Source organism: Sander lucioperca, chromosome 20 (assembly GCF_008315115.2).
Source record: "Sander lucioperca isolate FBNREF2018 chromosome 20, SLUC_FBN_1.2, whole genome shotgun sequence".
Classification (NCBI taxonomy): Eukaryota; Metazoa; Chordata; class Actinopteri; order Perciformes; family Percidae; genus Sander; species Sander lucioperca.
Genome location: NC_050192.1, coordinates 13,082,969 through 13,155,057, shown reverse-complemented (window position 1 = coordinate 13,155,057; position 72,089 = coordinate 13,082,969). Strand labels below are relative to the sequence as shown.

Sequence of the window (72,089 nt, the reverse complement as noted above, 5' to 3'; positions counted from 1 at the left end):
AAGTAATGGCTGGGGAAGCAAAGAGAGCTGAGCATAGAAGTGGCCTGTTAAATGCACGTAATATTCTGCCATCAAGACCTACATTAAGCTATGACTATGTTTGGCAGGATTGGATGCTGGGGTTTTTTAATAGAGCCCTTCATATTTATATCCCACATGCTCTAAAAGCTTTGAGTGGTCTTGGTTGCCACTGCAGCACTTGAAGACACTCATAGATGCTGCGAGGCCAGACCGCACTGAAATTATCATAAAACCCAAACATGGCCTCTCAGATCAAGTAACCACACAAATAACATAGATACTCAGCAATGAGGTTGGACCAGGTTTATAATTTCTTATCTGGGTGCTTCAAACTTTTTAAAAGTGTTTTTAATGACCTGCATCATATTGCTCACACAGGTATTGCTATATTTTCTCTCTTATCTGTGTTACAATGCATATAAAAAACTATTGAGAATCAAAATCAATCAAAAAGCAATTTCTCCCTGCAGTTATATGTGGTAATATCTGTAGTGAAGGGGGGAAGATGAGTAAGAGCTAGTTCTAATATTCCTTTACATACACACACACACACACACACACACACACACACACACACACACATAAACATACACATACACACACACACACTGTGTTACAACTGCACTGTGAAAATGCAATGCCAGATATGTCTGAATGTGTTAGCAGCATACTTTTAGAGTTCCTGTACCTGACAGCACTGTATAGAAAACATGGGGAAAAAAACGTACTGCATTGCACCACTGTTGCTCCAACACAGTGGAGTTGTATGAAATGGAAAAACAGTAATAAATCCAAGAGTGATGGCTGATGAGAGGTTTGATCTGCAGAGATCCGTGGAGTCAGACCTAAAGGGCTAAACACAAACTTTTTGAAGTAACAGAACTCTTTTTCTTCTGAAACATTTCACCCGATGATTATGTTTTTTACAGAAAGAAAGCTGAAAAGAAAGAATGAAAGGTTGAGCGGTGCCTTTTGAACTCTGACACATTACTGACCTTTTGGCATCGTGGATCCACTAAACAAGCTTCCCTCTCATGAGATTTAGCCTCTTAACTATTTTGATCTTTTTGACCGAAGAGGACCCCCACTGGGACACAGGGTGACCCTAACATGCCCTTATGCTCCGTTCTGATGAATTGACCACTAAAGGTCAACAAAGGAGAAAGTGCTTCATCTTGACAAGAGATGTGCAGAGAAATCTGAAAGCATTTCCCAAACACACGATCTGATGTACCACTATCTCCCGTCATAGTGCTTTATGAGGTCTGACGTAACAGTTAGATAACAATTGCAACCAGAGTAAGGCTGTGATTTAAAGTGCTCATATTATGCTTTTTGCCTAGTTCCCTTTCCTTTGTGTTTTTTTATATATATATATATATATATATATATATATATATATATATATATTTGGTGCATGTAATAGGTTTACAAAGTGAAAAATCCCAAAGTCCACCCTAAAGGGACTTACCATCTCCAACAGAAAACACTGTTCACAAACTGCTCCAAACAGCTCTATTGTAGTCCAGCCTTTACTTCAGTGACAAACGTGCATCACTTTGTAACACACGTTATAATGCTCGCCTAGCTCATGGATGTATTAAGACAATGGCCTAGCTGCTAGCATGGCACGCCCTCATACTCTGCTTCTGACTGGCTTATTGTCCTTACCTAGCTACTGTGCATGTGCGACTCCCAACAAAGATGGAATAGAAGTGTGATGCCTCACTCTGTAGCTAAAACAGAGAGCCCAACACACAGGGTAAAAAGAGGAGATGCAGCAATGTGCAGTACAACAAAAATATGGTGTTTTTTGAAAATTAAACCATGTAAACCTATTCTGATATAACCTCTAAATACAATTATTAACCTGAAAATGAGCATAATATGGGCACTTTAAAAAAAAAAAATCAATTTTGAAGGAATTTAACCCTAACCCTAACATAATTTGTTCAACGAAATTAGAAAACAACCCATGTAGCCTAATCCTAAAATACTTTGCAGAATTAACGTAGGCACTTGTGTTGCTAAATTAGCAAACAAACCTTTATCCAGGATTTTTCCATATATGTTGTGGAATCCAAAATGCTTCCTCACATGGTGAGATGTCCGATAACAGTTTAGCCTGGGTCGCTATTTGTCTCTAGTTTCCGTTAGCACAGAGAACAACAAAAGCCTAGCTCACTGACTAGTCAACCAGGCATGCAGAGGAACAGGTTGTATTTTTAGGAGTACAAGACAATGCCTGTTGTGCTTGTATACGGCATTTCTTAATGTGAATACAATTACAGGCCGACTAACAGTAGTTAAAATTTCAAATTAAAAGTGACTGGCCTAAAAAACAGAAGGATTTTAGGTTGCAAAGACATCAACAACATGCAGAGATTTACAGTATCCAATGAAGAAATGCCTTATCCATTGTGTTTATGTGTGCGACCCTCTGCCACCAAACACAACCTCCTGCAAAGGTGAAAAAATAAGTTTTGGTGCTTCTCAAACATTATTTATCAGATGTGTTTTACTGTTGTAAGAAGTCTTTGTGCAGGTTACTTTTACTCCTGCGACCCTGACGTTCAGTCAAGCACAACCACATAGACAAACCTTATTTGTTTTTGTCTGCCATCAATATGTGACATACTGTCCAAACACACTTGACAGCTCATCTTTGTCATGTTAGTGGTCAGAGGAGAACTCCCAGGTCAAATCAAACCAAAATGATTTGGCTTTTGTGTGGATGCAGCAGAAGAAGTGTGATTCATCTGTGCACACACACACACACACACACACACACACACACACACACACACACACACGTACACACATCATTATAGCATGGCTCCACCATATGAGGCTATTTCAGTGACAGATCTTCGCTTAGTGCTCCTCTGTCATTGGCTCTGTCATATTGCATGGTTGCTATGACAACCACGGCATGATGTCAAGTCAAGCGAGGGAGGTAACAAATAAGGCCCTAGTACCAGACACCCTACTATTTTTAAATACGATTAATTTGATTAAAACATATGGCATATACTGTGCACGCAGGTGCGTTAGTCATATCTGACAGGCTGATATGTCTTTAACAAGCAGTTAAAATGCTGTGAAATGATTTTGACAGCATTATGACTTTCACCATTGGTATGTGCCAATAAAAACCTACACTCTGACCTTCTGTGCCTTTCCGTGTCCAGGGTAGTTGTAAAAAGAATGGCTTGGTATTGGATCATAAATAACTGACAAGGCTGCTGTTGTATTAGAAAAACAAGAGATTTTATAAAGGTGAAAAGAGAGTTGTAAACATCAGAGTGTGAATGTTCTTGTAAGCTCTATCCTTGTGAGAACTTTAGGGCTAATCCTTTTCACACAAGCATTTAAAACAATTCCAATGGAATTGCCGTCATTTATGGATTCACCTGCAAGGGTGAACTAAATCAGCAGGAAAAAAATGTCTAGTCTAATTTTGCTGAACTTTGCACGAAATTTGCACTGTTGACCAATAGCAAGCCTTCTTGACAGTTGCTGACCTTTGAGGGCATTAAAAAGCCAGAGAGTCCAAAATTGGGGAAGCTATCATATCTTATTAGCTGTTTTGCACTTTTATTTAACCTCCTTTATTGGAGTAAAAATTGTTCCCCAAAATGAGCGATGGTTTACAGACAGTTATAACGAGATAGTGGATGGTACAAATATGTCTTTTAAAGAAACTGTTAGCAAGCTTGTTAGCTTAAAGTGCTTTATTTGAAATACCTCTATTTCCTTCGTTAACTTTTTATTCAACAAAATGGTGAACAATGGTGAAGAAAATGTAAAGGCGAGTTAAAAGAGCAGTGCACTGACTAGTGCAGGCCAGAGCATGTGAGCAGAGTGGAGCGGGAGCGAGCGGGGAGCGCGAGCGGGCGGGTTTTAGACAGAGCGCAGAGTGGCATTTTTAAAAGGACGGAGCATTGCTCTATTTCCCGCTCCAATTTCGCTCCGCTCACACCACGAGTCTGAAGCATGCTCAGTCAAGCCTGACCCAGGATCCATCTGTCTTGCACTGTCATCAACAGACTATTTTCATTCAAAACTCGGCTCAATAATGGAGTAGATTTTTTCCTTTTTTGGAGCGAGCGGGGGGCGATTTGAGCGCGAAGCAAACTGCGTTGAGCGCTGAGCGATAATGAGCGGAGCGGCCTGATGTAGCTTTGAGCTGGGGGAGCGGAGGGGTGAACAGTTCCGTGAGCAATGAGCTGAGATTCTCACCGCTCCATTCCGCTCATATGCTCTGGTGCAGGCCCAGCCGGTTAGCGAGTGAGCGGTTAGCGGAAACCGCTAGCCTACAGCAGTTTAAAACTAGCCGTAACAAGTAGTCACTATGTCACCAAGCTTCTAGACAAAATATTTTGCTAAAACCAAAGATTATTGCCACTGTAACGATTTCTGGTGTGGGTTTATACTTTAGAAATGAATGAAATAGTTTGCACTGGCTCTCGCTCCTTTAAAAGGCTAGTTTAGAGCTTGAGTTTAAAGTAGGTTGGTGGTCATGGAACGAAGTCAATAGAAGATTCTCTCTGAGGTACACAATTTTGTGTCTGTGTTGCCATACGCAGCACTTGTGAAAAAGAGGTCCTCCACCATCCTCATTAGCATTGTAAAGACTGAGGCCATCTGATCCTTGCATCGCTTTAACCTCTGTGGCCATAACAGAGCCGGTGTCAGAGCTTTGTGTGTGTACTAAACCGTCTGTGTTCAGGCTGCTTTGAACCATGTAGTCCACGATCTATGAAATGACCTATATGTCGATGCTAAACAGATGGTTACTGTTTACAAAAAACACAGCCCTTGCTATTATGCCTTTTTGCTTGAGTTTGAATTTTACGTATTGTATTTGTACATCATAGAAATCACATGTAATCACAAGTATGTAAAACTCCTGTTGCTATTTCATGTTGGTAATTTTGGGCTTTTAAGATCTAAATGTTTTCTTGTTACACACATGTTTTGCAGAATGAAATGTAACCATTCAATTGGATTATGATGGGTCCGCTTCTCCTCGTAAAGCCTTTTTTTTTTTTGCTGTTGAATGTCCAACGTGGGGACAGTAAATTTTTTATTGGTCACTTTCCACGAACATTGGGACCAGCAGGGTGCTAAAGGCATGCCCAGTCAATCAAGCCGTCAATCACATTTATTTGTGTGTGGATAATTCTGGAGACATTCTGTCTCAAAATATCTGGACATATTATGAGCATTAAAAAGAAAGTGAACGACAGACAGTGAACATTTGTCCACCCAGACGCCCTGTGGCTCTCCAGCAGATGCAATACATAAAATAAAAAGCATTGTGGGATGGATCGGGTAGCAGATCAATATAATGCTTAGATTTGTTTATCTGGTGATTTCATTACGGTCATGATGCAACAACAACAACAACCTGAACTATCTGTCTGGCTTTATCTGAAAGGCCTTGTCCACCAATAACAACATCTGAAGATACAGTTCATTTATAAAATATTTTTTTAATCATGTCTATCTCATTTTTCCATTAAATTCATCATCTACCAAAAAAAAAAGAAAAAATCTATTTAATATTTGTAGACATTTGTCTTACCTCTTCTTGGCTACGGTGAATTGATCTTGCAAGGCTTTAGGATGAACTTACTAGTCAAACATTGGGGATAAGCCCAACTGTGAGTAAAGAACTCAACAAATGATTTGTTAAAATAGACATGTACCGTATGTCCCTGCTGACCTGCTGTATAGATTTACCCAGTATAGATCTGTGTTCTTTAGGATTTGCCAAATTACTGTATGTTCTACAATCTGCACTCTATTGAGCATATTGACTGTAAGGCCAACCGCTACGAGTTAGCCAGCCAAACCCTAAGTCACAGAGGGCCCCAAATCAATACTGTGTGCTTATTCACTTCTTGGGCTCGGGCCCCTTTTGGTATGGACACAATGTGGCGCACATAAGGTATTCAAAAGTGAACTCAATGTGGGATCCTTCTGCCATGGAAAGGAATTGACGTCATCAAAACATTTGCGTTTATAATAGAAGGTCGACATTTTATTTTATTTTCCTATTGCCGGAGCAGAGATTTGCTTACCTGCTTGCCTGGCAACCAAGAAAAAAAAGAAAGAAAAGTTAGAGTTACTTGATGAATGTTTTGCTCAGACAAAAAAATCATTCATTTACATTAAGAGAATACGTTACAGATGCAGCGTTGCATTTCAAGTGTTGCATACGGTAACTTAGCCTTGATGTATCGTGAGCTAAACTGGGTAAAAGTATCACTGTCACTGTGTCACGAGCCAAAGCATTAGGAGTTTTGTTTTAGCAACCAACGTTATAATAACTTAGATTAAAATAGAGCAATTATGAAACCCAAGGATGCTTTACACAGAAACAGGGGGACAAGGGAAAAGAAAATAGGCCAACACAAACACAGACAGAAAAAAAAACGGGCGCTAATTGGAAGGCTGACTCAATTTAATGTAGACTACTGACGTTCAACCACATCGCACATTGTAAAGGTATTTTATAAATGAAATAGACATTACATACCTGAGGGCCAATTCGAGGTCGGTTTAGAATAATTTAAAATCCCGTGATTGTCTGACTATCTGTTCCCGACTCGACCGAGTGTGTCTCGGATTTTGCCCGTCGTCTGTCACTTTCCCTTTCAGCTTTTAGTTGTTCTTCGTTTAATTTCCTTTTTTTCTGTGATGGCCCTGAAAGATAACTTCTAAAATAAAATTACACAGGCTTTTCCGGTTGTTACAACGCTATTCGCTTGACACGGTGTTATACCAAAATCTGTAACCCATTGGAACGTGTTGCTGTACAGCTGTTCTTCGTGCAGTAAATCATTTCGTAACTTTGCGGGAAAAATCGGTCCCAGACAAAGGCATTAATAAAACTATATATAAATAAAAATAGCGTTCTTTTCACTTTTAGTCTTTTTTGCTGTTACAGGCTATATATGATCATAAGATGAAGAATTACACAGTTTCAGAAACATTTAAAAGTTCCATAAAGTCAACATGTAGTCACTTTAACGTAACAAGCATAGTTTTAAACACGTAGTAAACATTGTGAAACGGAACTAGTTAAGTTTAGGCAACAAAAATACTTAGCTAAGTTTTCAGGGATTGGCCTAAAATGAAAGACGTAAAACTATTAAAAGAAGGACGTAACGTGACATCACGGACGTCATTGCGTTACAGATTTAGATCTGTAAAGCACGAGAGGTCGCCGCCTAACAAGAAACTGTTAATTGTCGGCTATTAAGCTGTTTGTATAAGCAAACCGATGTGGTCGTTTTCTGGGTGAGGCGGGCTGGTTCAAAAACATATCAACATGTGTTTGTGCTTTTTTTGTCCCAGATGAAGCACCATAATATGCTGACATAAGGAGGATCAGGGAGACAATGGATAGTTCCTTACCTTCCTGGCAGGCAGTAGCTTGTCTTCAGTTAGGATTAGACAGGAAAGGGGGCACCAGCAGCTGGAACCAGGAAGTGAGACAGCACACAACATTGCAGTCCCCACTTCGAGCTCAGTGGCGTATGGCTAATCTTGTGTCCTCTGACCGAACACGCTCTGTCTCTCACACCGCTTTATCACCATGTGTGGGGGGCCAGATTAAGGCCACATTAATTCACAACAGGGAAGCCCTTTTAAACCCAGCCGTTGCACTGATAAAAATCAAAGGGCTATGCTCCGCCATGGGAGGATGTGCATGAGGAAGACAGAAAAGCAGAGGAGTGGGCGGCAGAACGACTGAAATTTCAAAGGAGAAATCTAGTGCCTCCCAGTCATAAAAAAATATTAATACCATCAAGATAATTATGGTAAGCTTTTTAAACGTTAGTCAAATTCTTGCTTGACAAAATGACAGCACATTCACATATTTGATACCATAAATTATTACACAACAAACCTTTAAGAAATGTTTGAGTTTTAGCCCAAATCAGACAGTTGTATTTTGAAAATCACTTTGTTTCTTTAATTGCTAATTCTCAATAAAGAAAGAGGTTAGTTGTTTACTCCCTCAGCCAGAAAATAGTGTATTTGTCACGGGGTATCCGTGACTCATGTGGTTTTTAGTGTTTTTTCCTTTTGTGACCTGCGTTTTTCTGTTTTGGTCGGTGTGTGTGAGTGTGTGTGTGGGTGTGGCTTCTCCTGGGCACCTGGCTTACCGGCGCAGCTGAGGTCTATCTTCTAATCAAGCTCCAGCTCTAATAATGTTCAACCTGTGAGTCTGAATCTGCTCTTGATTTCAAACCAACAGCAACCTAACAGAATGTGTTCAATATAAAGTGCATAAAGGATCGTTCCAAAACCCAACCTGAGCGAGTGATACAATTTAAAAGACTTCCAGGATAACGCAAAGAACAGAGAGAGAAAAAGGGGGAAAAGAGAAAAAAAAGGGAACCACTAGAGATCACATTATAGATTAATCTTACTCAGAATACTGAGTGAGGTGCCCTTTTACTACGAACAAATGCTAGAACTACTAACTGAGTTAGAAGTTCTTTAGTGGTTTATCTAGTCCTGACATCTTTTGGCAATGCTAGAGGCATAGCTCTATGGATGGAGATGTCTGTCAGTCGGAAGGTTGGTCCACCACCACTTCCCGACTATATCTTAACAACTATTGGGTGGATTCTCATAAAATGTTGTCCAGATGTTCATCGTGCACAAAGAATGAATCCAAATTACTTTGATGATCCACTGGCTTTTCTTCTAGCACCGCCATGAGGTTGACATTTGTGTTTATTTGTGAAATGTCTCCACAACTATTGGATAGATTGCCATGACATTTGGTACAGACACTCATATACCCCTCAGGGTACATTGTTATAACTTTGGTGATCCTCTGGATTTTTATCTAGTTCAATCATCTGGTCAAACTTTCAATTTGAACAATACCTTGATTTATGACCAGATACCTGCAAAATTAAAGACCATCAGCCTCCGCTCTACTTTGTGTTTAGTGGTTTTAGCAAATGTTAGAATGCTAAGACCCTAAACCAAGATGGTGAACATGGTAAACATTATACCTGCCAAACAGCAGCATGTTAGCGTTGTTTTCTTTGAAGCACTTAATAACCCTGTTTTGTAACACTGTATGTGCTTTAAGTATATTGTGTTTAACCAAATGCAATCACATTGGTACTTGATGGAAGACAGAGCATAGTGACAAAACATTTAGTATAACTGCCAGGTTCACTCTATAAAGAATAACATGCAGATATAATACTAAAACCAGGGTTGAATGACTGAAAACAATGTAAAAATGTTTGCAGTGTGGTATTTTTATTTTTTTTATTTACCCTATTTTTTAACTCTGAGCATCACAATAACACAATATCTGCATGCTTAGCCAAGCATGGCTCCATCCCTTATCCACAAAGCCGTGGTATGATGTGTCCTTGTGCTATAAGTCTGCATGTGTGTGTGTGTGTGTGTGTGTGTGTGTATGTGTGTGTGTGTGTGTGTGTATAAGAGGCTGGCCTTGGGCCCCCCTGTAATCCTGTTAAGCACCTGGACAATAGAGGAACAGCTGGCTTGGCCTTCCTGCGCTCTACATTAAGTAAAGGAGAGACAGATGTGCACAGTATTCAGAAGGAGAACCGAAACTAGAAAAAGATGGACAATTCTAGGTAACTATTGGTCTATATCGTGTCTATCTACCTATCTGTTTTACCTATCTTCCTCCCTCCCTCGGGTTGCTCTCTTAGCCCTGGTGCTCCATCGATTCTTATGGTTCAATACTGGCACAGATGTTGTGGAAAGATTAAGAGGCCCACTTGTGCTATTAGTCCAGCAGCAAGACCTTGGAGCAGCAGGGGAAGACTTCTCTAATCAGTTTTACTGGAGCTATGCTATTGGGTTAACAAAACAGGGTCAGGCCCACAACCCAGCAACTCTCCTGTGTAAATGTGTGTGTGCGCGGATAGGGGGAATCCTGTGTATATTTACACCCTAAGGCCATAGCACAGATAATGTCTCTCTACCTCTTTTATGCACACATACACACACTTTGGTCCTGGGTGGAACCTGAGACTCAGCTGTGTGGCAGATGAGCTAGTTGGTTTAGATGCTGTAGTCTCACATTGCCAGACCTATCTCTACAGTGCTGTGGAGGAAGGTCTGACTATTCCACACAACATTCCGTGATAGTAAAAAAACATGCTCTGGTTTATTGGCATTTCTTTTAACCAGTCACAATCGTTTTGGGTTGCACTAAAGCCAGTTGGAGCAACGGTGCCTCTGCAAAATAGCCTCGGAAAGGAACTTGTGTAGGTGGAACATGTGTACGTTCAAAAGTTGTTTTAGTCGTGCAAGAGGAAACTCAGATTTGACAGTCTAGCTAGCTGTCTCGATTTACCCTGCATAGATAGATAGATGGGAGCAATTATCCATAGTCCTCATACATCGACTGGAGTTTAGAATACCAACACAAAGACACCGGAAGGTGAGGGACATCCGGCCGAAAATGAAGGACTTCCGGCGGAACCTCCGGCAGCACCGGAATAATCCTGTGTATGAAACGTTGTTGATATAGACTAAGATGCTGTGATCAAATAATAATATAATCAATTAAATTCAATTCAATTTTATTTATAGCATCAAATCATAACAACAGTTATCTCGAGACACTTTACAGATAGAGTAGGTCTAGACCACACTCTATAATTTACAAAGCCCCAACAATTCTAGTAATTCCCCAAGAGCAAGCATTTAGTGCGACAGTGGCGAGGAAAAACTCCCTTTTAGGAAGAAACCTCGGACAGACCCAGGCTCTTGGTAGGCGATGTCTGACGGTGCCGGTTGGGGATGTGATGAACAGTGGCAATAATAGTCACAATAAAGATAATGGAACAGTGACTACAAATGGTAGTCGTAGTAGTTCATGTCATAGCAGGGCACTGCAGGGCGTTACAGGATGTAGCGTGGCACAGCAGAACATAGGTGGACGTAGCAGGACACAGCAGGGTTCAGCAGGACGCAGCAGGACACTGCAGGGCACTGCAGAGGGTAGCAGGGAGTGCAGCAGGACCACGGCGACAGCTGCAACCAAGATCTTGGTGCCATCCTAATCCAAGGAAATATCACAACTCACTGATATTTTTATGTTGGAATAGATGATAACCATAGTATGAATAAATGAAAGCTAAATGCTAAAAGCTAATGCTAGCACGCTAACATGCGCAAAACAACAGTGTTAACATGTCGATGTTTAATGCAGGTATGTTTAACATTGTCACAATTTTAGTTTAGCTTGTTAGCAACCTAACACTTGCTAATTAGCACTAAGCACATCACATATCAAGTACAGTTGAGGCTGATTGGACTGTCATTTGTTTGTAGTATTTGGTCATAAACCATAGTATTAAAGAAACTACATTTTCTAATGGTTTCACTGAAAAGTGAAGGGCTCATCAAAATTTATCCTGAGGTGGACATGAATAGTCGTGTTTCTATTCAATTGTCCAGCTTGAAAAGTTGCAAAATAGAAATGCGAATAAGGCACGTTTCCATCAACTCATTCAGAGTAAATAAACTAGGCTACGCAAAGCATAGTTTTGTCAGAAGTTGATGGTATAGGCTACGCTTTACACATGGTTGTGGTCCGCCAATAAACAGAGTTGAAAAAGTAGAGGTTGCGAACCGGAAACAAAACAAGTCGCCTTTGCTATCTGACCCATCTACGATTCAGGAATTTGTTTCAGTTAAGCAAGTTTTATATTGGCTATGTTTCATGCTGTCCGGAGACGAAGACACATTAATGCAATGTTATGAGAATATGCAGGACAACCTGTTAAATGTTAGTACATCAGAACTTATTTGTCAAAGGCCTTTCCATATCCCATCTAGCACATCAACTCTCTTTCAGCAAAGGCAAAAACTACCTCAAGCGAGGATACAGTACGTTGTTTTGCGCCAATGAGGAAGTTTCATCGAACTTTGCTGTTTCCATACAGCTTTTCTACTGCGATACTTCAAAATGGCCATAAAAATATGTTTGTGGAAACACAAATGTCTATACCAAATTTCTAGTCAATTCATTCAAGAGCTATGGAGACATTTCACAACTGGATCTCTGTACCAAATTAAATGGTAATCCATCCAATAGTTGTTGCGATATTTCAGTCCAGCCCTTGAGCCTCGCCAAAAACCAATTCAAGGTACAAATCAGTTCAGACCAGTTAAACTTTCTCGTAATTTTGTTAGTGCAACTGTCACTTCTTTCAAGAGGTAAATGTCTTTCCGTTGAACAAATGTCTTTTATGCTTTGCAGCCTGATTTTGAGTGCATTCAAGCTGCTCAATAGTCGAAGAAAAGCTACCGAGGGAAATCTGAACCTGTGTCCCAGTGCCTGAGGACAACTCCACCCTTATGGGCTACTTGACCCTGCCCAGCCAACGTGGTGTGAGGTCAGCTGGTCAGACGCCAGTTTGGCTGCTAGCTTATTGAGTAAAGAAAATGTAAGGGTCTCATGTTGCCTGTGGTCATGCTGCACTGTGGTGGTTAAGTTGCTGTATATATTGAATAGTGAGCAAGGAACGGGGAAACACAGCCTCTGGGTGTGTGGTCAGAGTGGTTCAAGAAATGTTGCGATTTGCTTTTCTAAATAGCCTTGTTAAATGGAGCAATGACAAAGAAAGTGTTAGCGAGTGATTCAACAGTGATTTGACTTGTTTTAATGGCTGCCACGGTTTGTCTGATGCCAAGCTCTGAGCGGTTTCATTATCACACGCTTTGATTTTTTTGTGTATGTGTGAATTTGAGTTCATGTGTCTACCTCGCTTTGCCCAGCTGCTCAAAGCACACAAGTAAAATTGGACTTTAAAAGACACTGTTTCTACAACAACTGACTAATGAATGATTTTTGCCAGACTGGCAGTCTGCAAATTGTAAACAAAAGGTCCCTCTGTGTTTTGTTCAATGGATCCCTGTTTTGTCTTTTCCGTACTTTTGTGGGCTTGACCGCCTTTTGTTTTTCTTCTTTCTGCTCGTAATTTGATAATTAAAATGACTGGAGCCATTCAGGCCCTTTTTTTTTTTTACAGAGTCAGTCATTTTGCTTCAACAATTGAGATCAGGAGACAATGAGTGGAGGAGAGACAATCATTATGAGGATTGGATCTGAATGCTGGCCTCCTGTAAAGTAATTAGACAGTAATGAATAGTTACAATGTAATTACTAAAACAAAAAACAGAAAAGGATGCCGCTTTTCAATTACCATCACATACCATCATTTCCCCTTGGCCTTTTGCTGCATGCTGTAAGTAGCACTCTAATCGTGTTTTTACCTAGATGAATGGTTCAGAGTGTTAAATAATGTATGGGTTATGGCTATTGAGAGCTGTGTGTTGGTCGCCCCCAGGCTTCTCTCTCGCCATTGGCTTTGAGATGCTCAGCGGTCTATGCTAGCAGAAATTATGCTGTTTTGTATTGATCTTTCCATCCATGGCATGACATCTAAAAGTCACATTAAAAGCTAACTTTATCACAACAGGTGGTTGAGAACTGATTGAATATTTTTTATATAAGCAAGTGAAACCAGCAAATTGGACTAGACAACTCTGTCAATCATTCAATTGAAGATTACTATCAGAAGTAATTAGCATGTTTCCTACTGGTCATAAAAAAAATCTGCTTTAAGCTCTGTTTCCGACTTCTCTGAAGCAGAATCTTGTGCTGGTTTGAACTGGGGGTGTTTTTATGTATTTTATGTCGTGTCCGGAATGTGTCTATGCCGATGTGCTTCAAAGCAACTTTGTAAGAGAAAAGTTTGCACTTGTAACTTATTTAACAGCAGTTTGTTGGTATTCTGCAGGGCAGGCCGTTGAGCACAGAACGAATGCGTGATCATCGTTCCTGATTAGATCCGCTCTCTACCCAGGACGCACTGCTCCGTCTGTCGTCAAGGATACTGTGGCCTTTGAACATCTCGATGAAGGATTCACGCAGCTATAATTACCTGCTGTACCTAGAACTCGGACTGCTTTAAGAATTTTCTTTTTTCAAAGTTTATACTAAGATTTACTGTAGATTCAACACTGAAATGGATCAGAGAGCTCACCTGACAAGTTTCTATTTTCAGAGAGGAACGTGCGGAATGGCCAATTTTCTTTCAATCACAGCCATATAGGACATTATGCTAATGTGGTGTTTCAGGCTTCCTTTGAAGTGCAACACTTTTCCCCTGCAGCAAGCTATTTTTGGTTAACCTTTGACTGACAGCAGATCCCACTGACAGACTTTACCATAAAATATGAAATGACCAGTACAGCAGTTTGAACCCTCCTCACCCTAAAGTTAACTACCGGTCAAAGACTGTATTGAGCATGCAACCTTACAGGTATGACACCACTCTGCTGCTGCATATTCAGTCCAGTTGTCAGACATCATTGATGATGGAGCGCATTTTGTTTGTGCAATATTCCTCATAAAATTTTTCATCTGCAGGGTTCAAATCCCACGTCTCTTTAAAGTTATACGAGTCTCTTCAATTTTATATGAGAACATGAGCCAGACATCTGTCCAGTGTCTCAAGTACACAGAGGCAATAGAACAGGATGATGAAACCAATGGCAGAAATTGTAGAGATGATGGAAAGTGGATGATATGAACAATAAAACTGATGGTGAAAGGCCATAAATGACCACAATGATGATGTCACCTTGTGTAGAAATGTCGCGCATCTCAGATTTACATTCCCTTCAGTGAAAAGTGGAGGAAGGAAATGGAATATTTCACGTTTTTGTTGCAAATATGTGGGTATGACAGTGTGTGTTCTGGACACACGTTTAGCCCTCTGTGTCCGTCAGCAAATCTGAGTTTACGGATTACAGTGGCAGTCTGGTAATATTGCTAATCCCATACTCAGACTGCAAACATCAGCACTGAAAAAGAGGTGGAGAGACCAACAGAAGAGAACAAAAAGAACAACAAAAAATAAAGAACCCTAAAGTTCATCAGGGCGGTGATGTCACCCCTGAGAAGTCACCTCCAGAGGTTGGTGGGGAAAGCGGTGACCTCATCAGAAAAGGACAAGAGTGATCGGAGAGAAAGGGTTAAGTGTTATCTGGGGGGCTGTATCTGGATGTGCTCTGACGCCCTTGACTGAACCACTATGGTCCTTGTACCTGCATGACTGGTGATAAGGAGGATGACGCATCTGCACTCTCTGTTCATAGTCTTAGTGACGGCTATTCGTCAAGCAGACCGGGTGTATCTATCTTCTCCATAAGACTAGTTCCATATCAGATTTTATACTGTTGGTTAATGCAATTTATGAACTGCAATGTTAAATAAATAATACTACAGTGTGAAATGTACTGACATTTTGTAAAGAAAGAATAACTCAAACCTATACTTGGAACATAAACACTTGAGTAAACACACAGTACAATACTTTGTTAAGCATTGAGTGAGTGAGTTCCATGCTTCCCATTGTGATGCTGAAGGCTACAGGCTGAAGGTTGAATGAAAACTGCATGATGCCATCATGTCAATATGGACCAAAATCTGTGAGGAATGTTTCCAGCACCTTGCTGAATCTATGCCACAAAGAATTAAAGTGCTCATATTATGCTTTTTGGCTTTTCCTCTTTCCTTTATTGTGTTATATATCTTTTTTTGTGCATGTAATAGGTTTACAAAGTGTATATATATATATATGTATATATATGTATGTGTGTATGTACAGTGCTGCTCATAAGTATTCATACCCATGGTCAAGTTGACTAAAAAGAGGAATAAAAAAATCATCTTTTGGAAATTGATCTTAATGCCTTAATTAAAAAAATGAGGAAAAATCCAACCTTTGAGAACACCAATTTTTTTTGTGAATGAATAATGTATTGTAAATAAATAAATGTTCTTCCTTAAAATACAGGGGCCATAATTATACATACCCCTATGTTAAATCCCCATAGAGGAAGGCAGATTTTTATTTTTAAAGGCCAGTTATTTCATGGATCCAGGATACTATGCATCCTGATAAAGTTCCCTTGGCCTTTGGAATTAAAGTAGCCCCACATCATCACATACCCTTCACCATACCTAGAGATTGGCATGGTTTTATTTCAGTTAGCCTAATAGCTGGTTTGATTTGCATTGATATGGATCTTATCTCAGTTATGTATGTATATGTATGTATATATATATATATATATATATATGTTTATTTCTATATGACAGGATACAGAACGCAATGTCTGGAACATCTGCACTTCGTCAATTGTACGGCGTAGTGTACCATGTAGATACCTGCCTTTTTTTTTATTCTGGGACGAGAGAATACAAAAATTGTGGTCGCTATTGGCAGTAGCTTGGCAATTTAAAAATCGCAGGTTTGTGCAGGAAGTTCCGTGTCATGCTAGTGACGATTCTCTCTGACCAATCAGTGGTCTGCAGTGTTTTAACTCCACCATAGTATCAACTCAGCTTGCTTGGAACCTCTACCGAGGTGTTCCTCAAAAAGTCAGGTACCAGGTACTATCCACAACTTTTGCCATGGAAAAACAAAAAAAGAGCGAGGAGAGTCAAGTCCTACAATGCAGTAGAAAAGCATCTGGTACATAACCAGCGTTATGTGGGCTGCTCTCTCAATTGATCTTAACAGCATCGCAGAGTCTTCCATCCTCTTCTCTCCCCTTTTCCTTCACTCCCCCTCTGTCCTCTCACCCCCCGTGGTGAGGGGCCAGTTGGGCTGGAAGCTAATTTGAAGCCAATCAATACTGGTCTGTGTTTCTTCCTGTGTGTGTCAACCCAGTCCGGTGCCCTTGTCTAACTGCCGGCAGAGAGAGAGATAGAGGGAGCATCTCTTTGGTGACTATCATTCTCTGACTGTAAATCTATGGAGGCCACTAAACACCACCACTCCAACCATTGTACTGAGTGCAAAAGGCTATCTGATTGAATCCAAATGAGATTGATTTCTATGCCAAATCCAGTTGTCAAATGGGGGCGCAGACAAATAGCCCTCCCTGAAACTTGATTAACTGTAGGGATTGCATTTTAACTCCTGTTTGAGTTCTTTTGTATAGAAATTTAGGGATTTTGCGTTTTTTTTTGTTGGTGAAATGTGTACAAACAGATAAAAAACAGAAGCACTCTTGAGCATACAAATACAGACACATGCACACAAACAAATACACACACACACACACACACACACACACATTAAGCATGTCCTTCACTTTGCCTGCAAGCAACAACACTGATGTTCAGATACTGAACCTGCCCAAGATAAGACCAGTCCCCTCCCTCTTCTCCCAGCCCCTTTTCCTTAAACAGCCAATGAGGAAGCTGTCTATTCATGAGCCGGAGTAGGAGCAGGCATGTGTAGGCAGCCTGCCACAGGAGGAGGTGTGTCTCCATCAGCCAAAAGTGTGTGAGCGTACGAGTGTGTGCTCACTCACACTGAGAGAGGAGGTGGTGAAGAAGAGAGAGAGAGTGTTAGGCATGCAAGTGAGATTCAAGGGAAGGAGTGACAGGCAAGAGGGAAAGAGAAGCCAGGTGCTTTTACTCATCTTACCACTGATACACTCCCCACACACACAGACACTGAAGGAACTACATCCACAACCTTTACTAAAGCAGTGAGCTGATACACGTGGGTGTGTGTGTGTGTGTGTGTGTGTGTGTGTGTGTGTGTGTGTGTGTGTGTGTGTGTGTGTTTGTGTGTGTGTGCGTTTCCCGCGCTCGGAGCGACAGAGGGGATCTCTGAGGATACACGAATGAGAAAGAGGAGTGGGGGAGCCAAGGAAGAGGAGCCCGAGTGTGTTTCGCCCCAGGGGGAGCTCACACACACACACACCGTAGACAGCACGCACACTCCAGCGGGCACTCTGCACTGTTTCCCTGACAACTAGAATGGGCTGCAATTTGTGCACCTTGCAGAAACGGGAGGAACACTACAAACTGCTGTATGAGATTGCACAGGTAAGTGAGACTTAAAGTGAAGAGAGAGGAGGTTTGGTGGGGTTGATAATGGGAAGCATCACTGTGATGAACTTCACGACAGCAGAGGCAATGATGATGATTATGATGGCAGGAATGGTTTTGAGAATTGAATTTGCCTCCAATGAGCAAAAAATGTTAAAGTGAGACAGGATAACAAGAAGGAACTGAGCAAAGTCATTTGAGAAAGAGGTGAAAGACAGGTTGAGTGGGAAACCAGGAGAAAAATGGGAGAGGGACATGAGAGAACTGTACAAAAAGGAGTTACTTCCAAGCAGCCAGGCGGAGAGCCTGTGTGTGTGTGTGTGTGTGTGTGTGTGTGTGTGTGTGTGTGTGTGTGTATGTTTGTGTGTATTCCTCTCTCCATCAAAGTGAGGGGAGCTAGTTATTTCTCCTGAGCAGCAGGAGATGTGAGAACAAGTTGAGCTCTTTTTCCTGCCCTGGCTCCAGGGGAATTCATCACATCTCCTCTTGCCTGTGACTGAAGCAATACAGTTCAAAGAACAACCGACAATTGTGTTCTGCTGTTTTTTCTCTGCTATCTGTCAGAACTGGACTTGTTTTTGTTGCTTCTTCTGACCTGATGTGACAGTTTTCACATTGCTGCTGCTGTCATGTAAAAAATACTATTCAACTTCTGCGATTCTTTTTTTTTTTTAATGCTTTTCATTTGAAGGTATATTTACAATATGTGTTGATGTAGATCATTGACCGTTGGCCCTTTTATTCATATAAATTACCCCAATAAATCAGCAGAAATTAAATATCTGAAAATCAAGAAATACATCTTTTTCGCTGACGCTCTCATTATTACCTCCACAAACGATCATATTGAGCAGTCATAATGAGTAGTAACACACTGTAAATGTATAACTTGTCATCTTGTATTGGGCTTGGCTGGAATGCGTCGATTAGATAAGTGTCAGCAAGTGTGAATCTACTGAAAAAAACATCTCCAATGTGCCATTCTTTGAGAAATAGAAGAAAATGATGTGTTTGTTCTCTCTGATTGCTTTAGAAAGTGGTGGTCAGTGGTATTTGAACAGGTTTTATCTGTTAATGTGAACTTTAAATTCAATTACAGAAGAAGATAAACATGTTGGTACATGGTTTTCTACAGCAAAGATATGGTTAAATGTGTGGAGCTGATTGTGGGGAAACACGTGCTCTGGGTTTTCTCTGTTGTTGAAGTACAGTATGGGCGAATATGAGGCCAGCAGCAAGGATTCATTCATCATTTAGTATGTTACACGGTTACAGACGGTAGGGAAACTGGATACATGGATACATTGGATAGCATTATGAGAATGAGCTGTTGTTCATTAGTTTTGTAATGTAAAATATATCATCTACCTACCATCTACCATCTAAAGTATGCAGTTGTGTCAAAAGTGTGTACATTTATAGCACTGGTGGGAAATAAACTCTTACTGTGTCCAATGATAATGACAGTGAGGCTGTTGTCAGTGATTTGATGTTGATGATCTTGTTATAGGCTCTATAAAATGTAAGAAATACATTATAACGACCCCAACCCTACATTGCTACATGCTGCTTTTACTCACAGCTCTGCAGTCTCATACTCATTATGTTCTCTGACTAAATTCCACCATGCTTTAATGAGATGGTGGATGTCTGTGTTGTCTGCCTGGGTGGTGTGCAAGAAAATTAGCCATGTCAGTTAAAGGAAACCCTAGAAGGGCATGGCTCCTTTGATACCATTGAGGTGAATTGAATAAACTGGCTGTAACAAAGAGATAAATATAGTAACCTACAGAGCAATGAACTATGTGCTGTCTATTTAAAGACATGTACAAAGGATGTGGCTGAATACATTGGAAAGAATGGTTTGACATTTTGGGAAATACATTTGCATTCTTGACGAAAGTTAGTTACAGTAAGAATGTTGATACAGATCTAGAATTACATGTTGACTGTACACTGCTTAACATACAGACTGTATGCGTTTGCTGATTATCTTACAGTTAACTGGACTTTACATATGGCACCAAAAACAACTAAAGCTCAGGCAATTTTCATTTGGCATAACATAACAACAGATGTATGATTGTATCATAAAGCATGGTGTTGGAGAACATAAAAGTGGCCCTTATGGTTTCCTCCCTATTCCGCATCACACTGTAGGTGTCCTGGCGCTGTGGCAGACGTCCAAGAATATTGCGAGCGTGTGTTTTTGTGTGTGTGTGTGTGTGTGTGTGTGCGCACGTGTGTGTGAGCGAGCACACCCGCTTACTGTTAAACGCTCTGTGGTGTGCATGTGACACTCGGCGAACACCTACAGTTCTCATTACCAGTTCAGAAGAAAGAGAGAAAAAGAGAGAAAGAAAGAAAGAAAGACAGAGCTCACCAGGCAGTAAGTGTGTCAGTGTGACTTTGTCCCGAAACTCTGAGGCTGAGGGGATTTGGCAAATCCAGAGAGACTCCTCAACAATCCTTCTGTCTCTTTTCTCCTTTATCATTCCAGACTCATTTCTTCTCCTCTCCTTTTTCATACGTTCTCCTTCTCCATAACCTTCATTAGTCTCTCTCCCCCTCTCTCTTTCTCCCTCTGAGCAATCTGTTTCTCCACTTTCTCATTTTACTTTGGCACACACACACACAACACTACACATTCTAAAAGTGTTTTTTGTTCTGTTGTACTTCTAACGGTGCTACACAACAGGCTACCACCTGCTCATTATACCAGTGGAAAACGAAATGATGCTGATGCTGTACTGTAGTAAAAGCAGGGGATAAACCATAGAACAGGTGCACAGTGACAATGGACTGGAGCTTTGGGACAAACTGTAACTCTCGTTAGATACTTTGGTGATGTAATATTCTTGTGTGTCTCTCAATCCCTTATGTCTTGGTCCTGACCATTGTGATTTCTTTTTAGAGCAATGAGACATTTGAGAATAACAGGTTGATTTTGTTGGAGTCGATTCTCACATTGAGTTTATAGACTGTATAAAAAAGGGGTGTAGCTTCCGGGTCTGAAAAGTGTAGCCAATGCGGAAGTGCTTTAAACCTGCATTTTTTTCTAATGGCCAGCAGGGGGCGACTCCATTGGTTGCAGAAGTCCAATTGTATAGAAGTCTATGAGAAAATGACCCTACTTCTCACTGGGATTATTACCTCAGTAAACATTTTCATAAGTGAATTTATGGTCTTAATCGCTAGTTTTAAGTGTTTTTCAATACAGCACAATGTTCATTTTGTAAATAATAGTCCAATAGACAATAAAGCAGGGGATGCTTTAGAGTGTGGCTACCTTTTGATTGACAGGTCGCTACCATGGCTACCTGCCAATCAGAATAGAGGCTTAGTAATGCATATCCATGACACTGTGTACATATAAATAGCTTCAAACTTGTTTTTTGGTGTTCATGTTTTCGTCGTCACACTTTGACCCTTTTACAGTGTGTTTTCAGTTAATGAAAGTTCATTGTAACATTTTGTCACATAAAAATGTCTTGTTCAGTATTCAGATGCACCCTGCTAACCAAGCCAGCTAGCTTGCGCTAGCATTAGGTTGTAACGAAAGTTGCAGATTTTCAACAGGCTCTGGGTCACTGCAGCGCAGACAATACATGCAGATTAACCATGCCAGCTCCCGGAGCAAAAGTCCGCCGGGTGATATGCGTCAGCCGGTTGAAAATCAGCAAAGTTTACCTCTTTAGCGTTTAGCTTAACAACACTGGCTTATCACCCAACCCCAGCTTCACCCCCTTGTCCAAATATTGGCACGGTTCCAAAAAATCAACATGCGCCAAAATGCCAATCTCTGGGTTTCAAAACAGTAATCCATGGCGCTGTGGCTATGTCATTTTCTTTTATACAGTCTGATCAAGTTTTACTCTGGTGAACTTTGACCCTCAAATATGCAAGCCGTCTTGACAGTGCTGACCTTTTAGGGGACGGAGAGCCAGAGAATCCAAAATGGAAGAAGCTATAGTAGCTCATTAGCTATGTTGCACCATCCAATTTCCCACTCCTCTGTCGGAGTATAAACAGCTCCACAGACGAGAATTGTTTGCAGACAGGAGACAGGAGTTGATGTTACAAATAGTTTTTTTAATAAACTGTGTGAACTTTTTGTCCCATTAGAGGACTGTGTTAACAAGCTTGCTAGCTGACCGTAAGCACGCAGTTCACAAGCTCCTTCTCCAATAAAACTTTTTATTGAATGAAATTATGTACAATCCTGACAGCAAAATTAGGGGTGATTTTTCATTTTAGATATTAAATGTCTGTTGTGGATGAAACAACAAAACAGACTGCAGCTATTTTTGAGTTATGGTAATAACTTTTCACCCAAAATGGATATAGTGTTTGTAACAGACCTGTTCAGCACCTTCCATTTTGAAAAACTAACGGAGCATTTCAGAGGCCAGTTCCAGTTTTCATGCCGCAGGCCTGCCTTGGTGTCTCCGGAACCACAGTGGCTATCTCTGTTCACACAGCTGCACTATTCTGACAGGACTGCTGGCTGCCCGACCCCTGCTGCCCAGAGGCCACTGAGAGATTTATGACTCTCGTAGACCATTTACATTCAACGTTTCATTTGTGATTTTGTGTGTGTGTATCTCTGCACACTCACACACGGGCTCCATTCTGGCTGTAGCAATTGCCATTCCATGTATTTTGCTTGTGGCTGTGTTAAATTGTCCCACACTCTCTGGCCTTCAGAGCCTCACTGGATACATGTGTTTTGTCCTTTTAGTTGTACCAAAGTCAGCACTATTGTATCACACAACAATACAAAATCCACTAATTCCTGATTAATAAGTTCAACTATCAGATGTTGGTTCACATATATAATATATAATCTTTAAAGTTATAATCCTTAAGGCAATATATCAAACCCCTGGCTTGTAAGCAGGGAAGTGCACAGACATTTGGACGGCACTGGCTCAAGGAAAAAAAAAGGCCTATAATATAATACTATGAATAATTATTTATTTGAAATTTAAACAAAACATTAAATATATTAACACAACTTATCTCAGTTCCCTTACGCAATTGTTTAATAGATTTAATAAAAACTCAACAAAATAATCAGTTCACACAGATACTCTTTAGAATTCATCAAGTTAATCACAAACACCAAAGGAAACTGCCAAAATGTGCATACATTGTGGCAGTTTCCTTTGGTGTTTGTATATATTTAGAATAATCAACTGACTGACAACTGGCCATGATGCCTCATCTAAACCTTAGCTAACTTATTACATAAGCTAGTAGCTCATGCATGTTAGCAAGACAGAAGTTAACTATTTGTTTTGTCTTTTGGCTAATTAGCTGCAAACTTGAGACACAAGAAAAACTTTCTAGGGTAGGAGCTGGAAGGGACTGCTGCCTGCCTGCCTGCCTGTGTGTGTGTGTGTGTGTGTGTGTGTGTGTGTGTGTGTGTGTGTGTGTGTGTGTGTGTGTGTGTGTGTGTGTGTGTGTGTGTGTGTGTGTGTGTGTGTGTGTGTGTGTGGCAAGCAGACACATTGCAGAGAGAGAGAGAGAGAGAGAGAGAGAGAGAGAGAGAGAGAGAGAGAGAGAGAGAGAGAGAGCGAGAGAGAGGGATCGACAAAGTCTAATACTCCGATCTGATATTTAGATTTTTTAAGTCAAATATATTTGTTTGACAGGGAAGCTGTGTGCAAACAGGAATATATTACAGGCTATATTTATTAATTGCTTAATTAATTATTCACAAACTTCCAAATTATATACTGTACGTATACCACAGTAACAAAGATATTACCTTTAAGTTGCACCTTGTTTCCCCCTCTTTGTCCATACACGGGTGTGTGACCCAGGCCAATCTTTGGTGTGAGCTTGTCCTCCAGAGACAGATGCTGTGCCACATGTCCAGCCTGTTAGACAGCATGGAGGGGGCTAGACAGTCACCCCTTCATCCCACCTCCCGTCACCAACTATGGTGTCCAGAGAGTGCCACACAGAGCAGGGGAAGCTGTGGTCAGACCCACACAGCCGTCACCTCCATATGGTCACCTCAGACCTGGACCGTGACTTCATCCAGATAGGGATGTGGAACATGTCAGTGCTATCATTTACATCGGCCTAAGAGGTTGCGGAGAGACGTGTAAAACAGAAAATCAAAAATAGCACCTATAACTGCAGTCTTAATGCACCTACAGCAAAATAACTGTGATGAATATAATCATCTACTCCCAGATTTCACCTCTGAATGATGTTTTTGGGTCATAAAATGTGCTACAGATGACCAGCAGGGGAGGATTCATCAGCTGTCCACTTACCAGAGAGGCACAACACTGATCCTGAACTGCCTGTCTCGGTTTCTCTGTTGGGAGTATTGAATAAAGTGACCTTTTCATTTTCCCTGCATTTTTCGGACCAACATCTTGTCTTTCTGTCTGTGAGGGTCAGAGTTTGACCTTTTCACCTGTGAATCTAATTCCACTTGACACCTGCGTGTGGTTTTGAATGGCAGTTTTGTACTGCATGTCAAAAACTGGAACAAATTTCTCAAAACATACATCTTTACTTGCATTTAAATCCAGTCTTATTCTATCTCATTTTACTGCAAAAAAAAAAGTTTAATGATCACACTTTCAAAGCTTAGAGGTACTAAATAACAAACTTAGGGTAAAGTTTTTTTCCCCCCTAAAAGTGTTAATGTAGGATTATGGAAATGAACTCTGCTGTTGAACACAGATCATCTGGTGTCTTCCATCATGGTTATAGTTGCTTGTTGGAGCACAGCGTGGCGGTAATACTGCATGATTTAGAGGTGCATATGGCCTCGTCATCAGCGCCGTGGGTAGCACGTCTTTTGGTCGCCGGCCAAAACTGGAAATAGGAAATGGGTGATTATTCAGCGTCAGGTTAGTTCCAGGTTAATACGGGGAAAAGCACCCTGGTGTTGTTGTGTGTGTTTGTTCGCAATTGAAAATCTGGACAATTGGAATAGAATGTGAGATATTTTTGATTTTACTATAAATTAATTTTTGTGTATGTGTGTTTCCTTGCAGTGTGTGAGCGACAGGGATGATGACAGACAGCTTTTCATTCTGTACATCGATGTCCATGTGTAGCTGGTGTCTTTCTTTGTGTATCTGTCTGCCTGGCTGCAAGCAAACATACACACACACACACACACACACACACACCACGTTCTTGCTCAGTGCATATGTGTGTGTTTGTGTGGGGGTGGGTGGGGAATCACAAAGTCAGGGGAAGACGGGTCTGGCGTGTAGGGGGGAACAGCAACACTCGCCGTTTCGCTCCACCAGCCAACGATCTCCCCCTGCGTTGGCTCTGATAAGCCCAGGATGAAAGCCCTTTTTGTGGGCAGAGTGACACTCCTCATCTCTTCCCCCCCCCCTCCTCCTGTCTCCCCTCCACACAAGGCACACATGAATCATGTACACACAACTACACAGCATTGTTAAGAGGTATGCCTATTTACACATACTGTGTACATTCATGTACCACACAGAGGGAAAATCACACAGGGTCCATCCATTCGTCAGCTTTATGGCGTGTTTTCCCTTTTTTACGACTGTGTAAAAATGTCATTCAAGCTCTCAGTGCCTGACAAGAAGACTTATCAGTTGTTATCAGCCTCTAGCTGATTACCATACTCACTGATCGGCCAAGTAGCCTGGCCAAGATGATAGGAGGAAGGGGGAAAGAGAAGGGTGGGGGTGAGGGAAAAATGGAAAGGTAGCGTGGGGAAAAAAGGTGTGAGAAAGAAAATAAAGGGAAGCATGAGGGGAGAGAACCAGAGCGAGAAAAGACGAGCCATCAATAAGTCCTTTAAATCCCCCCATTCTCCTCATCATAAGTCTTGCCCTTTCCTCCTCCTCCTCCTCCTCCTCCTCCCATCACTTATCAGTCGCCAAACACAGTTTTAAATCCGTTCCATTCCACTGCCACTGTCTGTCTTCCTGCCTGTTTGTCACTGTCTGTCTATCCGACTCATTAATACACTTTGGCGTGACCCCGCCCTCTGAGGTGCCACACATTTTCCCTGCATGTTGGAAAAACCCTGCAAAGAAAGATCTAGTGATGGAGGCCGTCTGTCAGTCATGTGTGGGAGGGAGACAGACTCTTTTTGTCTAGTCTCAGTGTGTGTGCTGTCAGCCGGTGATTGTTATATGTTTTGAAGTCAACCTTGTGCCAGAATAACCCAATAATGCACCTTATGGCCACACACTGCAGGCTATGTTTTGTCAGGTTACACAGATGTTACGATGAACCATCTGGAGCTGTTATGGATATGTTGCAGGCATTTGCTGCTACACGACGCCACAAAAATGCACACATACCGTACACACAAAACAAAAAATATTTCCCTAGATATTTAGCTGTTTCAGGGAAAAAAATGCTAAAACACAACTTCTGAGACATAAAAACCTCTAACATCCTCCATATTAGCATAACATTTTTCTTTTCTTTTTTGGCAGCGAATGTGCAATTCTCATCTGAGACCAAATGTCAGTTTAACTATAAAAAGAAAACCTCCTCTTTTTTTCCCAGCTCTTTTTTCTCTATGCCAAGGTTTTCTCCATCACGTATAATCATTTGGGGAAGACAGAGGTATTTCTTACAGCTTTTTTCAAAGAACAGTGGCTCTGAGTCGAGAACAATTACAGCTTGTAATGTCAGTGATGATGTTTTCTCTGACAGCCATCACGACACCTGCTCTATGGCATGTTGTCAAAGCGAAATAATTCTGCATATAGTATGTGTCTTAATAAGGCTGTTAGCTAAAAGCTTAACAATGCAAATGCATTGTTGCACTGCCACTGCCAAGTGTGTTCTGAACCCACAGGGTGGATCATGGGTCCAGGTGGTCTAAAGGGAGATTAGGTTACAGCAGGGTGCCGGTGTTGAATTCCCACTTAACCAACTTGGGTTTAGGAGTCATTAGGCCCATTCAGAGCCTGGCAACGAGTCTAGTTACAGATAGAATAACACTAAACCATCTGCATAGTAGGGGGGGATGATTACATTTAACATGGGGTGTAACCATAAGCCTTGTGTTGATATGGGAAATGCCCTCAGGATGGAGAGTGGCCGAAGTAATGTGGATGGTTCTTTGTTGTTGTTGTTAGTTTGCGGAAATGTATTAGATTGTCTCTTCTGTGCTGTAGTTTCATTTAGTCTTGTTAGGTATAAATTATGGCTGTAAATATGGATGTTACAGCAGGTGCAGGCAGTACATACCGTAACACAGTCTTGTTCAAAACAATAAGTGCAAATTATTGTCTTCAGAAGATGGTTAAGACAATTAAAGAATAACACGCTTCTCTGTTGAACATTTCACAAACGTTGTTCAAGGCATATCGTCTGCTCATCCTCTTGTTTTCCAACACCAGTCTTGGTGTGGGTTGAGTGTTTTCCCTAAAGTGTCATGTCAGAAAAATTCACTTATGTCTGGAATTGTTCAAGCAGAAATCTTCCAGAGATGTGTATTTTGGTTTAAAGGAAACCTTACTGTGCGTACTCTTTTTGCCCTACTGATAGAAATGAGAGAGGAGGAAGGAACTTAAAACCATGACTTTGTGCAAAAAAGGCTTCCAAACAAAAACTTATTCGGCATTCTCTTCCAAAATGACCCATATGTGCGCTTCCTGATCTGATGGCCCTTTGGGATTTACATTGCTTGTCTGTCTGTTGCAAAAATGACTCGTTGGGTGTGGTTTAGACACAAAAGCTAATTGGTTTAGTTTAGGGAGAGATTGTGGTTTGTCAATCTACACTCATACTTCTTTTCTGGAGCTTTCAACCCTCAGTCAATAACATTTTCTCATTGCCATGGAACTGCAGACGTTCAAACTTTCCATCATGCTGAACAATTTCACAACTTCTCGTCCATGTTGGCTCAAAGTCACACACTTTGCTGACCCACCGTCCAACCTGATTTCACCCCTAAGAGTTTTTTCTGTACTAAAACAATGTCATATTACTACTACTGCCGCCTTCTAATACATAAGTCATACCTTACACAGCCAAAAGTCAGGTAAATGTAAACTAAGGTAATTTAAAAACACAACCAATGCTGGTGTTTTTCTCATGGTGATCCAAATAGAACCAGATTTTGCTAGCCCTGTACTCCTAAGAGCTACTTCCACATGTTGCATGTACTGTATGTATTTATCAAGGAGGAAAGTAAGTGTGTGGAGGTCAGGGTGATGGATGGGTGTGTAGCATGTGTGACTTTTATGCATGACTGGAGTTTGCATACTGTCACAAAATAATGTCCCCTTTTTTATTAACCATAATGGTAACCCAAACTGTAACACTTTCCCAAATCTTACATTTTGAAAGGAGGAATTGAAAGAATGTTGGCATTGGACATAAATAATTTGAATGCAATCCAGAATTTTGCAGAACAGTCCAATATCGATTTTGTCTAATTATATGGTTGAATATTTCCCTTCAAAAAGATCAGATGTGGGATATAAGAAGTAAAAAATCCCTCTCATCTTCCTGAATGCAATAGTTCTTAGTCAGCCATCATCATTACAACATGCTTCATGGCCTCGTTACATGCAGATTCTCATAAATGAGGCCTGTGACCCAATTTGAGAAACGGGTTTGATTTAGAGTCAATCTGTGATATAGTGTGAAAATTACCCAAACACAGTCACTAATCATCTGACTGATAATGTGTTGGTGGCAGATGTGATTAGTCATTGACTCAGTCATATTGTAGACTTACATTCAGCTACCTGAAACTGTCAATACAGTCTTGATTAAGGCGGGCCGAATGAGGGGTAAATTGCACCACAGTGTGTCTCTCACTTAACTAACCCACCATGCTTTTGGATAAAGGTATTTTTCATCGCATTTTCTTGCCCGCTCACAGTTAGTGGAGTATGAGGTCGTTTTTCTTCTCCACCAAAGGGGCGGACTGGGGAAGCTTCACGTTATGAATAATGCTAATGGGTTGGGTGCTTCCAGAGAGCATAAACATGCATCACTTTAACATGAAAAAGGCAAAGGTTTGGTGGGAGGAGGAAAAAAAGGAAAGTTCACACTCCAGGCTTCTTAAAAAATACTTAATTTTATGCAAAAAGCAGCACGTAAATCTTTTATTTTTCTATGCTCCCCAGTAAAATGTTTTCACTTTCCAAGCTTTAGCATGTTTTGCTAATTATGCCCCTGCATCCGGAGCTGGCTCCTTTAGCCTTGAACCAATCTGTGCTCATGTGAATAACAAGATTCATGGGAAGACTTAATAAGGATGTTCCCTTTTCAGAAAACAGTTTTAAATTTAAGATTAGCATTATCCCACTGATTTATGATGTAGATTAACTCACTACTAAAGGATTTTGACTTCAGTGTCCAATCATTTTGCATCTGGATTGCTGTCTTAATTCAAAGATTATGAACTTGGGAATGTTTTTCTGTTACATAGTTATGAGTCTACAAAAAGGCTTTAAGCGATGAGAGGCTATGCTAATTTCTGATTTATTCAGTCAGTATTCATTCAGTCTCAGTTCTATCTCTGTCTGTCTCTTCACTGGTGTTTGCATGTGGTGTCAGTTTCATGACACCATTAAACCCCTGCTAGTGTGTCTGTACGGTTTACCCTCAGCATTGCCGTTGCTTAGATCCAGAACAATGAAAACAAGGGCAGCAGAAACTGAATGGAATTTTTTAAGAGCCAATGTCACATCTAAAAGTTAGTATTTACTACTGTGCTCAATCAAACTCTAAAGAACACTTGTTTCTTTTCCCAAAATAACTCAAATGTTTTGTTAATTTTGGTATTTAAAGAGACAAGTTCCTAAACACTACATATCCAAACTAAATATTTCTTTAAATAAATTAAAATTATTTTTATTTTTATTTTTTAAGCTAAATACAGTACAAGAATAAATGACATGCTATGTTCAGCTTTCCCATATAGAACACATAACCTCTTTGTGAACTCAGCCATCTGGATGAAATATGTGGCTCTAATCGGTGACCCCCGTGAGCCTAATTCAAACTCATCGCTGGTATGTTTCGAGGTGCTGGAGGAAGGGCCAATGTATTGTTCAGCCCAGCTCACTGACTGTTGTTTTAATGGCAGATGAGAGATTAATGGTGATCTAATGACTGTGGGGAGGACACAGCACAACAATAGAGTCCTGGCACAGCGCAGGACAAGTACATTAGTCAGTCTGGACAACTATCTACATGAATGCACATACACACACATATAAAAAGCATACATGTGTGAAATGTATAAACAAAAAACATCCCAAGACACAAACACATATGTACAGAGGCACACAGAGTGCAAATGTTTATTGATTTGTCTGTAAAGAAGTTTTGCAGTCATCTGCCATCAGTGCACCCTGTCTCATCACAAGCAAAACAAACGGAGCTAATTCTCAAACCCACCAACCCCCCAATGTGACAAAAGAAGGCTAATTTATGCATTGCCGTCATGGTGTGCGAGGAATAAGAGTGTGTCAGCGGGGCTGGATGCTCACTCGTGGATAGGGGTAATTGTGATTTGGTTGCTAGGATGTTGAGGGTAATGAATGTCTTGTTGATGCAGTTTGTCATAACCCGTGCCATCCCTGGCTGCTTGAGGACACAGATCCTATTAGTTAAACACAGACACATTGTCCCTACCATGATGTATGAGCCCACCAAGCAGAAGGCATTTGTCATTTTATGAGAGAAAATGAAGAAAACTGCAAGGCTACAGTAGATGTTGAATAAGATAAGATTAAACTAGGCAATGTGAAGCAAACTAGTTGACTTTTGCTATTGGGTTTTTAGTCGCTATAGATAGTTTTTTAATTGGACTTCATTTGCTTTCCATTACCTCAGTGATGATACAGTAGGAGGTTGTTTTTTTCTTTTGAAAGTATCACTAGCACATACGCTGCTGTGGATGACGTATGAATAAAAGTAAAATGCTCATATTGTAATTCCAAAAAGCAGAATACAAGACAAATCATGTTTCATTCCAAGGTTTTACCAGTGAGAAGCATCTGTATTCATGAAGCCTAATTGAAAGGAAACCTGCCTTGCATGTGGAAGTGGTACAAAGAGCAGGAAATGAGATGGTTCTTAATGCGTTCACTGACAGATGATAACCTTTGATTTCCCACCACTTACATCAGAAATGGCTGCTTGGAATGACAGTCACAAGTCAACAGTCTCTGATGCCTGCATGCATGTTTCTAATGCTGGTGTTGTCACGCTGGGGTGAGGAAAGATAGACGTGAAGAGCTGGAGAGGAGAAAACCCTTGAGACACACAAAAACACATAGGTACTGTAGAAACAGAGACTGAATGCAGTGTTTTTACCCACTGGATCTAAATTAAATGGGCTAACTTACAGTGACAATGCCAGACAAAAGGGGAAATAAACAATTGACAGCAAGACAAAGAAAAACACTACACATACAGGAGAATGAGAGAAATAAAAGAACTAATAAAATGAAATCAAAAATCAATTCCAGTCATTTTAAAGACAATAGAGATACATGTTGCCATAAAAGATTAATATAATTTTTTGTTGCATATTTTAAGCAATGGTGCCCATCTTAACTCACCATTTGTCAACATTCAAATGCAGAAACGGGTAAACAACAGAAGTGTTTAAGTCAGGTATTTGACTGCACGGGGTCATATGGACTCATTAGTATTCCATCCAGGGGTGATGTTTCAGCAGAAGCAAAGGTATGGCAATGTGACATGGTGTCAAGGACCTACTGTGCTATTGAAAACTGTTTAAACAGACATGTAGCTCTTTCTCTCTCACACATTCACAGTGCCTAATGTTTGCATGTAATGGACAACTTACAGAGAGCAGTGCTTTCATTGTATCTATTTTAGAGCATATTTCAGCACCATGGACAGTGATCGGATTATATTAAGTGATGGATATGTAGTTTTCCCACTTTTGGTAATAATGACAAACTGCTGAAGTCACATATCCAATATTGCTGTTGTTGAGATCTCTGTCTCCACTTTAGCTGAGCTAACATTAGCAAATGTTATAGTTTTACAGACTGACAGAACAAGCTGCTGCTCAGCTCTAAATGACTGGAGATCCTAATTAAGGTGATTAAAATATTAACGTAATGTACTTAGAGTAACTGAGGGATTCCAACTATGTTTTACTGTCTACTAGCATTAGCTGTTGGTCAGTGCTCGACTGCTACCTAGCTAACGTGACAATGAAAATGGCGTACACAGGCAGCTAGCTCTACATAGTTTCTTGACCTACTGACTCATCCCTCTGTTGGTCTTTGTATAATTTTGATATTTAAAAATTAGAAAGGATTGGAATGGCCTCTAGCTCACCCAGTAAGAGCGTTCGCCCCATGTTGGAGTCCTGCAGCGGCCTGGGTTTGAATCCGACCTGCAGCCCTCTGCTGCGTGTCATCCCCCATCTTTCTTCCCCTTTCACATCGATCCACTGTCACTACAATAAAGGGAAAAGCCCCAAAAACATTATCTTTAAAAAAAAAAAAAAAAAATTTGAAAGGATTGCTTGTTTTATTTCACTCTCTAATACATGAAAAAAAAATACATGTTGACACAGCTTATAAATGTAAAACATGAGAAGGCTGCCAGCATTGATATCTCAACCATGATTTTATGGGGGACAATTAGGCGTAGCGATGATGTAGAAACAAGACATTTTATGTTATAAAGGGGTCAAAGGGGGCAAAATCGAGTTAGATGAAGATTGTCTGAAAATTCTGGGAAATGTTGGAAATAATCTTTTGTTTTAGCCCTCCATTGGAAGGTAGCAGCGTATGATCAGCTGCAGAGCAGCAAAGTCGATCTTGTTGAAGGACACTTCAGCAATGCCAATGCTTCATGATGAGGGGCTTGAATGCAGGATAACCAGTTGAAGGACGGGAACACCAGCCTGTTACTTGTAGCAGATATTAATGAACAGGGACATGTGAGAAGCACTGATTTCTGTTGTTGCTGTGAGCCTGTGAAAAGCCATTTTAAGCACACCACTCTTTTGCTAAAAGTTCATACATTTTAAACTTTTAATGCTCCCTCTGAAGCTAAGATCTAAAAGCTAAAACCAGCCAGAACTGTGAAGAGTGATTCCAAGAGAAAACACAGTGTAATCTACCGCACACAGATACTGTGTGATGTAGAAGGGATTGACCTGAGCGGGGTACTTAACATCCGTCCCGACAGCCGCTATTTAATCCCGTTTCATGTTGTCATGCGGTCTTCCTCCATGCAGAACTAATTGGTTGTTTTTGCCTGTTGTGCAGGAGCCCATGTCTGTGAAAAACTGTGAAGGACACTCATTACAACTTGTACAGACACTCTCAGGCGAGGACATAGATGCAATCATGGGTGCAGACGAGCACATACACACAGGCAGGAAAAACTGAACTGCATTTGGTGAATAAGGGTCCTAATAAGAGCACTGAGCGAAAATCTCCTTGAACCCATTGCCATAGCTTATCACACACATACACAAATACACACATATGCACATCACAAGGCGCCACTACTACTACCAACACAAACACACATCTTTCGCACCCCATTCCGCACTCTCTCTATCTGATTTGCATTTTGGTTAACACTCTAATTGCCTCTCATTAAATACCTTGTCACGTTGATTAATTGGTGCGATACAGAAATGTAAAACAGCAGAGCGTTACAATGAATAGTGAACAGTTTCTGATTGGGAAAGACGAACATTCCAGGCTGTAAATGCAAAACAGAGGTGAAATCTCACTAACTCCTCATGCACTTTTAAGTTGAGTCAGGGTTTTTCTATTCCTGAAGTGAATCTGTTGAACTCTGAAGAAAATGGAACAGTTTTCAGAGTTACCTGGGGTTAAATTTAGCATTTTGACTCAGAGTTAGCATAACAGCAGTCATTTACCCCCGAGAAAGTAATCATACTCGGCTTGAAAATTGAAGTTAGAATTGTAGTGAATTATATATTTTAGCCACTCTTAGCCACATTTTATACAAAGCTAAGGGATTCTCTATGTCCTTTGAAATGGCAAGTGCTGTAATTGTACAGTAGCCTAAGTGAGAGGTAGAGTTGTTTTCCCAATTTTCTGACTTCAGAGCACAATTTAAAAGTTATAAGAAAACTAAACCTCCCTGATGTCTACAGTTTGAAAAAGTAGAATGTCATCTTACAAAAGTTCTGTAATTTAGAGAAAATCCGGATTTTTCAAGTTAGCAACTAGCTAACAATGGGAGGTGCAAACATAGCACTCGCCACCTTTGTTGAGGAAAATCAGGGAAATGCAAACTCTGAACAAAAAACAAAAAATGTCAGAGCAAGCAGTGCAAACATCCAAAAGCTTCTCACACAAACTTCAGTTTTAGATAAATTGTTTATAAAAAATAACTTTCCTGTGAGTCCAACCAAAAGTAATCACAGAAGTTAGCACCCTGGATTAGCTGCATAGGGAACTACTTACGGGGCAATTTGCTAACCAAACTAGCTGCCTGAAGTTGCCTCTAAATCCTAGTTTAGATTAGTTAGAGGTCAGATAGTTTAAAGTTATTGTATAATGTTGAACTTTAGCTGTAGTAGAATGTTTTGGAAAGACACAGTTTGAAAACAAAGAATGGGGAAAAAGATTTATTTCAACCCTGTCCTTTCTGTTTTGCTAGCTTGCCCTGGGTGCTTGTCACACATGCATCAATGGCATTGTGGTATTCTCATCCCGCACAAGGCAAGGGTCAATGTGATTCAGTTGACCGAGCATGGCCCACCAGTTGCACAGCCTGCCACTCAAATTTATGAAACCATCATCTTCTTTGCCTCCCGTGCACTAGGTGATATTGCATGTCAGAGACTTTTATTATTGAAATGATACATTTATGACAGTGAGCCCTCGCCACATGAGAGCGGCCTTCTGAATCATCTCAATGCAGCTAAAGGAGGAAGAGAAATGAGATTTGACAGATTATTGAAACACACCACCTGCGCTTCCTCACTCATCACAATATGCCAATTTCAATGTAAAAACAATCTTACTTGTATTGAACTGAGGTTCACAAAAATCATGATCTGGGGGATTTATAGAAGAAAGCTTGCTGCTGGTGTTGTGCGCTGTGTGTCCTCAGAGGCAGACGAGGTTGCTGTTGAATAGGCAGGGGGTCTTTCGCAGCTTATTGTTTCGTGGTCCATTGTAAGCCTATTCAGTCTGAGATACTGCCATTATTCAGTCAAACATAGCGAATGCAAACAACTGCATTGTAGAGCTGTTTTAAGTCTGTAGGGAGCTGATGTAATGTTTAAACTGTGTGTGTACATGTGTGTCCGCTTCCATTTGCTTACAATGTCACCATATCTGTCAGATTTAGCTGTGAGGTTGAGTGGTTTCCATCACGCTCTTATCTCTGCGCAGCAAACACCCATTCACATTTACACACACAAACACACACACACACACACACACACACACACACACACACACACATTCTTATCTCTGGACTTTCCTTATCATTCTATTTTGTATTTAACAATATTTAGCCATCTTAGTGGCCAACTGATTCAACCCTGTGACACATTAAAAGGTTGACATGAGCCCTTTGAGCATATTTAAAGCCCCAGGCCTGGCACTCATTGGCTTTCACTGTGCTACTTTCAACCCTGCCTCAACACATGTACCAGCCATTTCTACACCACGGCCCACTAGTAACCCAGTATAGTCACTGATGTGTGTAATTGGTGCATCACAGGCAGCAAAATGTGACATTAATAGCTGGTAGCTGGGCCTCGCCGTTTGATGTCTGTGTGATCTTAGAAGTTAAAGAAGTTAAAGGTGACTTTATTGTAGAAATTGTAGAAATAATGGATTTATTAGCGTCACTGATTGGTTTGTCGACTGCCGTTTTAAAGCATAATGTTTGGCAATTTGTCCGTTGCCCTCTTGGTTTTTCGAAACCGGACGTGACGATTTTTGGACAAGAGGTATTTGACTAACTAGCCAATCTGTGTTAGCCTTTTAACCCTTTTCTTTACTGTCTCCGTAGTCACTGCCTTTTTTAGACCAGTATGGATAGATTAGATTAAAAAAAGACAAAGAATATGCAATAAGTGTCTCAAGGAGTAATAACAAACATACAGTACAAAGTAAGCCGATAACAAATGACATTTTCAGTAAGGGTTGTAGATCGATGATGACACACACACACACACACACATACATATAAGCTACAGTATATTTTGCCCTCCAAATCTATAGCACACCACTTTGAACCTTGAACTTTAAAGGAAGACAGACAAGAAGCTTGGTTTAGGGCTACTGGGAACCATTTTTATTGGCAATGGTAACCTTTAACTTGAGAGGTATATGAAGGCTATGCTAGATTGTTCATTACAGCCATCCCTACAGACTACCTTGAACTACTATTTTTAGTGTTCTCGTGGAGCATTCATGAGTTATATCAGATGATGTAATGAGTTGATATTGTGTCTCTGTCAGCTTGGTCTCAAGAGCGCAGTAGAGTAAAGAGAAAGGGAACTTGTAATCAAAGTGAAATTACTGTTCAATATTGATGGAATCCAAACATCTGCACGTCTCAGTACAGACATCGTACTTGCACGTATAGCTTCCATGCATGCTTGCCCACTCACACATATAGATAAAGAAGAAAATCCCATTCGACCATTCCTATGTGGACACAGTATTTGCAAGAGTAAACAATAATATCAGAATAATAGAAAACAGAAAAAAACAACACATAACAGAAAATGAGGATATTTCAATGAAACATAAGAATGGTTTTGATTCTGAATCATTTTGCCCAATCTACATCTCAATTGACTCAAAGCTTAATGCCCTTCTCTAACTTGTCTTCTCCTCTTTATTTCCTCATTTGTGGTTTAATTATCCCTAATGCTTTGTAAATTCAGTGTATATGATGTACAAAATGTGTGTTGCGCACAAACGCATACACACACACACACACACACACGGACGCACATAAAACCTGCGCGTTCTGAGCCATTATCCCCGGTCTTTGTCACATATGCTGGCTATTAATCAGCCACCAGTTAGCTCATCAGCAGTCACATTGAATAGAGGAACAGCAGGTAAACACACAGGCAGGCGTACCCGCACAATCACTTCCTACTTTCTAGGGCATTCCCTCTGATTGGAGATTAATGTGTCCATCTGGACCTCATTACACCTCAAAAATGTTGTGGAACTTTCTATAAACTTTTTCTGAGATTAACATTCAAACAGGAAGATAAAATGCAGTTAATATGTGTGGAGGAGAACTTTTATGTGTCAAACACACAAGTAAGGTCACAGGTTGCATGCAACTATAAGTTAATTGCCATTATAGCTGCAGATGGTGATAGGATATGGACTGATGGGCACTTAAAGCCATTGGAACATGTTACATACCCGATGCAAGGTTTAGCAGGCCTATACATCAGAAAAAGAAACATATAAACACGTTGTCCAATTTGCTGCTGCTATGCCCTTCCACCAGGCTAAAATATACAAACCCCAATTCCAGTGAAGTTGGGACGTTGTGCAAAACGTAAATAAAAACCGAATACAATGATTTGCAAATCCTTTTCAACCTATATTCAATAGAATACACTACAAAGACAAGATATTTAATGTTCAAACTGATAAACTTTGTTTTTTTGCAAATAATCACTCGTTTTAAATTTGATGCCTGCAACACATTCCAAAAAAGCTGGGACAGGGGCATGTTTACCACTGTGTTACATCACCTTTCCTTTTAACAACACTCAATAAGCGTTTGGGATCATTGTATTCTGTTTTTATTTACGTTTTACACAACGTGCCAACTTCATTGGAATTGGGGTTTGTATAAGAGACATTTCTGAATGTAGCCCTTCACATTTCTAATTTGTTCTCCCAATAATGATGCTGACATTAGGCATATGCTTCCACATTTTAAGCCCTTGACAAACACTCTGACACTCTCAGACATCCAAAATCAATGCAAACAATCAATTTCAGGAAGTGACAGGCTGAAAATGAACTTCACAGCCTAGGCATACAGAGGTTAAACTAATTGGGTTACACTTAAATGCAAAGGTGCGTTTGTGTTATCACGTTGACAGCTGTCAGTGTGACATCTCTTCCCGACTGAATCCCTTGTGGCTCAACCTTTTCTGATCGCGCAAATTAAGTAGACGCTGCTTGCTAAAACTGATATTCCCAATGGAGCACGGTCTACCCCACTGCTTTGCTGCTCATTTTCTTAAATCAGTATTATTATTAGTCTACGTCTAATGAGCTTAATGGTACGAATGCAATGTAAATAATGCATTTGAGTTAGATTGATTGGAAGAAGAATATTGGTACAAAAAAGAACAAGATAAAATGAGCTCATTAAAGAGTTTTTCTCTGCTGCACTCTAGTATATTATACAGTCTGTGTAAATTTGGTTAGAGAAGCGCATTTGTGAGTAGCTGGTCAGCAGTTAACATGTCTGAACCTTCTGGGAAAGTGTACCGTGTAGATAAAAACATGGACGAATATGCAATGTGCTCCCTCCATCAAGAATTACCGCCAAAGTGCCCTTTATAAAAGCATTTAACTTTCAGTCACTTTCCTGGAACAGGTTGTTGCTGAAGAGAGCATGCATGTCTGTCAGATCGTCCTTGTATAAATGAGGGTTAAAAAAAAGGCTGTGATCTTTAATAAATGTGCAAGGTCTCCTTTCACTTTCTACTGACTAGTCACTTCTTTTAAGAAGCAGTATATACTGTAATTATTGTCACTGACAATGGAATTCAATCTTTTTACGATAACATGCAACATGAAGGACAGGGTGTCCTAATGATTTGGTCTCCTCATCCCCCAGGTGAACGGGCGCAACTTCTCCAAGGTTGACCATGAGGAGGCAGTGGTGGAGGCCATCAGGCGAGACCCCATCGTTGTCCAGGTTCTCCGGCGAACCCCCACCAGATCCACGGCCGCTGTTGCACATAACTACAGCGGCGCGCCACAGAACGTGTCTGTGGTGGATGTTTGCACGCAAACTGACATTACCTTCGAGCATATTATGGCACTGTCGAAGCTTCGGCCTGCTACTCCGCCCGTCCCCGACATCTGTCCCTTTCTTTTGTCCGACAGGTGGGGCAAACACTTACTATACAGATGTAGCCATTGCAAGAAGTTTTCCATCTACTGAAACACCGAGATGACATGGATAGGTTGAAAATGCTTACCCCATGTTTTGTAAACTGGAACCAGGATATATTTTCCATCCCAAATAAACCTGAAGCTTCCCTGAGGCTTCTCCATTGTTCTCTTTTATTTCATGGTAGTAATTAAGCAGTTGTATCATAGTGTGGAAACCTCCAGCAAAGCTAAGTACTTTGTCCCTGTGATATCATTATGTGGAGCCAACCCCGCATGCAATAATTGCTTCTGTGTGCTACATCCATTTTCTTTAATGGAAGCTTTTGCTGGGCGATTAAAAGCCAATGGGCTGATAGAGCGGGCATTCTGGCGCAACGTCCATTCTGTGGCTATTTATAGGGCTTTGCTGGGCAGGAGATGAAATCAATTTGTCCTATAAAACTACAAATCTGCCAGTCTGGGTCAATGATTATGGAGAGGCAGTTATCATGGAACAATTTACAAGAGGTCATGATTTTTATGTGGCGATTGGTTGATGTTTGCATTGCTTGTTAAGAGTTTTGTTGCAACATGAGAAAAAAACTACTTTTATGTAAGGGTTCTGCTATGTTGCACGATAAAGATCAGAATATTTTATGTTTTTTTTTTTTTTTCTCAAAGAAGCCATTTAAAACATGCAGCTAATAAAACTAACATCACTCTCACACTGCCAAAGACATTCAATAATTTATCGGCTTATTTCAAATTTGTGATAACAACCCCGAAGACATACATATGGGAACATCAATGGTCTTTAACTATCTCTTCTTCTTTCTCTCTAGTTGTCATTCCATCCACACCATGGAGCATGAGTTTTATGAATGTCCAGAGTACCTGTCCAATATCCCAGCAGAGGTGGAGAGGACTGAAGAATATGAGTATGAGGTACGGTTTTGCATCTTCCTGCTATATTAGTGTACTTTAAAGTACTGAGACAGTACAACATGTTTTTTTGCCTTTCAGTCAATATGTCCACAACTTTGGTCCAGAACAAGATAACTTCATTGGTATATATTGCCATGGTCCACATCAGATACATATACCCTATTTTCCTTTCATCTCTCTACTGTTGGCTATCCAATGACGAAGAAAAAAAAAACAGAAATATCAAAACATAATGGGCAAGTTGCAAAGGGAATTTATCAACAACATGTATGCTCCCCAGAGGGTGAACCCTTTCCATTTTGGACAATTCATTATCCTTCCTTTGCTGCTGTTATTTAAACATATTTTGATAGGTGCTGAAAAGGATGTAATAAACTGATAGTGATATACAGTGTATTCATTTTTCCAATGAAAAATTGAATGGTGATAATGCTGTATCACTCATATGAAGTCCCAGGATGTGCACAGCACAATACTTACTAATAGAAATGCATGTTGGGCATTGCTGTGGCTTCAGATTTCTAAGCTATTCCAACTAGATTGAATGCAGTTGGACAAGAGGCCACTGTTGTGTCAGTAATACACAACCTCAGGAGACAATCCAAGGTCAGCCCTGGCGTGTGATGATCACAAGTCCCACAACAATACAAGAAAATTGGCTGCCCCTTGTGAAAGCTGCATCTACACTTTAGATTGTTCTGAGTAGCATAGCAAAGACCCAGGGCTTAGGCCGAAAGAACATTCTTCATATAATCTTTCCAAAAGAAAATCCCTGTCTGAAAGGCCTCCCTGTTGAATTACCATTGGGTTTCATTCACAGGCTGTTAGTTTCCCTTTCATCATGCACTGTCCTTCAGAAATATTTGTGTCCCCTTTTTAGAAAGCCATTTTAAGCTTAATAAAATTTGTGAATGTCTTGTGGTTAAAAAGCAAGCACTCACTGTTCGTTTGGGTGACCAATGTTACAGAATGTAAAGACCTTGCACTGATTAATGCATTTGATTATGTTCAGTTGTGGCTGGAGGATTATCTGCCATTTAATTAAGAGTCTTATCTTCTGCATTTCCAAACTTTGGTCTGGTGTATGGTCGACAGGACTAAAAATATTCTATATTAAAAAATACAACTTAACCTCAATAATGATGCCTTTGCCTTTACGTGGCTAGTTTGGAACGGCACAATTTGTGATTCTTTACAAATCAATATTATTAGCAGCTGCATTTATTTTATTAGTATAGTTTAGCACATGTTAATTACACATTACATTACATATGGTACGTAGATATATTTAAGATGAGACATCCTTATATGTACAGTCATGCTAGAGGTTCTTTGAGGCTGCCCTTAGGCACAACACTTCTTTGAGCTAATGTGCATGCTAACATGCTCACAATGGCAATGCTAACATGCTGATGTTTAACAGATAACTTAAGCCTGTTCATCGTCTTACTTTAGCATGTAAGCATGCTAACATTTGCTAATTGCCAAACTACTACTGCATAATAAAATACTACTCCATACAGTCTACCCACAAGTATCTCCATTGTAACTGATGCATCATGCCACTCAGATGGTGGACCTCGAGGTCATGCTAGGTGACAGTGATGGGCTGACGTTTGATACTGTCAATGGTTCGCCTTGGTTTATTAGGCCCTTCCTGGTTCAGTGAACTGCATTGTGGGTCATTAGGATTACTCTGCTGCCAGCTGTGGCCTTACCTTATATACGGTGTGTGTCAGGGGTGGGATGGGGGGTGGAGGGCTTGTGTGTAGTAATAGCAGTAGTATCAGAACAAAGTCAGCTGTACAAAACACAAACACACACACACACACACACACACACACACACACACACACACACATACAGTCAAGCCCCCCACCCGCCAGATGTAGACACATCAAATCAGCCGTCCTCACTTACCTCTGTCTATCCATGTGTATCTAACTGAAACATGAATGGCTTTCCTCTTGGATGGAACAGAATAGAGCTGCCGTTCCCAGGAACGTTACTTCTGACAGGTTTAGCTTCATTTCCAACTGATTGTCCACATGGGTACTCCTGCTGTCATAATACTACTGCTACTTCTGCCAAATCTACCAAACTACAATATTGCCAAGTAGCAGACGGTATATGTAGAAAATGAGTTTCAGAGCTAACCGTTTTATATCTTTGATTGTTAGGGAGGAAAAATAAAGTTGACAGTGGAATAGCAAGCCATTCCTATTCCAATATATCCAGACTAAAAATACTGTAATGGATATCGGATTTAATCATGTTCTCAACAGTTGCAAACCCTTTTGGATATTTATATCTACTTCCCAGGCAAAGTAATGTGGAATAATGGCAAATTTTAATGAATGCTCTGTTTGATTATCAGGTTACACAGTGCTGTTATTGAAGTGGCAGCAGCCTGCCAAAAAGCAGCCAGTTAGCTGTTTGCTAAATTCATCAAAATAAACCATGTCTTAATTATGGATAGTTAACGGGTGCCAAACATCAGAGACGGGTTTCTTTAATCCTCAAAAATAAAAAAAAATATTGGTATGCAAGGGGTGCTACAAGAATAAAGTCATTTTGAGCTTTGTCAGTGCAGGGAAAAAAGGGGATAAAAGAAAAATGAAAAAAAAGACGTAGTACAAATTTTTATAAATCATAAATGAAGAATGGTCAACACCAATGCAGCACAGGCCTAGATATCCAGGTTTTCACTCTCTAGTATGGGCCAAGCACCAAAAACGTTGGATGCTACAATTACCATGATGCAACTAGATACTATCTTTATTACTGTATGATAAATGCATTCATCTTTAAACATCCACACCCCCATTTCATAAACACAGGTTTACGGTTAAAATCTATCTTTAATTTTTAATCAATCAATCAATCAGTCTTTAACCCAGGAAAGATAACCCTGATGACATCATTAGTGTTATGTTGTACCACCCTGCCAGCAAAATGGTTTATTGAGTTTGTCAGTTGCCATGCAAATAGGTTTGCATAGACCAAGTACCACATAAGCAGATGAGAAAATCTGAAAAGAAGCCACAGTATCTTATTTTTCTGGCGGACTAAATTATCATCACTGTAAAGACTGTCGCTATGAAATAGTGGCAGCTGAAAGGATGTCATCATCTGCAATGTGGAAACAATGAGCCAATGAACATTAGGCACGGCAGTCTCAGTTCTTTTGAATGCAACATGAAGTAACTATGCATATTAGACTGAAATGTTACAAACAGATGTTTAATGTGGTTCTAAAAGACAGCATGCCACCTCTTGTCACGTCTCCATTTCTTATATACGTTAGTAACATGTGGTAAATGCAATCTCTCCCATTTCAAATTAGGAAACCACATACCGTAAATTAAGACGATAAATCTCATCAATTGTCACAATGCATTGTAAGCAACATGAAATTAGTTTCGACATCACCGCTGTGCCATAATTTAAACTCCACTGTGCCACATATTAGTATCCAATCATCACTAATAGAGCCTCTCTACAGTGTAAGCACCCACGGCTCAACGCATCTTCACTAGTAGGCTTCACACCACGATAACGGACTCCAGTAATCCAGCGTACCACCCAATGTGCACTGACATAAAGGCTTTAGCGCTGTCTGATCCCACTGCATGTAGCTGTTATTTCACTGTCAGGGTTTGTACAAATCAGCCAGTGTATTAAACTGGTGATGAGTGTGAGTATTCCAGACCGGTGTATAGTGTAACAATATTATAAACTCATAACACACTTCAACCTTTGAAGGTCAGGGCTGTCTGCACAGGGGGTTAAATGCCACAGAAATTAATTACTTCCACTGTTAATCTCTGCTATCGTGGTTTCCCATGTCAGAAAAAAGGGGGCTGGGGCTTAATTCTTGCCCCCAACCTTCATCCTCCTTTTTACCCCACTCCCCTCTTTCCACAACTTCACAGCGCTGAAATGAATTTGGCAGCGTGGGGTTAATACAGATTACCCCCTAAGTTATCTTTATGTGACTACTTTTATACACAGCAGAAATCAAAAGGAGCCAGTAGCGATACAGTCTAAATTTAGAGACATTTCCCCTTGGGACGGACCAGCCAGTGAAATACCATCACTATAGCCATCAAAGACCTGCCCCTGTATGTTGCCACATGCTGGGTCTTGTTTGATACTGGCAGGCTTTCATTTCATTGATGTACAGGGGGCTGGGGCTATGTTTATGTGTGTGTGTGTGTGTGTGTGTGTGTGTGTGTGTGTGTGTGTGTAATTTCCGTTAGGAGTTGGTGGAGCACAAATAAGAGCTAAAAGGAAAGTCAAGCACAATCATTCTAAATTAATTCTAATTCTGCTCCGTGCCTGCTGGATGTGTAAATAGGCAGCTGTTTGCTGACATGTTAGCCATGCTAATATGGCTTGTTGCGCTGCCCCCAAGTGGCCAAAAAATCTATTCATGCAGGTTAAAAGCCAGAACATTAAAGATACAAGTAACAAATAAGCAAATCTGTTTAAATAAAATAAAGAGAAATTGTGGCAAGCAAGAACATGTTATATTGCAACAATGCAACACAAATTATGTCCAAGAGGAACGTTTATTTTGAATGTATCATGTTAAACGTTTATTCAAATGCACCAATGCTCTAATTGGTTATGTTTGGGGGTAAGGCATGTACAGTAGTTGTTATTGTTTTGGTTAGGGGCTTGGGGAAACAGTCCTCATAAGCATATAACTATGAATGGGTGTGTGTTGTGTAAAAGAGAGAGAGGTACACATTTAAGGTTGCCTGGATATTGTACATCAGTAGAAAATGAACATAGATCATCTTTGCCCAAAGCAATCTCACTACTTATGACTACAGAACAACAAAACACTTCCAAAGTGATTAGTGACGGTGATGTAGAGCATAAAAATCAAGTTGGACCTCATCTCCCGTGGGTGGTATCGTTTCAGCTGCTCTGTAAAACAGATGAGTAAACTCTGTGTTTGAAATGATATGGTTTTGGAATCCATCAGATCCACTGGGAAAAACAGGCGCACTCATAACAGGTGCACCATGGGAAAACATTTCTGGTTTAAATCATTATTGGTTTGTTTGTGTGTGAAACAGGAGGTGGAGCTGTGCAGACAGAACAGCCAGGAGAAGCTTGGCTTGACGCTGTGCTACAGGACCGACGATGAGGAGGACACCAGCATCTATGTCAGCCAGGTAGGGCCAGATGTTCCCGTTATTTGGTCCTCCTACACTGACACTTAAGGTGAAAAAATAGAGTTACCACATAAAACTGTTTTCTTTTTAGCATTTAATGGTAATTGCCTTTCCGATCACACAATTGCTGATTACTGATAATCTGTCTGATTGAGACAGGGCTGCATGTTCGTTCAATCAAACTCAGGGTCCCTTTCTCAGGGGTCTTTGGAGCAGGAAGTTATAAAAAAGATGCCATGAAATCCCATTTGAATTTCCATCTTTACATTCTAAATAAGGGAGCAAGTCGAACTGAATGAGGGCCAGTCAAATATCAACTCTGAATGACCTCCACGTGGCCAAAGAGGAAGTCAGGTTTGAAATGTGATTCACGTCCTGCCATTCTCATTCCTCCTCTTTCATTTTAATTGAATGTTTTAATTAGCTCTGAGCGACAACCGTCTCTTACCCCACACACAGTATGTCAAATGACACATTTACTGTACCCACTCTGAATACCAAACACACTAAACAAAGAGAGGGCATATTACAGAGATTCTTTATTTTTCTTTTTATTCAAATGATTTACAGCTCAGAAAAAAAACTTCCTTTTGCACAATAATTGTTAAGACAAAATGAAAACAAATTATTGCACTTTCCGAGACAAACCTGAATGAATGAGGGAATTATGAGGGCTTTAAGCACTACAAACTGAAAAAGGAAAAATGTTAAGTCTGACTGCAGGTGCAGTATCAATCCCATTATGAACAAAAAAGGTAAGAACTGAAAAGTAAGAGCTGTTATGAGGATTAGAATGCTGTAATTAAGGATATAAATGGCAGAATAGTATATTTAGCTCATTTCAGTCTTTATAGAATTACATCTATCTATAAAAAGGCAGGAGTCTCTGTTGTTCCGGCGCTGCGGCAGTGCTTCAGAAGTCCATCCTGCATGCGCAGCACACTGGCATATGGTAGTAAACATGGAGGCCACTGTGAACTATTGTTAGTTCTGTCAGGTCCATTAAAGTCAAGAACAACACAGACAATAAAAATGCTTTAGGAAATTTTATTGAATAAATTACGAATTAAATTTGGCGGTATGGCTCTGTTCAGAGGAGTCCCCTGACCTTTCATGAGCACCATGAAAGAGCAGTGAATCAGGGGACAGCAGTAGCAGCATTAGGGGACCCTCACACAGTTTAAGACTGGGAGAGCTAACTATTTCCCCATATGAACAGAGCAGCAACGATGACATAGAAGCAAATGCCACGTTATACACGACAAGGTGGAGCAGGGGAGGAGGTGGGTAGCATAGATGCGAGCAGCAAACAGGTAGGAGCAAACTAAAGCAACTTTAAGTAAGGCGCCCTGTTTGAGTGTAGCCATTTACCAGAGGGGAGTGACCAGCTGATGCACTGATGCAGATCAGTTCAATTTGGTACGTTCAGGGTGACAAAGACATTCACAAAAGTAAATTAGTGAAATTAGCCCTCCGGGCTAATGCGTGCTAACTACTGTAGCAGAGAGATAATAAAACTAAAATTAGGAGGCTCTGTAATCTGAACCAGTGTGAGCCAAGACGGCCAGCACACTTATATTAACTCCTATATTAACAACTGCAATGCATAATGGGTAGATGCTAGATTGCACCCGACATATGTGTTGACCTCAATACAGCATACTGCGTAAACATCAACACCAGTTAACAGACGTTACTGCGTTATCATTATAGACGTTATTTATTATACACTCTTGGTTGCCAATTCAAGTAAGTAAGACTAGTCTACAGTTGCATATTAAGTGCTTTGGGGGTCTTCTGTAAATTATTTCGGGGTGCAATGGTTCTGGAGAAAGCTGCAAGCAGCAATACAGGGGGCCAAGCAATCGGCCCGTTCCAAACAGGCACGTTTTGAACAGGCGCTGTGCACTAGTGTATATAAATCTGTGAACCCTGCCAGGTATTTCTCTGGTTTTCACCTGTTCTTCTTGAACCTGACGGAGAATCTGAACGTTGATACAAAACCCGCTGAACCTCAACAGATTGTGAAAGCAGTCTCCCACCGACAGAACGCATCTATTTTTGTATGTTTGATAAAAGGATACAAATGTTAATTCCCCTCATTAAAATGTATGTATGGATAAAATTGCTGCGAGTTGGGAAGTATGGGATTCCTTTCTCTATTTCCACATGTAGCTATCTCTCTTGATCTTCAATGCAAGAAAAAACAAAGTGTATGAAATGGCTATTGAGAGCTTGTAGTGTTGTTGCATATCCACTGGGATGCATTTTGGAAAATACGAGATGTGAATTCCTTCAACTAAAATAGAATCATGTCTGTGTCATAAACACTTTTTTTTCTTCTTTTAGTTGGATTTTTCCATTTATAACTCATATACTCTTTAATATGTCAAGGAATTGCATGTACCTCAGTCAGTGTCAGGCACAAGCTACTAAACTCAGGATGAAGCACAAATGTCTGCGCCAAGAACCTGTGAAATGCAACATGTATCAGATGAAAAATACGAGGTTGTCACTGAGAAAATAAGCATCTTCACTTTATGGAAAAAACTGACTTTTTCCCTGACAGCAAAGATGAGAGAGCAGTGGTTAGAGAGCGGTACATCAGTGGGGGTTTTTTGTGGAGAAAACAGAGAAACACAATGGCCGGCTGTCAGCATTTTCATGTTCTTTTATGCAGGTAGAGCCGAACAGCATAGCAGCAAGAGATGGACGCATCAAGGAAGGAGATCGAATTCTACAGGTGCTTGTTTTCTACACAGAGACCAAAGTATATTCACACTAGGTTATGTTATGAACTCACATGTAGAGGTTTAACCCTCAATATTTTTCACATCACTGGCAGAAGGTTATCTTTGATGTTTTCTATCGTATTTACAAAAACAAATCGCCTATTTTCCTGTTTCTTTTTTCTATGTTGAACAAACAAGCCTTGGTTGATCATCCAAGCCGCTTGAAAGACTTAAGACTTGTTTTTAGAGGATAGCTAAGCAGCTGGTGTCTCCGGTACAGGCGAGCATATGTATATTTAATCACCTCGTTTTACCAGGGAAATTAAAGCCCTTAGTCGCAGTTATACTAGACACTACATCATCTCTATCACTCCTCTCTGTCTCAGTCTTACTCTTTCTCATATGTGAAAACACCTAGTAGTTCCCTCTAAACACATACTGCTAACATTTTGCAACCTTGTATACGAACAGTTTTTATCTGTATCCAGTCTACTGCAGATACAAAATAGTTTTAGTGCCCATTGTTTCACCACTGGAATACAGGATTAACAAAGTGTCAAGCTTTGCACTCTTGACTCCAGGCTTACCAATTAGTGGCACCAGGTGTTTCTAGCCAAGGTGAACGGTCCCTCGTTAAGATTTAATGAGAAGTTGTCTATTTCTTGTAAAGCCTTTGCACAGAACAGTATGTGAATACAACTTTTACCCTTAGTACTATTATGTGAGCCATGTCTGTGATATTTATAAAATTCAGCCCATATTTCTTTCTATGTTTGTGCATATCTGTGTGGGTATATGCAAATACACACTTGTATGCCTGACCTGAATTCATTGAAAACACCTTCTATCTCTGACTGCCCTCCTTCTGATTGACTGTTGCCCTTACCCTGAGAGTCTATTTGAGCCTCTAGTGCCCCGCTGTCTGTAAGTTGTGCTGTTGTGCTGACAGCTTACAGACCTCTTTGCATCTGAAGAGTCTCTCAGTTCTTTGTTAGTGCACTGGCACTTTTACTGCATGACACGACCATTTTAACACAGAATTGTGTGGTATTGTTTGTATGGGGGGACAATATGCACTGTCAAACTCAACATATCTCTAATATTGGTATACTCCTCACATACCCTACACACTTACAATGCATTTTTTCAAATAAGAAAATGCACACAATGACAGTTTTTAATTTGCATAACAATGGCATGTTTGTCACTATATTATTTCAAATCATTATGCATGCATCCAAAATGTGTGTTGTCCCTAAAAAGATAGAGAATTACAAAACGTTTAAAGCGTGAACTAAGACGAAGTGAATTAAAAGAAAATGTTGAACTTGATCATGCAGTAAAGCACAAATTGGATCACCCTCTAGTACAGCAATGATGTTTTACTCTGAGCAATGGCATTCACACAAATGAGTAATTTCTTGTGTTTGTTAGTTTATGTAAATTAGACTATTTGAGATATTGACTGTTATTGAAACAACAAATATGTAAAGCATGATGGATAAAAAAAACATAGTGCTTGATGGACACTTACTGTCCTTTCAGTAACCAACATAACATATTACTTCCAGTCTAAACAACAGTATCAACATTACCTCTCCTCCATATTTATTGTACGTATCACTCTGATTACCTCCATTCTCTTACTGTAGAGTTTCTGTAGTAACACTACAGTAGTAGTAGTGTGAATAATTGTGGGTAGCAGGGTCTGCTGTACTGCTGGCCCTATTATCTTCTTCTGACAGCCCCATTACTCTAGTGAGGGAAAAGATGAACGGCACCTGTCAGAGAACAGTTAATTGTGTGTCTGGATGTGTGCTGAGAGCAGACTCTCTTGTGAGGTCGAACTACGCACTCGCAATTTACTCCCCTTACCGGGTGTGCAGCCTACCCATGCTTTTTCTAGGGATTGTGCGGAGTGGAAGAAGGGTTGGGAGAAAGGAGGAAAGACAGATGGAGAGATCTGAGAAAGAAAGGTGTGAGACTAAGAGACTAAAGGAGGGAGAAAGATGGGCAGAGAAGAAGAAGGAGAGAGAGAAAAAGGTGTCAGTATGTGATTAGTCAAGGTGTGTCTAGGAAGAATAGGAACAATGGTTCGTTGTATTACACCCATCTTTTCCATTCATGTCAGTTAAATGGATGATGATGATAAAATTACAGGTCCTTGCTTGGGTGTGTGGTTGGGACTTTCTACAAGTTCCCTCTTCTTAACATGACCATTTATACTTGTCTTTGATGTACAGATAAATGGCTGTGAAGTGCAAGACAGAGAGAAAGCCGTTGCCCTGTTGTCAAGTGAAGAAGCAAGGAGCATCATATTACTGGTGACAAGACCAGAAATCCAGGTAAATACTCACACACCAACACAGAATTCCCTGCCCTATCTTGAAAATGTCATGTCAAAGACCTTCCTGCTAAGTGCATTTTGCTTTCATTCGAACTGTCAGCATGATTGTCTGGAGTTCTTACACACACACACACACACACACACACACATACACAGAGAGAGAGAGAGAGAGAGAGACAGGATTCTGACAAGATGTGTTTTCAGCTGGAGGAGGAGGTATGGCTGGATGATGAGCAACAGGAGCTTGTGGAGGAGCTGAAGATGGAGATCCTGGAGGAGAGGAGGAAACAGAAGGAACATACATTTGACAGAGGAGATGAGGTGAGAGCGTTAACTGAGAGAAATGCATCAAAAGAGGAGACAAAAAATGTCCAATTAAAGAGGCAGAAGAGTGTCAGGTAAAGCCGGAGGAGAGGTTACATGGTAGGATGGAAGGAAGGACTAAACACTGTAAAAGAAGGTGTGGAGGAAGGAAGGATAGTAAAAGCACAGGATTCCAACCCCAACACAAGAACATTGCTATTGGACAATTCTACAAAACCCTGGATTAAATTCAATGACGATATTTTTAAAGCTTCCTACAATATCTGCGCATGTCAACATGTTGGTTAGGGAAAGATCATGTATATGGTTAGGTTAGTGAAGGTTGAGCAACCAAAGCACCTGGTTATGGTTATGGAAAGATCATGGTTATGGTAAATGAAAGGGCAAGCTTTAACTGCAGGTCTATGACGGGATGTAAATGCTGGTCTCCAGCATTAAAATCAGATTTGCTAAACAGACATCAACCACCTTAACTTTCAGCCTCTCTACATGTAGGGCATACTGCTTCCTGCAATGGCACTGAACATTGGCATTGGACACAAATCCTAAGGTGCAGAGTTGTCATATATGGACATAATTCCTAGGGATACTTGGATGATCATTCTCCCTTCACAGTGCACCGTGTAACACAATCCTGAACTTCAACACACATTAGGTCTTGCAAGTGAATGAAATTGACCTTGAGGAGGATTAATTGTTTTTAGCTCTCTTTTTACACCAGCATCTAGGTGAAGAAGAGATAACAACAGACACAGCCACATGTTCCTCCAACAATCAAGACAAAGACAGTGGGTTTGGACGCAGTACAGACAGTCCAGAGCACCAACCACTGCTGGCTAGACTACACAGGAGGACCCCAGCCCACTGCATGAGGGAGCGATGGCGGGCAGAGCATCCACACGCAAGACGGGGGACTGTAGGGCCACAGAACACCCAGAGTCCAAGGACATTGTCCAAAGGCCAAGGCCATGAAGGGGTAGTCAGTATTCGCAATGGTGGAGGCGGGATCCTAGGTTTAGAGAATCGGTTTGAGCAACTCCTTGAGCTCAAGTGTCAAATCCGGAATGGAGGCGAGTGTGGGGTGTACTCAATTCGACACAGCATAGAGTGTAGTCTCACTGAGCATGGAGTGGATGAAGATGGCGTAGATGGTGTTGGAGGAGAAAATGGAGTGGAGCAGGAATTGAGGATGCTAAATGAGGAACTGCGCAGCATTGAGCTTGAGTGCCAGAGCATCATGCAGGCGCATCAGCTCCGCCAGGCCCACCAGCTGGACCCCTCACAATCCGCGTCCTGCTCGCCAGGACGGAGCCCCAAAGACGGACACAAGCGACATGGCAGGTTGGCCGACATCCACGAGTACCCGGAGCGGTCAGACATCGACAGGATCCGAGAGAAGGACAGCTCCAGTGCCTACAACACGGCGGAGAGTGCAAGGTCGACACCACTAGGGATGGAAAGATCTCCTGATCATTCTCTGCAGAGACACATCAGCATCACCAACCAGAAAAACCTCAGACTGGCTTCCTCCACACCATCCAGCCCCATCCCCATCCCTATCCCCAAGCCCCAGGGTACACCTAGTCATAGCAGAACAGCAGACCCAGGCTCTGTTATCTCCAGCAGCCCAGACCAGAGCAACCCTTCCCGGTCCGAATCAGACCCTGCCCTGCCTGCAGACGATGAGAGGTGTAAGAAGAAAGGGAGGACCAGAGATTCTAGGAGGGGGCTTCCCTATGGTTCTTATCAGACAACCCCCTATCAAGGCCAGGGAGGATCCAGGCAACTGCAGGTAGGTGTATTAAGAAGAGACTTGTCAACCTAATGCTGATACGCCTTTGAGTGAGGCACCTCTGAAGACAGTTATGTGCTAACAATGTTCTCTGTGTTGCAGAGCTACATGCAGCTGCTACAACAGCACTCATCCCTGGAATATTCCCAGAGCCAGCTGAGTCTGCTCAGTGTCTGTCGAGATCCTGTGCACCGGAGCGGACGCCCTGGGGAACCCCGTCTAGAGTGGAAGGTCAAGGTTCGGGCTGACGGCACACGCTACGTTGCCCGGAGGCCTGCTCGTGACCGCATCCTGAGGGAGCGGGCACTAAGGATCAGAGAGGAGAGGAGCGGAGGCATGACCACAGATGACGACGCTATGAGCGAGATGAAGATGGGCCGCTACTGGAGCAAAGAGGAGAGGAAGCAGCACTTGGCGCGGGCCAGGGAGCAAAGGAAGAGGAGGGAGTTCATGCAAAAGAGCCGCCTCGAGTGTCTAAAGGAGGGGCCAGCTAGCGGAGCTGAGGGCAGGAAAGAGATCAATATCTTGGAGCTCAGTCACAAAAAGATGATGAAGAAACGAAACAAAAAGATCCTGGATAACTGGATGACCATCCAGGAGCTGATGAGCCATGGGGCTAGAGTCCCGGAGGGCTCCAAAGTACATAACGCCTTCCTATCTGTCACAACTGTTTAGCGGACACATACAATACTGAACACTTTAAGATCCGGTAGCCTGCATTTCAGGAACTACTGCTATATGAAAAAAATTAAAAAATTTGTAAAATTCAAATAAAAATGCCACTGCTGAGGACTTCTGTAGTATTGCTAAGACAACTTTGTAACTATCACTTAGACTGGCTTTTTGGCAATGCACTGGCTTCTGATAGCAGATGATTCTGGTAGCATATTGGTTCAAACTGATTCACAGAAAAAAGTGAAGGACCAAAACAATAACTTCAAGTACACTATGTATTGTCTCTCCATACTCCATATTCTTGGGTTTCATTGCATATGAAGCGACTTCACTTGCCTCGTTAAAGGTGGCATTTTTTATAATTGGGAAAATACAATATTTTTCACACTTTGTAAACTCAGTAACTTTTTGTAACGGTTTTTTTAAACTGAATGTCAATGTACTGTAAACATTTTTATTGTAATTTCTTATTTATGTTTCTATCACCAAACCATCAAGGTCAGAGTTGAAACTATTTGATTGTACTGTAGCCCGCATTGTATGCCAGACCTGAGAAATGACAAACTTTGAGAAAACTTTCATCGGAAGCTTCTATTATTCATGAGCTGGGAGGGCTTTTTGAAACACTTTTACCTCACTTGACAGTCAAAACTCTGATCTATCGAGTGGTTGAATACCTGGTTAATTCAATTGTTGACTTAATTAAACCATGAGTCAATCCCAAACCCTTACTATAAACCATAAATGTGTGAATTATGTTTTTAATGTTAAATAGATTCATATTTATATTGTTTACTGTTATTTCTATTTATTGTAAATACATTGTTATGGTCTGTCTGATAAATGTTTCACATTAAGTGGCTACCCTTGAAAGGAAAGTCAATAATATGTATAATATTGCAGCCTTTCAACTCAAACCTGCTGCTTTTCACTGTAAAGTGAGGCCTTCAGTTCAGTATTTGTTCATTGTGATATTTGTAATAAAACAATATTGATAAAAAAGATTAAAAAAAAAAAATACTCTTATTGAACACTTGATTTATTTTTAGCCTCGCAAGCAGCATGGCTCGGCGTGGCAATGGTAATATGTTCCACCACTTTGGTCCTGGACATAAATATCTCAACAACTAGTGGATGGATGGCCATTAAGTGTGGTGCAAATATGTCATGTTCTCCTCAGGAGAAATTGCAATATGTTTAGTGATTTCCAGACTTTTCCTTAACCATCATCATCAGGTCAAACTTTATGAACATTATGAGCATGCTCATGTTAGCATTTAGCCCATGCACCACTGTGTCTAGGTACAGCCTAACGGAGCCTGTAGAATCTTGTTAAAACATTTTTTTGCATTCAATAGACGTCCTCTATGCATTGAACCTTTTCAGTGCCAAGGACACATTTTCTGTGGAAATACAAAAACTTACCTTAAAAAAACCATAGCAGCCATATCATGCTTCTGCTGTCTTCCCATCTGGTGTCAAACACACAGAGCTCCAAAGTTTTCAGTGATTCACTTTGAATGTGGCTCAGTCAGCATGCGTTATGCATGCTGGGGCCAGCAGTTTACATGTTTGGATTTGAGAGGCACAAAAGCAACACTTGCATCTCTCTGGTGCTCTATAATAAAATGTGCTCTTTGTGAAGAAAAGGTATTGTCTCCTGCAGAGAACAACATAGTTGATCCTGTGTGCGTGTGTGTGTATGTGTGTGTGTGTGTGTGTGTGTGTGTGTGTGTGTGTGTGTGTGTGTGTGTGTGTGTGTGTGTGTAGTGTCAGGCAAGAAAAACATGAGAAGAGGCAGTCAAGTCATTAATCTAAGATACATAATGCAGGAACATATACGTAAGTGCTGCCACTGATCAATACTGTGCAATCACTACGCTCTAAAAATACGGCGTGATTTGAAGAAAATGATTGTTAATTGAACACATGGGAGTATTAAATGGGACTGCAATGATTGCTGCACCTGGAAAAATTACCCCACCTGCCTCCAGGCTGTACCCAACCAAGCCTCCTGATCTCCATATTCACACTCACAGGAAGTCACAAAGCATTTTGATATTTTGTGGCTTGACAGAGTAATTTACCCTGTCGCTACAGTTTACAGTATTCATGGGATGACTGACTGACAGTGTGTATGGGGGGTAGGATACGGGTGCAGAGAGGGTGGGTGCGTGTGTGTGTGTGTGTGTGTGTGGGGCGCGTCCATTTAACGATAGGAGGCATCAAAGCTTAACTATACTCCCATTTCAAAGCATTAAGGAGACAGTGGTGAAGTCTCCTCATCCCCTGTCAATCTGCTGTGTCTGTCCACAGCCCACTGAACTGCAGAATTAATGAGCGACATCAGACTGGCATCCCCATCGCTAGGGCTTTTATGCATAATATTAAATCAGGTAAGCACCGTTTCTCACAGCTAACCATCTCCCTGAAATAATGTGCAACCTGTGACAGAAGTGGCACAGGAACTGAGGGAAAAAAAATGGTTGCAGTCAACCTAGTATTATAAATGATTAATCCCAATGTGCATAGCAAAGATAATTTAATGTTGAACTGTTACAGTAGTATGGTGTGGAGGCCTACGCTGAAATAGGCTTGCATTTCCATACATGTATGAAGCACAATGGCATGACCAAATACATAGCTTAATGCTAAGGCATTGAGGCTTAGGTTATATGCAAGCTTCTTGCATCAAGACATGATATAAAAAGAGTATCATATTAATGCAAGTAAAAATGGAATACGCTTTTTCAAAGGAGCACTGTCTTTGCTTCAGTGTTTTATAACTGTGACATTAGCACAGAACGCCCAGTCTTATTTCTCCAAAAAGAAAAATAGGAATAGTTTGACATTTTTCGAACATGTGCTTGTGGTGGTATTGATCTTGTCACCTAACTCACGGCAAGAGAATGAATAAGCGTATGTCCCAAAATGTCAAACTGAGGATAATTTGAGGAAAAAACCCACCAACACTTTTGCACAAGAACAAAACAAACAACCTTAGTAAAAAACAAAATACTAAATATTATATAGGCCTACAAAAAAGGCGTTTAGTCAGGTAACGTTCATTGATTTTTGTTTTTTAAGAAATAAAAGTGCAAAGGCTCTGCAACTGTAATTAGTGTTTGTGGAAGAGTTAGGTCGGTGTTTGTTGGAGACTTTACAGCTGTTTATTCACATTATCAACATATATCAACATATTTATGTTTCACATAAACACAAATATGTGAAATCCATATATCCTGACTCCTTTTCAACCAGTCTTCTCATCTGGATCCGTCTCATTCAAATTCCAACAGCTGAGCAGCCTAGTGCTGCACAGTAGCACAGATGAAAAAGTGCGGTATCCTGGCTCTCTTTAATCTAACGATACCTTTGAAGCAGATACGAACGAGCGGGACTAGAAACAAAATCAGGTGTTCTTTACTGAGATGCTGGTTTAGACGACGTGACAGGATGTAAGTGACTTTTGTGTGTGTGTGTGTGTGTGTGTGTGTGTGTGTGTGTGTTCTTGAGTGTGATTATACAGTGGGCCATTGTAAAAAAAAAAAGAAAGAAAAACAACTTGGGAAATTCTCATCCTCATCCATTATAATTTGTTATTATTTGATTAAGCATTTTGACGTGGCTAGATAGATGAGATATTAACAATCAATCTAAAAATACATTTAAGACTTTAAAAATTCTACCTTAACTGACCATTTGCTATAAGCCCCGCTCCCGTTAGCTACTGAGTCTATGCAGTTTACAATGTGTCTATGCGGTTTACAATGTTAATGGTGGTAGATTTGCCACTTGAAATATGTGGTAATTATGAAACAGTGGTTCATGGATTTCGCAGAGGTTTACAAAAGCAGGGTTGTCATTTTTAGCCGATGACCGTCAATTTTGCTGGTTGAACTGGGCGCTGTTGAACAAAACAAATCCATACCCCGTTAAAAAATTAACAAATCGCCTACTGACTGTAACACTGCATCCATTTTTTTAGCCTCTTTGGCCTTGGGAGTAATGCTGTTACTAGTTATCTAGGATGCTAACATCAGCAACTTACGTTAGAGCAGACAAACATATTCCTAATTTACAATAAACATTTATCAGATAATATATTCGTTACAATTTTGTTTTTGTGTTTTTGGTTTTAGAAAGGTGAAAAAATAATACAACTCCCCAAACTCATAAGATGCTGGGTATCTTTGTTACTAGTGCCCAATGCACACCACTTCAACACTATCACTAGGTAGTGTAGCAGTTAACAACTGATTGAAGTACTTCAATGATGCTCTTTTGCAGACTAGAAATATAAGAGATGCTGGATAATAAATGAATAAAATATCCCTTTCTTGGAATGCATAATCTTTTTGTTGCTTTAGGTAACTTCAAGAACATGATGTGGGTAGGATATTGCATGTAGGCTATTTGACATATACATCATTTTTTAACTAACCAGATTTAATGTAGCCTACAGGTGGGTAAGCATTAGCCTGGCTCCGCCCTCCTATGTACTTCCGCTCAATTTTCATTTTCCTTCAGTACTACGTCTGGGTTTGCAGTATATTCTTGGGTTTTCTCTGGTCAAATCTTCACCGGTCCAATCAGCGAACAGAGGGAGTGGCTGAGAACGATGACATTGAGGTTGTGCGCTAGTTTGAGTTGTAGTTCCGTAATGGCGGCGGAGAAAGATGCAAGTGAAGCCATTCGGTCCATTGTGGCAACGCTGCTGAATATCCAGAAGTTAAAGCCCGAGCAAGAACAATCTTTGCTGAGTTTTGTTGGTGGCCATGATGTTGTGGCCCTCTTCCCCATGGCGTTCGGGAAAAGTTTGATTTTCCAGCTTGCTCCGTTAGCGGTGAATGAGTTGGCTAAGGCGAACGCCAGCGATGCTAAGCCGACGTCAGAACCAAACGTTAGCGATTGGTTATGGCAGAGCCAGAGTGGCTCTGGGCAGATCCAATAGTTTTAAACTTCAACAGAGTACCCGCCTTCAAGGAAGTTAACACTTGTCAAAGGAGAGTGGCCAGACTCTCAGTACAAATGAAATGTACGAGAGTCTGGTAGGACCAGGCTAGGTAAGCATGCCTGAGTGTAGAAATCAAAATTTTATGTGGTAAAACCTCAGTGCTGAATGAGATGGCAATTCACCTCTTATTGCTCCAGTAAAGGTAGTGGTAAACAGAGGCTGTGCTTATACTGGGTTGCTCCCTGGCATGTGTCTTACTACAATGCAGAAAAAAGCATGCATGCTCAGCAAAATAAGGGGGGGGGGACAATCACAGACGCAAACTCTGTCACACTCTGTGTGTTGTATGTATTGTTGAATGAACGACCTGCAGATGTACATTTGCTCGATCAGTGTTGTTTGCTGGCCAACAACAGCCAACTTTGTCTATATTTTAATATGCAGCGCAATCATAAGTTGTGTCTTATTACAGACTAAATGACTGATTAGGGCGGGGTAATGACATGATCATTTTCCATTCATTAAACCTCTATTCACAGCCTCAATTATGCGCTAATGGCTCATTCAGACTTCTAATTAACTAAATGGATATTTTTCACTGTCTTTTCCTCATGAAGGACAATAAACTGTACTCCTGTGGATCTTCAGTCAGCCTCAAACACAGAACTTTCCCCACTATCTTTTTGTCTTTGCTGGTACAACTGAATTACTTAATTCTAATACTTATACTACAAATCTAACCTCTTGTAACTTTTCTGCTCTTACTCACTTAGATGATATAGATTATATAAATTACCAGAACACTAGTCTATATCCACTACGTTCCACTTCCGGGATTGTTCAGGTGACTTCCCGAGGCTGTTTTGTAGAGGCGCTGTTGCTTAGCACTGCCCAAGACAATTGTGATTGGTTTAAATAAATGCCAATAAACCAGAGCACGTTTTTCTCCCATCCCGAATGCTGCGGAGGAGGGTCTGGCAATGCGAGACTACCAGAACACCAGAACATTCAGAAAAGATTTATGGCATATTGCATTAGGGTTGGGCAATATATAGATATTATATCAACATCAATATATGAGGCTAGATATCGTCTTCAATTCTGGATATCGTAATATCGTGATATGATACAAGTGTTTTTTTTCTTTTCCTGGTAGTTTTATTATTTGCCTTTACCCACTTAGTCATTGTATTCACATTATTGGTGATTATTTTTCACTCTCATTGTGTTAATATTTTGTGAAAGCACTAATAGTTAACCCTACAATCTCGCCACAATATTGACATTGATGTATTTGGTCAAAAATATCATGAAATTAGATTTTTTTTTTCATATTGCCCAGCTTTATATTGTATGCAATGTTCAATGTCTTGCTCAAAGGCTAGTATAGCAGGAAATGTGGTGATTGATACATCTGGGATCAACTCTATGACCCAGGTGTCTCTTTTTCCACTAGACCACCCCATTTCCTCCAATTGTTAGTCAAGCAGAGAAACCATTGTGTGGTTTCAGCAGATAAGATGCTGTTGCTTTATTTTGCTGCTGCCACCATAGACCACACCAGTAAAGATACAGAATGAAAGCTTGCGCAGAGCTGTAGCAGCAACAGTAAGGGTGGCTCAACTCATGTATGATTAGCGATATCAAATATTCAGAGGACCAGTCTCCCTACAGATTTAACACTTAAGATAATTGGAACAGAAGACATACAAAGGAGGTGGGGTAGCAGGAAACAAAGAGGCTGTAAGAGCTCATCTGTGGGATGGGAAGAGCCAATGGCTTTCTAGGATGTTCTAAGTGAGACACAGGTGTGTGTTTTAAAGAATATTGTTCATGATTCCCATTAATTCAACCTGAAAGATTGTCAGGTTGATGAATCTATTAAAATCTGAATGAGACACTTTAATAATTAACTGGATTAACTGAAAAAGAAATGTGTTTACATTGTAAGAGATGTGTTCCAAATGCTCCATGATGTGAGATAAATAAAATGTACCTTCTACAAATTTTGATTTCATTTTTTTGCTTTTTATATATCTTTTGGAACCACCATTACAAGACAGATATGTAATGTGTATTTTTCAAGTAGATTTTTTTTCAGTCTTAGCAGTGACAATAGTGGTAGGTTGCAGCTGGTTTCATAATCCAGCCGATCTGACACCTGGCTTATCCTGAGAGACAAATGCATTCTGTATCAGTCTCTCCTGTGTGGTGAAGGCTTTGATTAGCCATTGATGTGCTCAACTATTGATCTGGCTGACTACTCCTTATCTTTATCAGTTATTCCTGGTTTACTGCAGGCACCCTGGTGGGCTCAGTGGTTTAGAGTGTTGTGCTGGGAATACCATCTCTGCCCTGATCGGAGGATTCAAAGCTCTGTAGAGCAGAGCAAAAGACGTGGGAAAAAACAGCTTTTTCCACCATTCTATTTATTTTCAAAATGTTCTATTTAAACGGCTACATTGGCTCTGTTATGCAACACTAAAAGAATAAAGTATCTAAAATATATCAAGAATCCTGTTTTGTCGACCAAAGACTATCCATTCACTTTACTTTAAATGATAATGCCAGGACACATTTAGTTTTTTCCTCAAAGCATTAATGCTTATATATACAGTATATTTTCAGTCTTTTCTACTGCTTTTGTTTCATGTTTCTCACATGATTTTAAGATGTCATGGAAAAACTGCAATAAACATGCTGTTTAACATGATGTATTACATAAGTCGAGACAGCAGGATGTCTTTACAAGCTGTTTTTAATGGATTTGTTAACACACCTCCAGGAGGTAGGCAACAAACATTCATGGCTTTAGACTGTGGCAGTAGGTTTGAACATTTCATGGCCATAAAGGCAGGGGGAAAATAAAAATTACCAGGTACCATGATTTTGATCAGTTAGATCCTGACACCTGCAACATTGACTACATTTATATGCACATAATATTCAGTTTTTCACCCTTATTCCGAAAAAGACGATATTCCGACTAAGCTGTTTACATGGCTAATGAAAGTGAATATTCCACTAATATTCCCGTTTACATGTTGCTGTGCAAAATACGAAGTTTTCCAGCGGTGGCGGACTTGTTGGACCGTGCGAACACAGCGTCCCTCTTTCATTCCTTCAACCAGCTTCTTGAAAAGGTCAGCATAGCGATGTTTGCGCATATCCAAAAACCTGTTAAAATCCAAGTCTTTGATAATGTTTAAAAGTAGCTGTGTTTTTCCTTCTTACTGGGTCTGCGGCCTTGCAAACTGTTGGCTGGTTGGTTTGTGTACAGCAACATAAGCAACACAGAGCTGACCATAAACCGTAAACAGGCAAGATGCCGTAAACTGCGGTAAAAACCCTGATTGAGACGCATATTCCGAATGTGCTGTATACATGTCCAAAGAATGCCTCTAAAACACGAATAATACCAGCATATCCCACATGTCTTAATCAGAAAAAGGCTATATTCGGAAAAAGGCCTTATTTGGAATATCCAAACGAAATATGCTGTTTACATGACCTGGATCAAATTTGGAATAGTGTCATATTCGGAATAATAGTGGGAAATTGGTTTGCATGTAGTATGTATGCACTGTGAGGTGGAATGGTTTTTTCATTGACAAAGATCCTATCTGCCTTAACTTTGAATTACTTGATCAAAGCTTGTATGGAGGACAGAAATAACCAGGGTCTTCGAGCTGCACACGATTAAATTTCAGTTAGCCACAGCCCTCTCCCACTTGAGGTCCATGGGATTTGTACATGGGGACCTCAAGCCTGACAATACTATCTTTGGGGACCACCAGCAGCAGCCACTGAGAGTAAATGATTGACTTTGGCCATGTGTCTGCTGCTCAGCCTGGTTTCTCTCTGTGCAGACCACCTGGACAGAGCAGCAGAGGTCATGCTGCACATTCCCTTTAATGAGGCCATCGATATGTGGTCTCTGGGCCTGGTAGCTGCAGAGCTGGCTACTGGGTACCCACTCTATCCTGGGGAAATGGACTACGACTATTACATGTTCATAGTCCTTTGTATCAGCATTGGTCAGTTGGTTAAAACTCAAAACAGTTCTTGCTGAAATTTAATGAAAAATAGCTAATGCGTCAACTGTTTTATAGTGTCAATAAATAAATAAAAGGTATATATTTTCTACATTTTAAAAGCAGAGATACAATGTGCATGTTGAGTGCATCTGTATGTGTGTTTGTGTGTGTGTGTGTGTGTGTGTGTGTGTGTGTGTGTGGGTGGGGGGTGCACTTCTTTGATCTTTTCAGCAAAGTCTATTGACCATAGATTATTGGATACTGAAGTGTTTTCACCAAGTTAGTTCATCCTCTATGAATAGCTTCCTGAATGGCCTACTTTAAAATGGCAGCTCTAACCAAGTGTCATTAGGCTTGATGAAAGCAAATTGATTTCAGTTGCAAGAGGATTTCCAGAGGACCAAGTGCCTCCATGAGATTATCTTAAACTCAGAGAGAACATGTTTTCTTTTTTTCATTTTGGGCAAAGGTGCACAGATGGTGCTCCCTTCCCCTACAGTCCCTGTGAAGCTGTGAAAAAAGAGGACAGGAAATGACACTAAAATCGGGTCTTACTCAGAGTAATTGATCTGGCTTTATGAGAAGCTGCGCTGTGATGTTGTAGTTGAGTCATTGGGACACGTCATGGGTCAATGATGCTGAGAAAAATTAAGTGAAAGGCTGATTAAAGCTGCGCCATACATATCTGGCGAATTACCAGGAAAGCAATAAAAACTGTTCAATAAGTGTTGCCTTTCCAATGTTGACAGAATTACGTGTTTAGATGAGGAAAGATGTACATGTCCTTGTAGTTTAATGCATATACCAACACAATTTGGCAATGGATATCCAAATTTGCCAATTCATACATGTATAGTGCTGTGAAATGATGTACCATGTACACATTTAACGAGATGGGAAGGAATTAAAATGTCTTCTCAATCTCAAACTGTGCTAACATTTACTAATTAGCACTAAACACAAAATACAGCTGAGGCTGATGGGAATGTCATTAGTTTTGCAGTTATTTGGACTTGGTCTCGCATTGCCGGACCTAGCTCCACTGTGCTGTATCAGCGCTGGAGTATGGTCTGGCTACACCGCTTTCTATTCTGGGATAGGGGAGAAAAACGCTCTGGCTTGTTTGTATTTCTTTAAACCAATCCCAACTGTCCTGGGTGGCACTAAGGGCTGTATGTTGCTGACTCTTGACTCTATCTTCTGAGTGTATCTGACTTGTTTAACCATAAAGGTTGTAAACGGAATCTAACTTTTCAAAACATAAAGTACACCTCTAGACTTTTGCAGTAAAGGAAAGATTTGTGTTGTTGAAGGGTGAAATCAATAAAAGACTCATCTGAGCGAGAAAAGTAAAAGAAAATACAAGAAACATCGAGGTATATCAATAAGAACAGCTTTAGACCAAAGCAGCTTATTTGACAGCATGATGGAGCAGTCTATGTTTTGCGATCGATTACGCTAATTAACTGTTTCACACAGCAGAGCTCTGTAAATATCTGCTGAACAACCAGTCAATAAAGACCTACCGTCTTACATTCTACATATTGCATTTGACTCCCGCACTGACTTAACAAACTTACAAATGCTTCACACTCTGATCGATTGAGTCACTGTTATTAGAATTTGTTATGTAAGTCATCACCACTGGACTGCATCGGCAGATTTCCGTAATTGCTGGAGCAGGCCCTCTCATGATCTGATAGAGTAATAGTCTCATAAGTAATTGCCATTTGACAAAGTGAGGCTGAGTGGGAAAAGGGACAAAAAATCAAGCCCGAACCTACCCGAGCCTGAGCACGTTGCGTCCGAGCCCGCCCACATAGCAAAATTTGTCTGGCCCACCACAGGGCCACATCCTTGCTACAATTCTGGCCCAGTTCTGGCTGGGTCCCCGGCCCAAAACTGGTCCACACATGGAAAATAGACACAAAAACAGTCCCTCCGGCCCAGATGAGGCCCACACCCTGTAAAATGATTTGTTTTGTTTATGTGGCCCAATTCTGGCCCAGACACTGTAAAGTGACTTGTATTGTTTTATTTTGGCCCAGTTCTGGCCCAGACACTGTAAAGTGACAGTGTTATGTGGCCCAGTTCTGGCCCAGACACTGTAAGACAGATCTGGCTGAGACTCGGCTTGGTCCCCGGGCCAGATGTGGTCCAGAAACTACGACATTTTAGCAGGAAAACAAGAAAACACAAATTCAAACATTTAAAAAAGATTAAAGGCTTTTATTTTTTAACAATTTTATTTTAAACAATGATCAAATAAACTTTAAAATGAACATTTACATTATAACATAACATTAATAACATCAACAACTCATTTTAAACAATAATATTAACAACCCATTTTAAACAATGAAATATATTTATATATATAATAACAATAAAAATAACAATACAAATATATTTATAATACAGGAAGAAAACGCGCACACACACACAAATAATTCTTACAGTTACATGCGCACGCGCACACACACAATATAACACACACAACAAATAATTCTAATTTCTAACATTTCATCTATCCATGACTTTGTAATGACCTGTTTGTTGCTGGTTCCAATGTTGACTCTGGAGGAAGAAATGACACACACACACACACACACACACACACACACACACACACACACACACACACACACATCCATTAATGCCAAACCAAAACACTTTGAGTAAGCAAACTTTTCTTAATATTATATTATCTTAATATTATATTAATATCTATCTATCTATCTATCTATCTATCTATATATATATATATATATATATATATATATATATATATATATATATATATATATATGTATTATGTGACCCATTGAATTATGTGACCATAGTAGGTGCTAGTGACATAACCATAGAGGACATAACCCACCATGCCGTCACTACAGCACCTACACACGTCACACCAATATAGAAACGCCCTCCTGGAGGGCAAAAGGCTTTCCTCCATGATTGCCCGTAATTTTTACTAGGTTAGTGCTAAGTAGGCTACTAATTAGTAGGACAATTATATTAAAATACCAAATTCAGTATAACTCATTGATTAAACATAGCCTACTGTACAGGAAAGCAGATAAACCCCGAATATAAACACAAAGTGTTTTTCCATAAAACCATTAGGCCTACTGTTTTGCGTTACGTTCATCACCTGCTTGCCTGCATAGTATCTTCAATCAGGTAAGTTATACTGAATTTGATCTTTTATAATCAGTTATAAATTGAAGCACCTTTCACACTGGGTGTTTTAGAACGTCATGCTGTTTTATTAGTTGAAATACTGCAGCAGCTAGGTGCTGGATATGTAATACTGGCATTTTATTAAAATGTTTTTGAGTTTCTTCTTTTGAAATGGAAAATTGACAGTTCCGTAATGTAGTAGCTACGTGTGCCCTCCGGGCCTCCGTGGTAGTCACGTAACTGTAACAGCTAACATAGGTCCAGCCTTATATACTGTCTATGGGTCCAGCCCTCCAGCAAGGTTGGCGGCCCACTGGCGTTTTGCTCATCGTTATTCCAGCGGACCACCAGCGACGCTTTCCCGACGGTGGTCCGCTACGGAGCAGCTGGTTCATAATAAGTGTTTTCTGGCAGACCGACGGCATTTTCAGATTGGTCGGGTTGCCGATCCGACTGTGTCAAGCCGCTGACTTTGTGCCGCCAAATAAACGCTGGTGGACCGCCAGGTCATTGTTAGCTGACAACAGAATTGGCTAGCTATGTAATTCAATGGGTCACAGAATGCTAGGCCTGATATAGCCCATTCATTCAACAGATGAATCGACGCTGGCGTTGAATGAGCTAACACTCAAAATAACTCCAAATCATTGGATTAGCTAGCTATAGTGCACTGGAGCAGTTATAATAATAAAACAAGATAATGTTAATTAAATTTACACAATGAGATCGCACTCATCTAGCCTGTGATAACATATCAGAATGTTTTCTGATATGTTATCACAAACGATCTAATTGTTATAAAGATATTAAAATACAATTCTTCTTGACATTTACAACATCTTCTAAATGTAATACAACACTGTAATGAACATTAAATTAAATTACTTGCCTTTTCTGCTGCTGAAAATGTTCCTCCCGAAAATGAAATCTTCTGCAGACTGCAAATCTCCGGCTGAGTCCTAGAATTTAACCGCCAAAACATTTTTTTTTCAGGCGGCTGAGTTCCATAATTCTCGTTGTGGCCCGACTGTGACAAAACGAACTCGGGCCGACGGTAAATATACACAGCTACACCGAGTACGGAACTGACACTAGTACAACTGCTTTTAGCCGGCACTGGCCCATTTATAAAACGCTGTATATGAGCCAGCGCGAGTAAAACTGCTTTTAGCCGACACTGGCTCTTCATAAAAAGCCGTATGTCAGCCAGAAGTGTTGTGTACACAGTCGGCACGACTCTGGCCCATTATCTTTACTCCGATGCCGACACTGAGCCGACAGTAGCGCTTTTCAGCCGGAATCGGCCCAAATGTGCTTGCTATCTGGGCGGCCGGCCCGACACATTAACTGTAATTATGAGCCCGAGCCCGATTTAAACCCGACACATTTTTAATACGTGGGCCGTTATAACTGACGTTCTCAACTACAATTCAGAGTTGTTTGAACTGCAGAAATCTGTTTAGAATAATACAACAAGGACGAAGCATGTAAACTGCGCTGTTTGTTTATTCAGAATGGAACGGATCGCAAATGGATCCGAATGAAGAAACGTAAAAAAAACAATGATGAACAACATATTGTTGTCACTGCCCACGACTTGTTTAAACTGCTTCCATACCTCCGACTTTCCTCCACACTTGCTCAAAGGTAATTCTCCTGTTTTTCTTTTTTTCTTTACATCTTCAAGCTCCATGTAGCACTTAAGATACACAATACAGCACAGCGGGCCCGGTGTGATGTGTGCGAGAGGAGGAGACTCCGCGCATGAAGTGCTGCATTTTGTAACTGCAGCCTAAATTTTGTACACATTTGTTACTTTTATATAGCTTATATATACATATTTATAATATTTCTGATTATGGCATAGCTTTCTTCGAACTCAATTAGGCTAAATAGGTAATGGATAAAAAAAATAAATAAATTGCTTGATCAAGGGTCCGGCCCTGATAGTGGCGGAAAATAACGGCCCAAGCCCGACCCGAGGTCGTGTCGGGCTCGGGTCAGGCTCGGGCTCGGGCCGAGAATCTAAACTCTACCGAGTTGTCTGTGGAAACATAGGTTTTAAATGTATATATGTATTTACAGACAATAAGAAAATAACACATTGTCAAATTATGGATTATAAAAAGGGTAGCCATGTTCACCAGTGAGACTGAGAGAATGTAGAGGAAAGCATCAGCATGCCTCATGCACTGCAACTTTATATCCACTTGCTAACTCAAGAAAGTCAAGATAAATGCCCACTGTAATGTATTATAGTTAGTATGTTCAAAGTAACCTGGATTTTGTTTATTAGTTTACATGTTATAAACAGGGTTCAAAATTAACTTTGTTGTCCACCAGCCAAATGGCTAGTGAATGTTCAAATTTAACCAGCCACTCAAAAGATCACCATTTTTTGGCTGGTGAGTGCAGCAAATCTATCAGCCAATTGCATATTTTACCAGCATTTGGCTGGTAAATGGTGCTAATTTTGAACCCTGGTTATAAAGTAACTTTACTATGTGGTTTGTGTAAAGTGTGGACTGCTTAAAGCTGCACTTCTCAGTATTCTCTAAGCAGAGTCATTCTCACCACTGTCACTAACCTTATTTCAGTGAAAAAGCTCTAATAAACTGACTGTAAGCTACCTGCCCAACACTTAAAAGCAGACAAAGTTAGCAACTAGCTGGTGAACATAGTGGAGCATTTAGTAGCTAAAGAGACACATATTTCTCACAAGAGTTGGTGAAGACCAAAACAAAGCTAAAAGAACAGTGAGTTTTGGACTCACATTTTGCCAAGTAGCCAGTAACACGACTCTAAATAAATGCTAATGTTGCTCCGTGTCTTCTGCATGTGTAAATTGGAAATTGTTAGCTAACAAGTTTGACATATCAACTTAATGAGGTGATAATGTAATTTGTTGGGTCTTTTTGTGCTGCCCCCAATTCAAAAATAAAATTCAATTAATTCAGATTCAAAGTCTAAATGTCTAAATTTAGGCCAATTTCTCGTCTAACACAGTTGACACTTCCCTGTATCACAACAGCTGATAAGTACAGTTTTATCATAACCAACAGAGATGATGGCCAAAATTGAGAGCCAGATTGTCAAAGCACAATTTTTAAGCACAAACTGTCTTTATATTACAGTGACATTTGCCTAGAGCACAGTACCATTTACACTACAGTACAGTAACACTGACTTCTACAGTATAGAATTAATTAATGTCCACAGTAAAGTTCCTTTTACATCAGTGCACATTCAAGGTGTCCTCCCATCTCTCCTCCTCTGCTTACTGTATTTTCATATTTTTCCTTTTCCTCAGCTGGTTGCCTCTAGTAACATCTACGCCTCCCTGCAGGGCTCTTTATAATCATGTAATCCATCCATTCACTGGATGGAACCTCCTTAAATCCCCCTTATATTTACCCACATGTTCTCCTCAGGGTGTCGAGGCCAACTAATAAGCAATAAGCTACTGTGGAGCTAATGCTACGAATCCTCCAATCCTTCATCACTGATAGGGGAAAGACCTGAGGAAAGCCGTGGGGCAGAGAGATAGACATGGCTATTAACACTGGACCACCTCAACCGTGTGTGCACACATACACACACACACACACACACACACACACACACACACACACACACACTAAGGGCCCCCATAGACAACTTCTATCTCTGGGGTCCTGCTTTTCTCTCTCCCTATAGTATGAATCACAGAGCCATACGTCTAAATTGTGTGTCAACACACAATCTAAATGCAAATGGTTAATCGTCTCTTCTGTAGCCCACAGCCCCCCTGGAATCAACGCACACCCCCAGCAGACAGTCATGCTGTTATTAGGTTAGTGAGGAAGCGATCACAGGTACGATCAAATAATTAAACCTGCATTTTTAAAAGCCTCTATTGCTGTGCCTTGCCTCTAAATGGCCATGGGACTCTTTTGCTGCATGTTTGTGTATGCCTTGGCTCCAACTAGGGATGCTGTTGTGCAAGTAGCGTTATATTAAAAACTACATACATACTATTTAAGGATATTTCATGTTGTATATAGTGATCTTTTTTTTTTTTTTTTGTCTCTATTACTGCAGCATTATTATATAAAAGGAGAAGTGTGGTTTAGACTATTTAAAAATGTATGTTAAGAAACTGATAGATGTTTTTGTATATGCAATACATGTTTGTGTTCGTCTTTCTTTCCATAGTGGGAGAAAAGCTTAATTACATTTTAATGCTGGTGTAGGCATTTAACCTTCTCTGACACCAATATATTAGCTAATCTCCTTTTTCAATATAAGCACCAGGCAATAGATCCTCAGAGCCAGACCGCCAATTGTTGGTGGGTATTTCTACACTGACTGGGAAAAGGAGTCCCAGATCCTGGATCCTATGGTAATTATGAGGGCAGGATGCTACAGCAGAAGCTGTTCAAGTGGGTTTAAAATTAAGTTGCAAACCCTAAACCCTAAAACAGCTAGTTGATGCTCATTAAAAGCATTTTCCATTACACTGGATTGCAGCATGATGAATCCAACACTTAGAAGTATTTTATATTCTCAGGATTTTGGTAGATGTGCCTTTACAATGATGAGCCATGAATAATTCTGTGCAGTTCTCTCATTGAAATCCCTTTAGAGAGGATATGTGAATATCATAACCATCTACTTCTGCAGTGTCTGACTTATAGCCTAAGAAGTTTTTTGTTACCACATGCACTTCCTGCTGATGATAACCTACATTTCTTCCAGACAATTTTTGACGCGTTGAAGGGTGGTGAAGTGTTATATTAATAAGGTATAGTGTGCAATTATGCAAAAAAAAATCAGGGAGGAATCCCTTGTGAGCACTGAACTCAAACTAAAGGCTACAGTATTCAACTTGTGGCTTACAGCCTTTCCTTTTTTGAATAATTCCTCACTTCCTGAATTAATTATTGCCTTCATGGTCTTACTGGGAGAAAAAAAACACACATACCAAGGGTGGACTATCATAATGCTATTGTGTCAAAAAACACAATGTATTGATTTCAATGCTTAAGGCATTTCATGATGAGAAAACTGTTTTGGAAGCTGTATCAGCTTGTATCAAAGAAGCAGGGAGGCCACCACCTCCTGTGATAGTGTTTTCTTGCATTTAGGCATGAATCCCTAAAGACTATAAAAAGTGCTGGCTTAGTTGAGGAGCTACCAGAGGGAAAGAGAGACATACAGTAGAGAAAGAGTTTAATGTACTTTGAAGCACAAGAAAAACAAACCAAATTGCTGCTGTAAAATTGCTGAAACGCCAAGCCATTAGGCTCCCAGCCGCTTTCTTTAAACAACTCAACGCCTCACAAAGACGACTAATTCACCTCCGGGCGCCGAAAGCGTCTTCCAGTCAAGGCCCCGCCCTTTTTCGTGTACGGTACACATTCACATGCTGAGCATCTGTCAAAATACATATTCTCCCTGCAGCATTCGCAGACACCTCCATCCAAGGACAAATCAATTAGTAGTGAAAGGCAGGCAGATGGTTTTGAAGGACAACGGTGCCTGTGCCTCAGGTGAGATGCATCGGATGGCAGCGAGCAACTGTCAAGTAGGACACTCGTCTGAGTGATTCCCCGATGTCATCGGCGCGCACACATACAACATCTCCCCGAGAGCCTCTGCCAAAATCAGACACATGCCGCCACAAAGAGGCAGCTCGCAGCTTACTGTAGGATGCAAAAATCAACGCTGAGAGAGCGAGAGAAGAGTGAATATTTCATAGACATATTATCAAACTGAATTCTAGATTAGCATTCCTTCTAAACTACCCCAGGTGATGCTAAAGAGGCTCTGTGGAAACTGGGTTTGTGAATGTTTGTGCGCCGAGGGAGCAAAAAGGGGAGATCAGAATGTGAATAATTCAAAAAATATATTACAAAAATGCAGGAAAAAAACCCAAAGCATTTTTGGTAATCCTGGATTTTAGCAGCGGAGTAAGATAATCTTTTTTGTTGATTGTATACTTACAAAGGGACAATACATCAAAGTGGCTAATTAGGTGATTTCCCAGCATCTTTTCATTCTACCTTCCAACTGATGAGATAACAAGCTAACTGAATTAGCCTAGCTGCTTATCGGCAGGTAACCAGGACGACCGTTTGGTTTGTTAATAATTGAGGTATGGAGGGAGCAGGTACAAAGGCAGCCATTTTTGAAAACCTGTGGCGAGGAATGATAGAGGACATGGAAGCTGAGAGAAAGGCCTATCAGTTAAAAGATTCATTGTCTAGTCAGCCATAATTAAGGCACACAAAGGCAAGAGGATACAGTACACATTGGCTAACATGGAGAGACAAAGCGCTATAGACAAAGCAGCAAAGATGGGAAATCATTAATTATAAGATAAAAAGGAAAACACAACAGCAGCGGCAGCTAAGAAAAAGCACTTCAATACTGAAGGTGAAAAAAGGGCTGATTTAGTATAAATTCTGTCCACAGCCTCTAGATCTACTGATGTTTGGCTGAATCTCATTAGTTATCAATATGTTAGCAATCTTAAATTTACATCTTATGGCTCATATGTTTTCTCTGGTTGTTTTTAAAAAATATTTCCTTCGATGCAGTATATAAACTCTGGCTGACGGGAGGTCCAATCATGGAAATGGACTCTGCATAACTGCCAAAACAAAGATCCTAATGCCTGCTAATTGAGATTCATGGCTTCAAATACCAATCAGATAAAGTGATTAAGTCTTAGCTTGTCCAGATCTTTAAATCACAGCTTCCCCTCCCAGCACATCACCCTCTGATAGTCCATGTCTCATCATTTCATTATTAATCTTTCTTTGTTTTGAAGCAGTGTTGCTCCCATGAGAGCTCAGACTTGG

General features: G+C 40.5%; 1 protein-coding gene across 1 annotated transcript; it reads left to right on the top strand.

Annotated features, from left to right (window-relative positions):
* Window positions 1-17,440: 17,440 nt before the first annotated feature.
* pdzrn4 (PDZ domain containing ring finger 4) lies at window positions 17,441-53,166 on the top strand. Its single transcript, XM_031284929.2, has 9 exons — window positions 17,441-17,971; window positions 38,801-39,072; window positions 39,903-40,005; window positions 45,096-45,194; window positions 47,875-47,937; window positions 50,170-50,271; window positions 50,478-50,594; window positions 51,319-52,389; window positions 52,492-53,166. The coding sequence occupies exons 1-9, from the start codon at window positions 17,903-17,905 to the stop codon at window positions 53,062-53,064; spliced, it is 2,469 nt and encodes an 822-aa protein (XP_031140789.1). The 5' UTR covers window positions 17,441-17,902; the 3' UTR covers window positions 53,065-53,166.
* The last annotated feature ends 18,923 nt before the right edge of the window (window positions 53,167-72,089 follow it).

Excerpts from the sequence above, each read along its gene's own strand:
- pdzrn4 (XM_031284929.2), top strand. The coding sequence starts at position 17,903 with ATGGGCTGCAATTTGTGCACCTTGCAGAAACGGGAGGAACACTACAAA. Across the intron at positions 39,073-39,902 it reads CCCTTTCTTTTGTCCGACAG|TTGTCATTCCATCCACACCA; the intron begins GTGGGGCAAACA and ends CTTTCTCTCTAG. Across the intron at positions 45,195-47,874 it reads CCAGCATCTATGTCAGCCAG|GTAGAGCCGAACAGCATAGC; the intron begins GTAGGGCCAGAT and ends TCTTTTATGCAG.